Source organism: Lissotriton helveticus, chromosome 1_2 (genome assembly GCF_964261635.1).
Source record: "Lissotriton helveticus chromosome 1_2, aLisHel1.1, whole genome shotgun sequence".
NCBI lineage: Eukaryota > Metazoa > Chordata > Amphibia > Caudata > Salamandridae > Lissotriton > Lissotriton helveticus.
In genome coordinates this window covers 219,458,241-219,530,329 of record NC_136058.1, presented here as the reverse complement: position 1 = coordinate 219,530,329, position 72,089 = coordinate 219,458,241, and positions in this window count along the sequence as shown.

Below are 72,089 nucleotides of genomic sequence, written 5' to 3'. Positions count from 1 at the left end.
TTTAATTATTCTGTTTGGAGCAGTTGATGAGAGACATCTCTTCTTCTTCCAGAGCTGGTTTTGGATTTTGTTTGGTGTTTTTAAAAACTTGCATTGGAGAAATGGCATCTGGTTTGCAAGCTCCTCATCATTCTTCAGATGAAGATATCTTGGAGGAAGATCCACCCAAGCAGAGGCCTGAATCAGTGGTATGGAAATTTTTCACCTTTCCTGCCAGAGAAAAAAAGGTAAACGCAAGAAAAGTCACATGCTTGCTGTGTGACAGGGTCCTTTCGCGATTCAGTGACAAGAGTACTCCTGTGGAACAGCGAGCATGTATAAACATCTGTGGACCTTTCACCCAAAGAATCTGGCACGAGAAGAAATGAGGCATGCAGCAAAAAATCCACCACCAGGCATTGCTAGCACCTCCGGAGCGTCCACTTCAGCACCACCAGTAGACATTCGTCCAGAATTTGCTTTTCTGCAGCAGCACTGAACTAAGTGCAAAACCATCATCTGTTATGGTGAACAGTCAGTGGACGCTATTTGTGCAGCTCAACGGAACCATAAATGCTATTTCCTTTAATTTTTTTGTTTTTGGAATGATGTTGAAGTCCAAAAGCTAACTGTTTACTTAGTTCGTTATTTGTTCAATTTTAAAAAAAACACCAAAAAAAGTACAAAATTGTTAAAAACCACAAAAAAAGATAACAAAAAACAGAAGGAAAAAAAAAGTTCAGAACTACCTTATCTGGTTGAAAAAAAGAACTATAATTGCATGGTAATGTCTGTAGTACTGTATGGTGAATTTATAGGGGCAGATCTATGAGGAAGTGCTGCAGCGTGACACTGCAAGCCCTTTAGCTGCAAAGCGCTGCTGCACTTCTGAAGCACAGGGATGTGACATATTTACATGAATATGTCGCAATTCTGTGCTCCCTCTGCACTAGCACACAAACTGCAGCCATGCGGTGACGCAGGCACCCTTGCACCATGGTGCAAGGATATCTGTGCAATGGGGAGATTGTTTTTGTGCAGGAAGGGACTACTTCCTGCACAAAAACAATCATTAAAGGCATTTCCTTCCTTCAATGTGTGCTGTGGAATGCAACTTGAATTGAAAGAGCAAAAACGAGGAGAAATGAAAACATTTCTCCTTGTTGCGCCTTGCTACACCACCTCTAGGGTGGCGCACCATTCACACGTATCTACAGATTAACACTTTCTCAAAAATCTTGAGATGTGTTATTCCATGGGTGTTGTGTGGGAACAGACAGAGCAACACCCATGGAACGCCGCTTGAACGCAAAGTGCTACCTTTGAATGGGTCGTATTTTCAAGGAGAGGAAAAGCCACGCAGGGTGGCTTTTCCTCTCCTTGTAAATATGGAGTAGTCCCCAGCGCCATCACTATGTTAGAAAAAGTGATGTACTGGTGGCTCAGGGGGCTTGTAAATCTGCCCCATAAGTGCTTAGGTATTGGCAGAGTGATACAATAAGAACATAGTGCTGGATGGGTGATTGACGAACTACATGAGACTGAAGGAGGTATCCTAGGCTGCATGAGTACCACTTCAGTATTTAGTGGAGTGTACCAACAGTATGTATCTGCTTAGAGGTTTGTAGAAATTGTGCATAGAATATTGTATGTGTACCTGTGTTGGTGCCTAGGTCATTCTATAAGAACATCAATAGTAACTAGAATGATGACAGTGCTGCAAACAGTGCTCAGTTAACTTATAAGTGCTTAGGTATTGTCTCAATGCCTGAGTCATTTTGCAAGTGCATGGACAATGACTAGGTTCCTAGAGTGCTAGTAGTTAACAGCAGCATAAGTTTATAAGCGCTTTTGTTTCAGCAGAGTGATTAGATAAGGACATGTGTCTGTCAGGATGATTGTAGGAGTGGACACAGACTCAAAGTATGATTCCAGACAAGCATGACTATTACCTGGACTTTTGCAGGACTGACTCAGTAGTCTGCAAGGGGTTAAGGAAAGGACCATAGGTCGCACGCTACTTCACCATTCCAGCGGGTGTACCCCAAGAGCATCATGGTAAGTGCAGTTTTCTTAAAGCGGGTACGCTTTACAAAAGATTCGATGTGTGATGCAAAATTGCAGGCCAACTCTGGACACCGGTGTTTCAGGAATATTGTCCTTCATCAGCAGAGTGTAGGAGGATTTTCAGGGGTCGCTGTGCAGGCTGCCAAAGTGTTCTCAGGTCTGGTACCTCTCCGGGCGCTTAGGGCGTTACCTGAGCTCGTCAGCTAAAAGGCTCAAGGGAGCCGAATTTAAAAAAAAGGTCCATAGGTCGCACGCTACTTCACCATTCCAGCGGGTGTACCCCAAGAGCATCATGGTAAATGCAGTTTTCTTAAACCGGGTACGCTTTACAAAAGATTCGATGTGTGATGCAAAATTGCAGGCCAACTCTGGACACCGGTGTTTCAGGAATATTGTCCTTCATCAGCAGAGTGTAGGAGGATTTTCAGGGGTCGCTGTGCAGGCTGCCAAAGTGTTCTCAGGTCTGGTACCTCTCCGGGCGCTTAGGGCGTTACCTGAGCTCGTCAGCTCAAAGGCTCAAGGGAGCCGAATTTAAAAAAAGGTCCATAGGTCGCACGCTACTTCACCATTCCAGCGGGTGTACCCCAAGAGCATCATGGTAAATGCAGTTTTCTTAAAGCGGATACGCTTTACAAAAGATTCGATGTGTGATGCAAAATTGCAGGCCAACTCTGGACACCGGTGTTTCAGGAATATTGTCCTTCATCAGCAGAGTGTAGGAGGATTTTCAGGGGTCGCTGTGCAGGCTGCCAAAGTGTTCTCAGGTCTGGTACCTCTCCGGGCGCTTAGGGCGTTACCTAAGCTCGTCAGCTCAAAGGCTCAAGGGAGCCAAATTTAAAAAAAGGTCCATAGGTCGCACGCTACTTCACCATTCCAGCGGGTGTACCCCAAGAGCATCATGGTAAATGCAGTTTTCTTAAAGCGGGTACGCTTTACAAAAGATTCGATGTGTGATGCAAAATTGCAGGCCAACTCTGGACACCGGTGTTTCAGGATTTTCAGGGGTCGCTGTGCAGGCTGCCAAAGTGTTCTCAGGTCTGGTACCTCTCCGGGCGCTTAGGGCATTAACCATGATGCTCTTGGGGTATACACGCTGGAATGGTGGAGTAGCGTGCGACCTACGGACCCCTTACTTAACACGGCTCCCTTGAGCCTTTCAGCTGACGAGCTGAGGTAACGCCCTACGTGCCTGGAGAGGTACCATACCTGAGAACACTTTGGCAGCCTGCACAGCAACCCCTGAAAACCGCCCTACACTCTGCTGATGAAGGACAATAATCCTGAAACACCGGTGTCCAGAGTTGGCCTGCAACCTTGCAATTACACTTCGATTCTTTTGAAAAGCGCACCCGCTTTCATGAAAACTGCATTAACCATGATGCTCTTGGGGTATACACGCTGGAATGGTGGAGTAGCGTGCGACCTACGGACCCCTTACTTAACACGGCTCCCTTGAGCCTTTCAGCTGACGAGCTGAGGTAACGCCCTACGTGCCTGGAGAGGTACCATACCTGAGAACACTTTGGCAGCCTGCACAGCAACCCCTGAAAACCGCCCTACACTCTGCTGATGAAGGACAATAATCCTGAAACACCGGTGTCCAGAGTTGGCCTGCAACCTTGCAATTACACTTCGATTCTTTTGAAAAGCGCACCCGCTTTCATGAAAACTGCATTAACCATGATGCTCTTGGGGTATACATGCTGGAATGGTGGAGTAGCGTGCAACCTACGGACCCCTTACTTAACACGGCTCCCTTGAGCCTTTCAGCTGACGAGCTGAGGTAACGCCCTACGTGCCTGGAGAGGTACCATACCTGAGAACACTTTGGCAGCCTGCACAGCAACCCCTGAAAACCGCCCTACACTCTGCTGATGAAGGACAATAATCCTGAAACACCGGTGTCCAGAGTTGGCCTGCAACCTTGCAATTACACTTCGATTCTTTTGAAAAGCGCACCCGCTTTCATGAAAACTGCATTAACCATGATGCTCTTGGGGTATACACGCTGGAATGGTGGAGTAGCGTGCGACCTACGGACCCCTTACTTAACACGGCTCCCTTGAGCCTTTCAGCTGACGAGCTGAGGTAACGCCCTACGTGCCTGGAGAGGTACCATACCTGAGAACACTTTGGCAGCCTGCACAGCAACCCCTGAAAACCGCCCTACACTCTTCTGATGAAGGAAAATGAATCCTGAAACACCGGTGTCCAGAGTTGGCCTGCAACCTTGCAATTACACTTCGATTCTTTTGAAAAGCGCACCCGCTTTCATGAAAACTGCATTAACCATGATGCTCTTGGGGTATACACGCTGGAATGGTGGAGTAGCGTGCGACCTACGGACCCCTTACTTAACACGGCTCCCTTGAGCCTTTCAGCTGACGAGCTGAGGTAACGCCCTACGTGCCTGGAGAGGTACCATACCTGAGAACACTTTGGCAGCCTGCACAGCAACCCCTGAAAACCGCCCTACACTCTGCTGATGAAGGACAATAATCCTGAAACACCGGTGTCCAGAGTTGGCCTGCAACCTTGCAATTACACTTCAATTCTTTTGAAAAGCGCACCCGCTTTCATGAAAACTGCATTAACCATGATGCTCTTGGGGTATACACGCTGGAATGGTGGAGTAGCGTGCGACCTACGGACCCCTTACTTAACAATGCTCCCTTGAGCCTTTCAGCTGACGAGCTGAGGTAACGCCCTACGTGCCTGGAGAGGTACCATACCTGAGAACACTTTGGCAGCCTGCACAGCAACCCCTGAAAACCGCCCTACACTCTGCTGATGAAGGACAATAATCCTGAAACACCGGTGTCCAGAGTTGGCCTGCAACCTTGCAATTACACTTCGATTCTTTTGAAAAGCGCACCCGCTTTCATGAAAACTGCATTAACCATGATGCTCTTGGGGTATACACGCTGGAATGGTGGAGTAGCGTGTGACCTACGGACCCCTTACTTAACACGGCTCCCTTGAGCCTTTCAGCTGACGAGCTGAGGTAACGCCCTACGTGCCTGGAGAGGTACCATACCTGAGAACACTTTGGCAGCCTGCACAGCAACCCCTGAAAACCGCCTACACTCTGCTGATGAAGGACAATAATCCTGAAACACCGGTGTCCAGAGTTGGCCTGCAACCTTGCAATTACACTTCGATTCTTTTGAAAAGCGCACCCTCTTTCATGAAAACTGCATTAACCATGATGCTCTTGGGGTATACATGCTGGAATGGTGGAGTAGCGTGCGACCTACGGACCCCTTACTTAACACAGCTCCCTTGAGCCTTTCAGCTGACGAGCTGAGGTAACGCCCTACGTGCCTGGAGAGGTACCATACCTGAGAACACTTTGGCAGCCTGCATAGCAACCCCTGAAAACCGCCCTACACTCTGCTGATGTAGGAAAACAATCCTGAAACACCGGTGTCCAGAGTTGGCCTGCAACCTTGCAATTACACTTCGATTCTTTTGAAAAGCGCACCCGCTTTCATGAAAACTGCATTAACCATGATGCTCTTGGGGTATACACGCTGGAATGGTGGAGTAGCGTGCGACCTACGGACCCCTTACTTAACACGGCTCCCTTGAGCCTTTCAGCTGACGAGCTGAGGTAACGCCCTACGTGCCTGGAGAGGTACCATACCTGAGAATACTTTGGCAGCCTGCACAGCAACCCCTGAAAACCGCCCTACACTCTGCTGATGAAGGACAATAATCCTGAAACACCGGTGTCCAGAGTTGGCCTGCAACCTTGCAATTACACTTCGATTCTTTTGAAAAGCGCACCCGCTTTCATGAAAACTGCATTAACCATGATGCTCTTGGGGTATACACGCTGGAATGGTGGAGTAGCGTGCGATCTACGGACCCCTTATCTTAACACGGCTCCCTTGAGCCTTTCAGCTGACGAGCTGAGGTAACGCCCTACGTGCCTGGAGAGGTACCATACCTGAGAACACTTTGGCAGCCTGCACAGCAACCCCTGAAAACCGCCCTACACTCTGCTGATGAAGGACAATAATCCTGAAACACCGGTGTCCAGAGTTAGCCTGCAACCTTGCAATTACACTTCGATTCTTTTGGAAAGCGCACCCGCTTTCATGAAAACTGCATTAACCATGATGCTCTTGGGGTATACACGCTGGAATGGTGGAGTAGCGTGCGACCTACGGACCCCTTACTTAACACGGCTCCCTTGAGCCTTTCAGCTGACGAGCTGAGGTAACGCCCTACGTGCCTGGAGAGGTACCATAACTGAGAATACTTTGGCAGCCTGCACAGCAACCCCTGAAAACCGCCCTACACTCTGCTGATGAAGGACAATAATCCTGAAACACCGGTGTCCAGAGTTGGCCTGCAACCTTGCAATTACACTTCGATTCTTTTGAAAAGCGCACCCGCTTTCATGAAAACTGCATTAACCATGATGCTCTTGGGGTATACACGCTGGAATGGTGGAGTAGCGTGCGACCTACGGACCCCTTATCTTAACACGGCTCCCTTGAGCCTTTCAGCTGACGAGCTGAGGTAACGCCCTACGTGCCTGGAGAGGTACCATACCTGAGAACACTTTGGCAGCCTGCACAGCAACCCCTGAAAACCGCCCTACACTCTGCTGATGAAGGACAATAATCCTGAAACACCGGTGTCCAGAGCTAGCCTGCAACCTTGCAATTACACTTCGATTCTTTTGAAAAGCGCACCCGCTTTCATGAAAACTGCATTAACCATGATGCTCTTGGGGTATACACGCTGGAATGGTGGAGTAGCGTGCGACCTACGGACCCCTTACTTAACACGGCTCCCTTGAGCCTTTCAGCTGACGAGCTGAGGTAACGCCCTACGTGCCTGGAGAGGTACCATACCTGAGAACACTTTGGCAGCCTGCACAGCAACCCCTGAAAACCGCCCTACACTCTGCTGATGAAGGACAATAATCCTGAAACACCGGTGTCCAGAGTTGGCCTGCAACCTTGCAATTACACTTCGATTCCTTTGAAAAGCGCACCCGCTTTCATGAAAACTGCATTAACCATGATGCTCTTGGGGTATACACGCTGGAATGGTGGAGTAGCGTGCGACCTACGGACCCCTTACTTAACACGGCTCCCTTGAGCCTTTCAGCTGACAAGCTGAGGTAACGCCCTACGTGCCTGGAGAGGTACCATACCTGAGAACACTTTGGCAGCCTGCACAGCAACCCCTGAAAACCGCCCTACACTCTGCTGATGAAGGACAATAATCCTGAAACACCGGTGTCCAGAGTTGGCCTGCAACCTTGCAATTACACTTCAATTCCTTTGAAAAGCGCACCCGCTTTCATTAAAACTGCATTAACCATGATGCTCTTGGGGTATACACGCTGGAATGGTGGAGAAGCGTGCGATCTACGGACCCCTTACTTAACACGGCTCCCTTGAGCCTTTCAGCTGACGAGCTGAGGTAACGCCCTACGTGCCTGGAGAGGTACCATACCTGAGAAAACTTTGGCAGCCTGCACAGCAACCCCTGAAAACCGCCCTACACTCTGCTGATGAAGGACAATAATCCTGAAACACCGGTGTCCAGAGTTGGCCTGCAACCTTGCAATTACACTTCAATTCTTTTGAAAAGCGCACCCGCTTTCATGAAAACTGCATTAACCATGATGCTCTTGGGGTATACACGCTGGAATGGTGGAGTAGCGTGCGACCTACGGACCCCTTACTTAACACGGCTCCCTTCAGCCTTTCAGCTGACGAGCTGAGGTAACGCCCTACGTGCCTGGAGAGGTACCATACCTGAGAACACTTTGGCAGCCTGCACAGCAACCCCTGAAAACCGCCCTACACTCTGCTGATGAAGGACAATAATCCTGAAACACCGGTGTCCAGAGTTGGCCTGCAACCTTGCAATTACACTTCGATTCTTTTGAAAAGCGCACCCGCTTTCATGAAAACTGCATTAACCATGATGCTCTTGGGGTATACACGCTGGAATGGTGGAGTAGCGTGCGACCTACGGACCCCTTACTTAACACGGCTCCCGTGAGCCTTTCAGCTGACGAGCTGAGGTAACGCCCTACGTGCCTGGAGAGGTACCATACCTGAGAACACTTTGGCAGCCTGCACAGCAACCCCTGAAAACCGCCCTACACTCTGCTGATGAAGGACAATAATCCTGAAACACCGGTGTCCAGAGTTGGCCTGCAACCTTGCAATTACACTTCGATTCCTTTGAAAAGCGCACCCGCTTTCATGAAAACTGCATTAACCATGATGCTCTTGGGGTATACACGCTGGAATGGTGGAGTAGCGTGCGACCTACGGACCCCTTACTTAACACGGCTCCCTTGAGCCTTTCAGCTGACAAGCTGAGGTAACGCCCTACGTGCCTGGAGAGGTACCATACCTGAGAACACTTTGGCAGCCTGCACAGCAACCCCTGAAAACCGCCCTACACTCTGCTGATGAAGGACAATAATCCTGAAACACCGGTGTCCAGAGTTGGCCTGCAACCTTGCAATTACACTTCAATTCCTTTGAAAAGCGCACCCGCTTTCATTAAAACTGCATTAACCATGATGCTCTTGGGGTATACACGCTGGAATGGTGGAGAAGCGTGCGATCTACGGACCCCTTACTTAACACGGCTCCCTTGAGCCTTTCAGCTGACGAGCTGAGGTAACGCCCTACGTGCCTGGAGAGGTACCATACCTGAGAACACTTTGGCAGCCTGCACAGCAACCCCTGAAAACCGCCCTACACTCTGCTGATGAAGGACAATAATCCTGAAACACCGGTGTCCAGAGTTGGCCTGCAACCTTGCAATTACACTTCAATTCTTTTGAAAAGCGCACCCGCTTTCATGAAAACTGCATTAACCATGATGCTCTTGGGGTATACACGCTGGAATGGTGGAGTAGCGTGCGACCTACGGACCCCTTACTTAACACGGCTCCCTTCAGCCTTTCAGCTGACGAGCTGAGGTAACGCCCTACGTGCCTGGAGAGGTACCATACCTGAGAACACTTTGGCAGCCTGCACAGCAACGCCTGAAAACCGCCCTACACTCTGCTGATGAAGGACAATAATCCTGAAACACCGGTGTCCAGAGTTGGCCTGCAACCTTGCAATTACACTTCGATTCTTTTGAAAAGCGCACCCGCTTTCATGAAAACTACATTAACCATGATGCTCTTGGGATATACACGCTGGAATGGTGGAGTAGCGTGCGACCTACGGACCCCTTACTTAACACGGCTCCCTTGAGCCTTTCAGCTGATGAGCTGAGGTAACGCCCTACGTGCCTGGAGAGGTACCATACCTGAGAACACTTTGGCAGCCTGCACAGCAACCCCTGAAAACCGCCCTACACTCTGCTGATGAAGGACAATAATCCTGAAACACCGGTGTCCAGAGTTGGCCTGCAACCTTGCAATTACACTTCGATTCTTTTGAAAAGCGCACCCGCTTTCATGAAAACTGCATTAACCATGATGCTCTTGGGGTATACATGCTGGAATGGTGGAGTAGCGTGCGACCTACGGACCCCTTACTTAACACAGCTCCCTTGAGCCTTTCAGCTGAAGAGCTGAGATAACGCCCTACGTGCCTGGAGAGGTACCATACCTGAGAACACTTTGGCAGCCTGCACAGCAACCCCTGAAAACCGCCCTACACTCTGCTGATGAAGGAAAACAATCCTGAAACACCGGTGTCCAGAGTTGGCCTGCAACCTTGCAATTACACTTCGATTCTTTTGAAAAGCGCACCCGCTTTCATGAAAACTGCATTAACCATGATGCTCTTGGGGTATACACGCTGGAATGGTGGAGTAGCGTGCGACCTACGGACCCCTTACTTAACACGGCTCCCTTGAGCCTTTCAGCTGACGAGCTGAGGTAACGCCCTACGTGCCTGGAGAGGTACCATACCTGAGAATACTTTGGCAGCCTGCACAGCAACCCCTGAAAACCGCCCTACACTCTGCTGATGAAGGACAATAATCCTGAAACACCGGTGTCCAGAGTTGGCCTGCAACCTTGCAATTACACTTCGATTCTTTTGAAAAGCGCACCCGCTTTCATGAAAACTGCATTAACCATGATGCTCTTGGGGTATACACGCTGGAATGGTGGAGTAGCGTGCGACCTACGGACCCCTTATCTTAACACGGCTCCCTTGAGCCTTTCAGCTGACGAGCTGAGGTAACGCCCTACGTGCCTGGAGAGGTACCATACCTGAGAACACTTTGGCAGCCTGCACAGCAACCCCTGAAAACCGCCCTACACTCTGCTGATGAAGGACAATAATCCTGAAACACCGGTGTCCAGAGTTGGCCTGCAACCTTGCAATTACACTTCGATTCTTTTGAAAAGCGCACCCGCTTTCATGAAAACTGCATTAACCATGATGCTCTTGGGGTATACACGCTGGAATGGTGGAGTAGCGTGCGACCTACGGACCCCTTACTTAACACGGCTCCCTTGAGCCTTTCAGCTGACGAGCTGAGGTAACGCCCTACGTGCCTGGAGAGGTACCATACCTGAGAACACTTTGGCAGCCTGCACAGCAACCCCTGAAAACCGCCCTACACTCTGCTGATGAAGGACAATAATCCTGAAACACCGGTGTCCAGAGTTGGCCTGCAACCTTGCAATTACACTTCGATTCCTTTGAAAAGCGCACCCGCTTTCATGAAAACTGCATTAACCATGATGCTCTTGGGGTATACACGCTGGAATGGTGGAGTAGCGTGCGACCTACGGACCCCTTACTTAACACGGCTCCCTTGAGCCTTTCAGCTGACGAGCTGAGGTAACGCCCTACGTGCCTGGAGAGGTACCATACCTGAGAACACTTTGGCAGCCTGCACAGCAACCCCTGAAAACCGCCCTACACTCTGCTGATGAAGGACAATAATCCTGAAACACCGGTGTCCAGAGTTGGCCTGCAACCTTGCAATTACACTTCAATTCCTTTGAAAAGCGCATCCGCTTTCATTAAAACTGCATTAACCATGATGCTCTTGGGGTATACACGCTGGAATGGTGGAGAAGCGTGCGATCTACGGACCCCTTACTTAACACGGCTCCCTTGAGCCTTTCAGCTGACGAGCTGAGGTAACGCCCTACGTGCCTGGAGAGGTACCATACCTGAGAACACTTTGGCAGCCTGCACAGCAACCCCTGAAAACCGCCCTACACTCTGCTGATGAAGGACAATAATCCTGAAACACCGGTGTCCAGAGTTGGCCTGCAACCTTGCAATTACACTTCGATTCTTTTGAAAAGCGCACCCGCTTTCATGAAAACTGCATTAACCATGATGCTCTTGGGGTATAGACGCTGGAATGGTGGAGTAGCGTGCGACCTACGGACCCCTTACTTAACACGGCTCCCTTCAGCCTTTCAGCTGACGAGCTGAGGTAACGCCCTACGTGCCTGGAGAGGTACCATACCTGAGAACACTTTGGCAGCCTGCACAGCAACCCCTGAAAACCGCCCTACACTCTGCTGATGAAGGACAATAATCCTGAAACACCGGTGTCCAGAGTTGGCCTGCAACCTTGCAATTACACTTCGATTCTTTTGAAAAGCGCACCCGCTTTCATGAAAACTGCATTAACCATGATGCTCTTGGGGTATACACGCTGGAATGGTGGAGTAGCGTGCGACCTACGGACCCCTTACTTAACACGGCTCCCTTGAGCCTTTCAGCTGACGAGCTGAGGTAACGCCCTACGTGCCTGGACAGGTACCATACCTGAGAACACTTTGGCAGCCTGCACAGCAACCCCTGAAAACCGCCCTACACTCTGCTGATGAAGGACAATAATCCTGAAACACCGGTGTCCAGAGTTGGCCTGCAACCTTGCAATTACACTTCGATTCTTTTGAAAAGCGCACCCGCTTTCATGAAAACTGCATTAACCATGATGCTCTTGGGGTATACACGCTGGAATGGTGGAGTAGCGTGCGACCTATGGACCCCTTACTTAACACGGCTCCCTTGAGCCTTTCAGCTGACGAGCTGAGGTAACGCCCTACGTGCCTGGAGAGGTACCATACCTGAGAACACTTTGGCAGCCTGCACAGCAACCCCTGAAAACCTCCCTACACTCTGCTGATGAAGGACAATAATCCTGAAACACCGGTGTCCAGAGTTGGCCTGCAACCTTGCAATTACACTTCGATTCTTTTGAAAAGCGCACCCGCTTTCATGAAAACTGCATTAACCATGATGCTCTTGGGGTATACACGCTGGAATGGTGGAGTAGCGTGCGACCTACGGACCCCTTACTTAACACGTCTCCCTTGAGCCTTTCAGCTGACGAGCTGAGGTAACGCCCTACGTGCCTGGAGAGGTACCATACCTGAGAACACTTTGGCAGCCTGCACAGCAACCCCTGAAAACCGCCCTACACTCTGCTGATGAAGGACAATAATCCTGAAACACCGGTGTCCAGAGTTGGCCTGCAACCTTGCAATTACACTTCGATTCTTTTGAAAAGCGCACCCGCTTTCATGAAAACTGCATTAACCATGATGCTCTTGGGGTATACACGCTGGAATGGTGGAGTAGCGTGCGACCTACGGACCCCTTACTTAACACGGCTCCCTTGAGCCTTTCAGCTGACGAGCTGAGGTAACGCCCTACGTGCCTGGAGAGGTACCATACCTGAGAACACTTTGGCAGCCTGCACAGCAACCCCTGAAAACCGCCCTACACTCTGCTGATGAAGGACAATAATCCTGAAACACCGGTGTCCAGAGTTGGCCTGCAACCTTGCAATTACACTTCGATTCTTTTGAAAAGCGCACCCGCTTTCATGAAAACTGCATTAACCATGATGCTCTTGGGGTATACACGCTGGAATGGTGGAGTAGCATGCGACCTACGGACCCCTTACTTAACACGGCTCCCTTGAGCCTTTCAGCTGACGAGCTGAGGTAACGCCCTACGTGCCTGGAGAGGTACCATACCTGAGAACACTTTGGCAGCCTGCACAGCAACCCCTGAAAACCGCCCTACACTCTGCTGATGAAGGACAATAATCCTGAAACACCGTGTAGTGTAGTTCCTATTATCCCAATAGGCTCTGCGCATTGGAATATTACCTTCAATAGTATAGGCCTAGACCAGACGTTAACTAGGTCTTCTACTGTCGATATAAGACTTAAAGTTTTGGGTTTGCCAGCTAGCTCAGAGTTCACTAGAAACTTTCTCGAATAGGCAAGGAGGAGTTGAACCTCCCTGGATAGACAAGAAGGGATTTAGTTTCTGACAACCATAGAACATGACAACTTTGCTCTCCCCTAATCAAGAGTGTATCTCTAGAGTCGTGTGAAAACAAAAGACAACTTATTTTACTCAGTCAGTACGTGCATTCTTAGTTTCACCAGATTGTAGAGAAAAGGAAGAGACGGGCGTGTTCAATAAAAGATGGCATTTATTGATCAGTCTCTTTTCTCATACAAGAGAAATGGATCGATATTATCGCAATACTTATGGTTAAGTAAAGTGCATACAATAAAAGCAGAAGTATAAAATAATACTTTAAAAACATTTATATGGTTTCTAAGCCATAAGGTGTTTTAAAATGGATAAAATAGATACATACATATATACATTTGACTAATCGTACTCAACTGGTGTTTCTAACTACGCCTACCCCAGTGTACCTGACCTAAGCCTAATACGTGGGCGGGAATAGAAAGTTGCAGTTTAAGTTAAGTTTGTTTTGCCAAGTGACTGACTCAAGAATTCTCTGCGAGGGGTTATTCAGTTCTGTACCTGGAATCTAGGATGAATGAGGGATGGTATCTCTCGTCTCTGGTCTCGATATTCCAAGCTGCCTGCGAGGGCTGCTCGGAAGCGCCGGAGCTGGATTTCTCGGCAGGAGAAAGCAGCGTCTCGTTCTCAGCGCGTCAGGAAGGCAGGGCTGCGCCAGCGGGGTCTGCTCTGCTCTGGGCTTCGGCAAGTCTGGCTGCTCCAATCTCGTCACCACCGCGTGTGTTTGCTTAAGGCAATACCGGTAATATTTATACCTGTAAGGTGCCGAGATTGACGTAAGGATGGACATAGATACGTCAATAAGGATGTCATACGAGCTGGTCGTTAGCACATTCTTTTGCTGAAGTTCTCGATGAAATCAAAACAATGGCCGCAGGGTTTTTCCCAGGTTGTCATAGGTTTGATTTGTTTTGAGAACTCCGTATGCCTTATCAGGGGCTGGAGGAATATTGCTTGTCTAATTAGATGGCAAGCGTTATGACCTAATCAGATAACACGTTCCTGTGCCGTGGTGTGGCTTCACCAGATAACGGTTTCTGCATCATGGGATGGCTGCTAGTTAACTTGTTAACCAGAACAGGGTCAGGAATAGGGGGATCGATACAGAACCTATAGGAATACATCACACCCACTCCACGCTAACTATGGCCATGTTTACGAATCTAGGCATAGTAAAACATACTGTAGAGTATCGTGTATACCTTACCACCCCAAAATACATAAAATGCATTTTGAAATTATCTAATATACGGAAAAAACAGTCACATGTATTATATGTACTCAAGCTGTAGAATAATGCTAAAGTAATCACGCATATGTATACATTATTGCTAATTGGTATATGAGAATTTACACATGAAATGGCTCTTAATACAGAAGAAAGGTTCGAGACCACTTCATCACAGAATAAAAAAAAATAATTACGAACATACCAGCGGGCAGCTAATTGTCTATAAAGTTTCTAAAAATAGAAATTTTAGTTCTCTAAGAATAGTTCTTACTTTAAGCCGAAGATAAGTGTCCCGAAAAAATCGTAAAAATATTTTGGGGCTGCTGAAAAAATCGCTGTCCGTGAACTGGAGGGGAAATTGTTCATGTTATTTTGCTATTCTAGTTGAAGGCCAAATTCAGGGTGTTGGGAACGCCGTGTGCTAGCTTGCTCAAAAGTCGTTATTTCTGCTCTGGTGAGAACATCATATCATTTAGACTGTCGAAAAAGTTGTCAACAGCTTCCTGGGAGAGTTCCACTAACTCGGAAAAAGGTGTAACCATGCATTCGTGCGCATGATTGTCTCCATTGACGTTTTGATTAGTATTGCTGACAGAAGGTCGTACCTGATCGATGCTGCTTTCATCTTGCACTTCACTACCCCTTAATCGTATGGTGAAGTTTCCACGAATGCCGTCATCAGGATTGGTAGCCGTTGAGGGCAGCACAAAGCATGAGCCTTTATTGGACTCAACAATGTTTCTGCATCCATTGGCGCATCTGATTGTAGCGTCAGACAGGTGTCCAACACACATTCTTCTCCGCACGGCAGGCACCTTAATACAGGTAAAACACATCGATGCCACATTGGTCGAAATGAAAGAAACCAAGTCATGTTCAGGTCTCTAAGCCGGGAAAGTCCCTGGATTTTTGATATCCGGTCCCGGTATCCAATGGCTCGGATTGTTTCTTCCCTTGTCGCAGGTGTTTTGTTTGTGACACGGTTTGCCATAACGAAATATAAGGACTAGGAATAGGATTCCTGCAATTAGTCCTAAAATGAGGGGAAGTCCGCCAAAAATCTAATGGACGAAATCTGGAAAAATACCCAGTATGGCTTTGAATGGTGTTAATGCCATCGAAAATACTGTCTTAAATACTTTTGAGACTCCACTGGTATCAGAAATATTTAAGATTTCATTCAGGATTTCTGCGAAATGTATGGGGGAATTAGTTGATAACAATGAGTGAATCTCTGCAGTCGTCCTTGCGACTAGGAGATCATACGTTTCTTTTGATGACGTGAGTCTGGTCGGCGTCTGAAGAAGCACTGTTTTCATTCTGCTTAAAGTATCTATTCGAATAGAAGTAATTTTCAAGTTGGGCCATGCCCTTGCCTCCCTGTCTGGAAAGGAGCTGGGGAACAATGAGTGTCCACAGCACATGACCTTCGCAGTCGTAGTTACGAGATAAGGAGTCCCGGGCATAAGACTACAACATCTGCGATCCACAGTTAGAATGTAACTCCCATTATAGAGTCTTTGAAAAAATGGTTCTATTCCTGTTGCAGGTGCGCCTAGCTGGTGACATGAAAGGTTATTTGAGTTCCCTTCACAGGCTCCATGCAAACTAATTCCATTACACAGAAGTGTACTGCTTAGTGACATCGCACAATTATTGCCACTAAGAAACACTTTCTGTCCTTTATTACTGACACATGCATGTGAATAGGGCAAGTTCCATGTTGTCTTAATGTACCCTTTTCCCAATTTTTTGTACATGCCAGCCTGTATATATTTTTGGCAGTATTGAAACCTGAAGGTTGATATTGGAATATTAATTATCCCATGTATTATCCATTCACTGACAGGTCGTTCTGACATTGTCACTGGTAATCTCTCGAGTTTCTCAATGCTCAGGATTGTATAATCAGCACCCTTCTGTGCCATACTGATTTGTTTATCAGTAAGGTTAAAGATATTGAATAGTGACGTTGTGTTGATTAAACGCCAAGGCACATAGCCTGAACGCAGATTTTGTAGCGTCCAGCCAAGCTGTACAATAGAACGCAATTGAGACTGACCGTGTTGTAACAACATTAAGTCTTGCGATATTATGTCGATTGCTGAAGACACAATGCTGTCCAAAGAAAAAATTCTGGAGGACAGAGTCATTAACCCATTGTCCACTACAGAAAGTGATTTTTCCAAATTAATACGGTCAATTTCCCATATACTTTCTGCTGTCTCAATTTGAGTAACCTTCCAGGCCTCGTTGTAAGATGCATATACAGAGGCTGCTATGAAGCGTTTTTGACGCTGTTTGCACGGTCCCATAATGAAATCACGCAAGTCAGCACCATCAGTAAGTAAAGTTAGGTGTTGCTTAATTTCTGTCAGTGTGGAAGCTTGTAGCCATTGAAGGCAGAGTTTGCCCACACTGTAGGTGGTTATTATCCCTGGGTGTTGTCTTTGGGAATATCTAGGGTCTGGCCTGGTCAATGTGAACCCCTGTGTTTTGTTCAGGAATCTATCTTGACAGTTATTAGTATCTGTGGGCCAGATCAACCATTGTTTCCAATCAGGATGTGTTCTGTTTTGGTTTAATACATAGTTTACGTCTATCTCTTCATCTGTAGAGCTATTGCTGTTCATAGTTGGCTTTGGAATAGACGGTTTATTTAAGTCTTTGATTTTGGCTAAGCCAAGACAGGTAGTTTGTTGAACAGTGTCATTCAAAAATATAATTTGTTCTGGGATCATGCAGGCTCTAAACAATGATTCTATACCTTGTACTTGCCATTCTTTTGTACCCCAAACACTTTTTACTTCAACATTTTTGTCCCAATAATCAAAACCAAAAGTATTCATTTGTTCAAAAAATTAGTCTGAATATATCAATTTCGTGTTTGTTATCATGATCTTTGTCCCTGTCTTATTTGACAATTTGAAATAAAATGTTTCAGCATTACTTGTGTTGAACCCTGAAAAGTATGAATATTTGTCATAAAAGGTTCTTGAGCTTCCTTTTGGAGGGGTTGCACAATGTTCCCATTGATTATAATTTAAAACATTTCTAGGTTGTGCAGAGTTATGTAGAAAATGGTTACCATAGTGGTTGTAACAGTACATACTATCATAATTAGACGAACCCTGCAAATGATCATGTTTGGTAAATTTAGCAGACATCACTAGGTCAGACATCATATTATTTATACTTTCAAAGTCCCAATCATCAGCAAATGAGCTTGGTTTTACAAAGTCACTCAATGAGATCTTGATTTGGTGTGGATATTTCAGGATTTCAACCGGACCATAAATTTCGTAGTCAGTGTTGTCCCATGCTACCCCACCCGGTATAGGATTGGCTGTGAAGTTGACTGAAGAAAGTTCTCTTTTCTCGACGTGTGAAGATGTGTGTGGCTTGAGGATCAAGTTGATTTTCTGACTTGCTGTGTCCATTTTAGCATATTTTCCCTCAATGAAGCGTCCCAAAGTTAGTACCATGATGAGCCAAAGTATGAGGATAAATGCACCAAAGCCCACCCAAAATTCAATCCATGGAGAAATTAGATATGTTTCTTTCAGTTGTTTCAAAAGTTCTTTAGCTTTATCTTTAAAGGTTTTTGTTGATGGCTGTGTTTTTGATTCACTGAGGTCTTCAGAGGAATCATCGAAGTTTATGAAGTAGCCGGATGCAGTTCTGTCAATTTTTCCAATTGCTTCAGTATTACTGTTTCTTGCATATTCGTTTGTTACTTCATTGTAGGTTGGTGTGTCTTTACTAAATGTTTTTATTTGGGTTTTCAGAGGTTTGAGTTCCATTGCATTGTTGCACAGTCCTTGTTGTTCTTCTGTAGGCGTTTCGAATGTGATTAGCCTCTTAGTTTGGACCTCTGTATTGGTAGCAAATCTTGGTGTTCTACTACTTATCGGGAGTCCACTTGGCCTACTGTTTGTTATCGGCCACATGATGGTGGTTTTACCAGGTCGATGGATACAACTCGGTTCTCCTTTTTACCAGCAAGCGGCGGTAGTACAACTGATCTTGTCCCGTTGATAGACAAGACAGGAACTGCTTTTCTGTAAGAAGGCCCAAATTCCTTCTTTACCGCGATCTTTTCTCTGACTAGATCCCCGACTTTTGGAATCCAGACAGGTCTTGCTGGGACAGGTGGTGGTTCTTCAGTGGTTGTTGGCTGCTGTTTCAACTTTATATTGCTCAGGTCTTTTCTTGTTTCGTTTAAGTCCTGCAAAATAGCCAAACGATCTTTGATATCAAAGTTTTTTTCCTTCACCACTGAAGTCTGACTGTCGAGATCTAAGACTAACATCCTAGTTCCAAACAATAATTCGTACGGACTGAATCCCTTCAGAGAATTTCTTGGCAGGTTATTTAGACTACGTTGGACACTTATTAGATGTTTGACCCACCCAAGTCCCGAACCCAATATCCTTTCCGTTATAGATAGCTTTATGCCTTGGTTTTTTCTTTACACCATCCCGTATCCCTCAGGAAGGAAGTGAGAAGAATCCCGCTGTGCTATGCTCATTTGGCCATGTTTCCCCACAGGCTTGAGGGCTAAAGTGAAAACATTGGTCAAACGTAGCATGCTCCTAGCGTATATGCCATTTAGACTCGCAAATCTTTGTATAACAGTCCAGACGTCAGCCGAGTGCTGGGGATCTACATTATAAGTGGAAACTAGCCTGTATATGTTAATCGGACGCTTTGCTTTTTACTGTTGATCCTTTCTGGAGTGAAACGCCACGGTAGTATACCGTTTCTCTCGCCACTGCGATCTCTGTTGCAGTCCGGGCATTTTTTTACAAAAATGTGATGCTGCAGGCTCATGCCTGGCCACCAGTACACTGATTGTAATTCTTCCAGAGAATCTTTTAGTTTGAGGTGTCTCAGACCCTCGCCCATATGTGCGTCTGCGATTAACAAGCCTCTCCTGTCCGTGTTTGGAATTACTCTATCCCCCACTCCAGGGATTCGAGCAAAAGGGACGGAGTTTGCATCGATTATGTATGTATAATTGAGTGGATAGTTGATCGGTAGCGCTGAGCAGTCGCCTTTTGATGACGTTTTCACCGCCAGCACTGTTTCACCGTCAATGTATTTTACTGTACGCTTTTTTCTAGCTACGGAAGCCGATTTAGTTGCTACCGCTGTGGCTGTCTCAGCCAATGAATTCCCTGCAACGTGAACGCCATCACGCTGATGACTCAGTGAGTGTGTCACGTGAGTCTTTGGTAGTTCTTTTTGTAACAGAACTATTTGTTCCCAAAGCAGTTTTTGCTTTATTGTTGCACCTGTGTCATCTTTGTAACCATTTCGAATCCATGTCTGCAAATCGTTGTTATATGATTTGACGCAGTAATATGAATCGGACACTATAAGTGTCGGGAATTTGCGATCCGCATTATCTAGCGCCATTTTCAATGCTATTATTTCAGTCTGTTGTTCTGAATTAGTTTCTACTGAGTGTGTTTTTGTTAATAGAGGTCTTAGTTTACCTCCGCGCCACACTTCTTTTGTAATCTCACATGTGGGGTTGTATGCTTGTTCTCCCCAAACGGAGGGTTGAGCATGTCCGTCTGTATAGATTACACATGCGTACTGTCGTAACGGCAGAATGTCGATTGGCAGAGGGAATGTTCTTTCATATTCTAGGTTTTTTAGTTCCTCTAGTTCTGGATCAAAGTAGTAGTTTACTTTGTCCATTGTAATGGAATTCACCCATTGTATCCATTCCGGATTCAATGCTGTTGTTGGTAAATTACACGGTGTTGTTAATGCCTCAAAGGCTGATTCTGCTGTTCTGACTGTGATATGTCTACCGTCAGCTTTATCTTTTTCTCTAGCTATTGCGGTTTGAACTGCATGAACAATGTTTTCTTTAATGCTGAACTTCTTTTCAGCTTCTGTGTACAAGTGTGATTTGAATGCAATTGGTACCTTTTCTCCCTCATTAGAGGTCAGGTATGTGAATCCGCATCTTCCTGGGATGACTCGAATCACAAGATTGCGTGTGTTATCACGTGTTTCTAATTTTGTTTTTATTAACATATAAGTTTGTAAGGATCTCAGAATTTCTGTGAGTATTTGAGTCCAATTGGTTTTTTTGAAATCTGGTTTATTAGATCATAAAGGGGCTTGACCCTTTCTGCGTAATTTGCAATGTATGTTCTTCCGAAATTTAGGAAGCCTAGAATTGACTGTAGGTTTTTTAGTGTTCTAGGTGCTTGGAGTACGGCACGTTTCTCTAGGAAATTGTCTGCCAGGCTTTTGCCTTCACTTGATAATTCATATCCTAAGAACAGGACTGTTAGATGGGCAATTCGAGATTTTTTAAAGTTGAATTTGTAACCCTCTGCTGCGAACCCAAGTATTATGGTGTTCACTCTCTTCAAGTGAGTATCCAAGTCATCATCTGTTAGGTATATGTCGTCGACATAAGATAATGCTTCATCATCATATGTTTGTAGTAACTCTGTTACTCTCGCTGAGAATAATCCTGGGCTGTTCTTGAACCCCTGAGGTAACCGACAGAATTGTTTTTGAGCGCCATTTATTGAGAATGCTGATAAATATCTGCTCTCTGGTGCTATGTTTTGACAAAAGAATCCATTAGAGATGTCTAATGTTGTTTTGTATTTTTTGCGCACTATGTTATTCATTAGTGCAGCACTATGCGAGTTTTGCACTGCAAAAGTTTTGCAACATGAGTTAAGGTGTCTGTAATCCAAAACTAGACGATATGTATTGTCTGGTTTGGAGACAGGAAACAAAGGGTTGTTCATTTGTGAGGTGCAAGTTTCAATCACCCCCTGGTATTCTAATTGATCTAGGATTTCTTTTACCTGTTTTTTAGCTTCTTGCTTAATTGGGTACTGTCTTTGTGCAGTAGGTTGTGATTTTAACTGGATTTTGTGAGGAGGAGAGTCCTCATCCCATCCTACGTGATTTTTATATAAAGCAGGAGCTTGAGCTACTGCCCACTTTCTAGCAAGTGTGTATTTTTTATGAATTGGGATATGATTTGAGAAGGCAGGCATAATTATTTCTTCGCCATGAGGGCAGTCCCTGACAAACTCTGGTGGCCAGTCTTTTTCAGCTAGAAGGATGTCATAGCCCTTGGAGAGATTATCCCAAAATAGTCCCCTTATTTTTCTAGTCTTATCCCCTTCTATACGTAAAGTTATTTCATATATTTTGTGAGGTTTGCTAACTCTGGTGTCTGCAGTTTCCACTTGAAGATATTCATTCGTGTCCACTGTCTCCAGATGATTCATAAGGACTTTGCAAGCTATGCTCACTTCTGCTGCGCTGTCTAGCATTGTCTGAGCCCATTCTCCGTTTTTCAGTTGTGTCCTCAGTATTCTCGGCATTGTTAACTACTTTAATACTGGCTACCTTCTTTTTTGGAAATTGTAATTTCTTTTTTAGATGAGCAGGTTCCTTGTCTTTGGACTTGGCGTGCTCTTCTCTTTGTTCTGATCGTCCTCTTCTTTCCGATTTCTGCGAGGAAGTCTGAAAAGATTGAGAGGGGTGTGTATCAATTTCTTGATATCTATCAGGCTTCTTTATATTATCCCTATTTCTAAGGTTGTATTTTTTCCCAGAGGGCTCACTTTGGGGAGACCTGTGGCGACCATGGCGAAAATATTTCTTCGCCATGAGGGCAGTCCCTGACAAACTCTGGTGGCCAGTCTTTTTCAGCTAGAAGGATGTCATAGCCCTTGGAGAGATTATCCCAAAATAGTCCCCTTATTTTTCTAGTCTTATCCCCTTCTATACGTAAAGTTATTCTATACCTAAGTTATTATTTCTTCGCCATGAGGGCAGTCCCTGACAAACTCTGGTGACCAGTCTTTTTCAGCTAGAAGGATGTCATAGCCCTTGGAGAGATTATCCCAAAATAGTCCCCTTATTTTTCTAGTCTTATCCCCTTCTATACGTAAAGTTATTTCATATATTTTGTGAGGTTTGCTAACTCTGGTGTCTGCAGTTTCCACTTGAAGATATTCATTCGTGTCCACTGTCTCCAGATGATTCATAAGGACTTGCGAGCTATGCTCACTTCTGCTGCGCTGTCTAGCATTGTCTGAGCCCATTCTCCGTTTTTCAGTTGTGTCCTCAGTATTCTCGGCATTGTTAACTACTTTAATACTGGCTACCTTCTGTTTTGGAAATTGTAATTTCTTTTTTAGATGAGCAGGTTCCTTGTCTTTGGACTTGGCGTGCTCTTCTCTTTGTTCTGATCGTCCTCTTCTTTCCGATTTCTGCGAGGAAGTCTGAAAAGATTGAGAGGGGCGTGTATCAATTTCTTGATATCTATCAGGCTTCTTTATATTATCCCTATTTCTAAGGTTGTATTTTTTCCCAGAGGGCTCACTTTGGGGAGACCTGTGTCCTTGGTTTGGAGATCTTTCTCTCCGCCGAGGAGACCTTCCTCTGGACTGGAATTTCTTTTCTTTAGGATTGGATTGTTTGTTTCCATCCCAGCTCTTTTTTGTGATGTTAAATTATTATTAAAAAATATTTTTTCAGGACTTCCAATCAGTCGGGGTTTTACTGGTATTCCACCTAAACTATCTCTACCTAGTTCCTCATAGGATTTTTCTATAATTCTGGCAATTTCAGCTGGTTGGTCTGCTATATCTGTTTCTTTTAACCTCTGGCGGATCGCCACGTTTGCTGCTTCTCCCTTTATATTGGCTAGTAATATAGCCGAGACCTGCTTGAAGTCTTTCAGTAATTTCATACCAAGAGTTAAAGCGGGTTCTGGACCGTATTCATCTTGAATTTGTTTTAGCACATCTGGTATTACCGAGATGGATGGAACACCATGCGTTTTTGTGTAAATGGAAGCAAAGACTGTACCCCAAGTGTCACAGTCCTCCACGTGTGGTGCGATTCCCATTGGAAGACAGATAGTCAGAATCCTGTGTTTTTCTAACGGGTGATGTCTGGAAACACCGCCTCTATTTGGGTGATTTTTTGTGCTAACCAGAATGGTATTTGTTCCCGTTTAGCTGGTACTTTACCTAGGCAGGACTGTATGTTCTGTGGTGTAATTTTATTTGTGTTCCCCTGATGATGGGTCAGCTGTGGAATTTTAATTGCTGGTTGGATTGTTGAAGTCCGCATTACATATTGGACTAATTGTCTATGTTTTTTTAATAATTGTTTTAGTTGTATTAAAAGATCTGCTGCAGGCATCACGTCGATGTCTGGATGTGGTGTATATCCGGCTAGGACCGGCCACGTTGCTCCTGGTATACCTAATGGACCGAGCCTGGTGATGTGATTATTATGTTTTAGGGCGCCATTAAACAAGAGCAGGTGCTCTTGAAATTTAAGTGGTACTTCCACCTCCTCGAAAGGAGTGTACTCATTAGGAGGATCCTCTGTTTTGTAATAGTGGAAGTGCTTTGTTACAGCGTTTGCTGCTGGAAAGTGTATCCATGAATAGAATACCTCTGTCTGCCGATATTCGTGTTCCTCAATTACGAATATGACTGTGCCACCTCTAGGTGTCAGTCCATTTTCTATAAGTTTTAAAGTTATAGATTTTCTTACGTTGACCGGGATGAGTATTATACCCGGGTCTGTTTCTTGCATAGCATTATCAGCTGCTACGAGTTCAGCTGCTATTCTAGCTGCCTCTCTTTCTCCTTCACTGTCTGACATTGTACTGTCCAGAAGGTTATTCCGTTTGTTTGCAGATCAGGTTTCTTATGGAAACAAAGATTAGATGCACAATATTTTGGAACAGTGTATCCTTCAACGTTGACTAAACCAATAACCATACATAGGAGTTTCCTCCTGCAAGGTTTGGCGGATATGACCTTTCACCCACTCCAGACGTCTTTGGAGTATTATGGGAAAAAGGGGTCTGAGTGAAAAAGCACGACTGAGTTACTCTAATGTCTTGCGTTAGTTTTATCGCCTTTCCAAACGTTTGGGCGCCATGTAGTGTAGTTCCTATTATCCCAATAGGCTCTGCGCATTGGAATAATACCTTCAATAGTATAGGCCTAGACCAGACATTAACTAGGTCTTCTACTGTCGATATTAGACTTAAAGTTTTGGGTTTGCCAGCTAGCTCAGAGTTCACTAGAAACTTTCTCGAATAGGCAAGAAGGAGTTGAACCTCCCTGGATAGACAAGAAGGGATTTAGTTTCTGACAACCATAGAACATGACAACTTTGCTCTCCCCTAATCAAGAGTGTATCTCTAGAGTCGTGTGAAAACAAAAGACAACTTATTTTACTCAGTCAGTACGTGCATTCTTAGTTTCACCAGATTGTAGAGAAAAGGAAGAGACGGGCGTGTTCAATAAAAGATGGTATTTATTGATCAGTCTCTTTTCTCATACAAGAGAAATGGATCGATATTATCGCAATACTTATGGTTAAGTAAAGTGCATACAATAAAAGCAGAAGTATAAAATAATACTGTAAAAACATTTATATGGTTTCTAAGCCATAAGGTGTTTTAAAATGGATAAAATAGATACATACATATATACATTTGACTAATCGTACTCAACTGGTGTTTCTAACTACGCCTACCCCAGTGTACCTGACCTAAGCCTAATACGTGGGCGGGAATAGAAAGTAGCAGTTTAAGTTAAGTTTGTTTTGCCAAGTGACTGACTCAAGAATTCTCTGCGAGGGGTTATTCAGTTCTGTACCTGGAATCTAGGATGAATGAGGGATGGTATCTCTCGTCTCTGGTCTCGATATTCCAAGCTGCCTGCGAGGGCTGCTCGGAAGCGCCGGAGCTGGATTTCTCGGCAGGAGAAAGCAGCGTCTCATTCTCAGCGCGTCAGGAAGGCGGGCATGCGCCAGCGGGGTCTGCTCTGCTCTGGGCTTCGGCAAGTCTGGCTGCTCCGATCTCGTCACCACCGTGTGTGTTTGCTTAAGGCAATACCGGTAATATTTATACCTGTAAGGTGCCGAGATTGACGTAAGGATGGACATAGATACGTCAATAAGGATGTCATACGAGCTGGTCGTTAGCACATTCTTTTGCTGAAGTTCTCGATGAAATCAAAACAATGGCCGCAGGGTTTTTCCCAGGTTGTCATAGGTTTGATTTGTTTTGAGAACTCCGTATGCCTTATCAGGGGCTGGAGGAATATTGCTTGTCTAATTAGATGGCAAGCGTTATGACCTAATCAGATAACACGTTCCTGTGCCGTGGTGTGGCTTCATCAGATAACGGTTTCTGCATCATGGGATGGCTGCTAGTTAACTTGTTAACCAGAACAGGGTCAGGAATAGGGGGATCGATACAGAACCTATAGGAATACATCACAACCGGTGTCCAGAGTTGGCCTGCAACCTTGCAATTACACTTCGATTCTTTTGAAAAGCGCACCCGCTTTCATGAAAACTGCATTAACCATGATGCTCTTGGGGTATACACGCTGGAATGGTGGAGTAGCGTGCGACCTACGGACCCCTTACTTAACACGGCTCCCTTGAGCCTTTCAGCTGACGAGCTGAGGTAACGCCCTACGTGCCTGGATAGGTACCATACCTGAGAACACTTTGGCAGCCTGCACAGCAACCCCTGAAAACCGCCCTACACTCTGCTGATGAAGGACAATAATCCTGAAACACCGGTGTCCAGAGTTGGCCTGCAACCTTGCAATTACACTTCGATTCTTTTGAAAAGCGCACCCGCTTTCATGAAAACTGCATTAACCATGATGCTCTTGGGATATACACGCTGGAATGGTGGAGTAGCGTGCGACCTACGGACCCCTTACTTAACACGGCTCCCTTGAGCCTTTCAGCTGACGAGCTGAGGTAATGCCCTACGTGCCTGGAGAGGTACCATACCTGAGAACACTTTGGCAGCCTGCACAGCAACCCCTGAAAACCGCCCTACACTCTGCTGATGAAGGACAATAATCCTGAAACACCGGTGTCCAGAGTTGGCCTGCAACCTTGCAATTACACTTCGATTCTTTTGAAAAGCGCACCCGCTTTCATGAAAACTGCATTAACCATGATGCTCTTGGGGTATACACGCTGGAATGGTGGAGTAGCGTGCGACCTACGGACCCCTTACTTAACACGGCTCCCTTGAGCCTTTCAGCTGACGAGCTGAGGTAACGCCCTACGTGCCTGGAGAGGTACCATACCTGAGAACACTTTGGCAGCCTGCACAGCAACCCCTGAAAACCGCCCTACACTCTGCTGATGAAGGACAATAATCCTGAAACACCGGTGTCCAGAGTTGGCCTGCAACCTTGCAATTACACTTTGATTCTTTTGAAAAGCGCACCCGCTTTCATGAAAACTGCATTAACCATGATGCTCTTGGGGTATACACGCTGGAATGGTGGAGTAGCGTGCGACCTACGGACCCCTTACTTAACACGGCTCCCTTGAGCCTTTCAGCTGACGAGCTGAGGTAACGCCCTACGTGCCTGGAGAGGTACCATACCTGAGAACACTTTGGCAGCCTGCACAGCAACCCCTGAAAACCGCCCTACACTCTGCTGATGAAGGACAATAATCCTGAAACACCGGTGTCCAGAGTTGGCCTGCAACCTTGCAATTACACTTCGATTCTTTTGAAAAGCGCACCCGCTTTCATGAAAACTGCATTAACCATGATGCTCTTGGGGTATACACGCTGGAATGGTGGAGTAGCGTGCGACCTACGGACCCCTTACAAGGGGTTAAGGGACTGCATACATTGTGCACATTAGACTTACCACTGCTTGTCTCAATGCCTTAGTCATTCTGCAACTGCATAGACAGTGACTGGGTTCCTAGAGTGCTAGTAGTTGACAGCAAGATATGTTTATGAGCACATATATTTCAGCAGAGAGATTAGATGAGCACATGCTTCTGTCAGGATGATTGTAGGAGTGAACAGAGCTGCTTTAGAGCCATATAACAGGTCAGCAGAGCTACGTGAGAGCCAGAGAACCAGGTCAGCACAGCCGTTGTAGAGCCAGAGACCCAGGTCAGCAGAGCTGCTGTAGAGACAGAGAACCAGGTCAGCAGTGCAGCTTTAGAGCCATAGAATCAGGTCAGCAGAGATGTTGTAAAGTCAGAGTAATCAAGTCAGCAGAGCTGCTCTAGAGCCAGAGAACCAGGTCAGCAGAGCTGTTGTAGAGCCAGAGAACCGGGTCAGCAGAGCTGCTCTAGAGCCTAAGAAGCAGGTCGGCAGAGCTGCTCTAGAACCAGAGACCCAGGTCAGCGGAGCTGCTCTAGAGCCAGAGACACAGGTCAGCAGAGCTGCTCTAGAGGCCGAGAACCAGGTCAACAGAGCTGCTGTAGAGCAAGAGAAACCAGGTCAGCAGAGCTGCTTTAGAGAGAGACAACCAGGTCAGCAGAGCTGCTTTAGAACCAGAGAACCAGGTCAGTAGAGCTGCTCTAGAGCCAGAGAACCAGTTCAGCAGAACTGCTTTAGAGACATAGAACCAGGTCAGCAGAGCTGCTTTAGAGCCAGAGAACCAGGTCAGCAGAGCTGCTCTAGAGGGAGAGAACCAGGTCAGCAGAGCTGCTCTAGAGCCAGAGAAACAGGTCAGCAGAGCTGCTTTAGAGTCATAGAACCAGGTCAGCAGAGATGCTCTTGAGGCAGAGCCACAGGGAGAGAACCAGGTCAGCAGAGCTGCTTTAGAGCCAGAGAACCAAATCAGCAGAGCTGCTCTAGAGCCAGAGAACCAGGTCAGCAGGGCTGCTTTAGAGACATAGAACCAGGTCAGCAGAGCTGCTTCAGAGCTAGAGAACCAGGTCAGCAGAGCTGCTCTAGAGCCTAAGAACCAGGTCAGCAGAGCTGCTCTAGAGCCAGAGAACCAGGTCAGCAGAGCTGCTGTAGAGCCAGAGAAACCAGGTCAGTAGAGCTGCTTTAGAGTGACAGAACCAGGTCAGCAGAGCTGCTTTTGAGGGAGAGAACCAGGTCAGCAGAGCTGCTTTAGAGCCAATGGACCAGGTCAGCAAAGCTGCTCTAGAGCAAGAAAACCAAGTCAGCAGAACGCCTTTAGAGCCATAGAACCGGGTCAGCAGGCCTGCTTTAGAGCCAGAGAACCCAGTCAGCAGAGCTGTTGTAGAGCCAGAGAATCAGGTCAGCAGAGCTGCTCTAGAGACTAAGAACTAGGTCAGCAGAGCTGCTCTAGAGCCAGAGAACCAGGTCAACAGAGCTGCCTTAGAGGGAGAGAACCAGGTCAGCAGAGCTGCTTTAGAGCCAGAGAACCAGGCCAGCAGAGCTGCTTTAGAGCCAGAGAACCAGGCCAGCAGAGCTGCTTTAGAGCCAAAGAACCAGGTCAGAAGAGATGCTCTAGAGCCAGAGAACCAAGTCAGCAGAGCTGCGTTAGAGCCATAGACCCAGGTCAGTAGAGCTGCTTTAGAGTCAGAGAACCAGGTCAGCAGAGCTGCTTTAGAGCCTAAGAACCAGGTCAGCAGAGCTGCTCTAGAGCCAGAGAACCAGGTCAGCAGAGCTGCTGCAAAGCCAGAGAAACAACGTCAGTAGAGCTGCTTTAGAGGGAGAGAACCAGGTCAGCAGAGCTGCTCTAGAGGGAGAGAACAAGGTCAGCAGAGCTGCTCTAGAGCCAGAGAACCATGTCAGCAGAACTGCTTTAGAGCGATGGAACTGGGTCAGCAGAGCTGCTTCAGAGCCAGAGAACCAGGTTAGCAGAGCTGTTGTAGAGCCAGAGAACCAGATCAGCAGAGCTGCTCAATAGCCTAAGAACTAAGTCAGCAGAGCTGCTCTAGAGCAGGTGAACCAGGTCAGCAGACCTGCTGTAGAGCCAGAGAAACCAGGTCAGCAGAGCTGCTTTAGGGGGAGAGAACCAGGTCAGCAGAGCTGCTTTGGAGGGAGAGAACCAGGGCCGCAGAGATGCTTTAGAGCCAGAGAACCAGGTCAGCAGAGCTGCTCTAGCTGACACTGACTGATTGACACTGACTGACACTGATTGACTGACACTGACTGGCACTGATTGACTGACACTGACTGACTGACACTGACTGACACTGATTGACTGCCACTGACTGACTGACACTGACTGACACTGACTGACTGACTGACTCTGACTGACACTGATTGACTGACACTGACTGACTGACTCTGACTGACACTGATTCACTGACACTGACTGACACTGACTGACTGACACTGACTAACTACTCTCTACTACTCTACTACTCACTCTCTACTACTCTCTACGACTCTCTCTCAACTACTCACTCTCTACTACTATACTACTCACTACTACTTGTGTGATACTACTCACTCTCTACTACTCTACAACTCTCTACTACTCACTCTCTACTACTCTCTACTACTCACTCTCTACTACCCTCTACTACTATCTCTCTACTACTGACTCTCTACTACTCTCCACTATTCATTGTCTACTACTCACTCTCTACTACTCTCTCTCTACTACTCACTTGCTACTACTCACTCTCTACTACTCACTCTCTACTACTGTACTACTCTCTACTACTCGCTCTCTACTACTCGATCTCTACTACTCTCTACTACTCTCTACCACTCACTCTCTACTACTCTACTTCTCACTCTCCACTACTCACTCTCTACTACTCGCTCTCTACTACTCTCTACTACTCAATCTCTACTACTCTACTACTCTCTCCTACTCTCTCTACTACTCTCTACTACTCACTTTACTACGCTCTACCACTCTCTACCACTCACTCTCCACTACTCTACCATGCACTCTTACTACTCACTCTCTACTACTCTCTCTCTACTACTCACTCTCTACTACTCTCTACTACTCACTCTCTACTACTCACTCCCTACTACCCGCTCTCTACTACTCTCTGCTACTCGCTCTCTACTACTCACTCTCTATTACTCTACTACTCTCTACTACTCTCTCTACTACTCACTCTCTACTACTCACTCTCTACTACTCACTATCTACTACTCTCTATCTACTACTCTCTACTACTCACTCTACTACTCACTCTCTACTACTCTCTCTGCTACTCACTCTCTACTACTCACTCTCTACCACGCTCTACTACTCACTCTCTACTACTCACTCTCCACTACTCAATCTCTACTACTCTCTACTACTCACTCTCTACTACTCTCTACTACTCACTCTACTACTCACTCTCTACTACTCACTCTCTACTACTCTCTACTACTCACTCTCTACTACTCACTCTCAACTACTCACTCAGTTTATCTCTACTGCTCACTCTCTGCTACTCTCTCTACTACTCTCTACTACTCACTCTCTACTCTCTATTACTCACTCTCTACTCTGTACCTCTCTACCTCTCTATACCTCTCTCTCTACTACTCTCTATCTCTCTACCTCTACCTCTCTACCTCTACCTCTCTACTTCTACCTCTCTACCTCTACACCTCTACCTCTACACCTCTAGCCTCTCTATCTCTCTCTACATGCACACATATGCACATACATATATGCATATATATATGCATTTATATATATATGTAGGTGTATAGATATACATATATAAACATATATCTAATCTGCATATCTATATAAATAGAACTATAAATGCATGCATACATATACAATGTTTCCTTCTTTTTATAGGGTGGGGACACAATATAGATTATTTATCAAGTTTTGATTAATGTTCATCGTTAGGTACATGTATTTATGTATTTTTCCTGGTGGTTGGAAAACATGTTTTTTGTGATTCTTATGTATTAACCCCTTCGCTGCTAGGCCTTTTCCCCTCCTGTGCTAAGCCTTTTTTTGGCGTTTTGGGGTAGTGCGCGCTTAGGCCCTTGTAACTTTTTGACCACATAAGGTATCCACGGCAAATGTGCGTCCTTTTCTTCCAACATCATGTGGATTCTAAAGGCACCCAGGGTTTGTGGATTCCCTTGGAGGGGTCCCAGAAATTAACCAAAATATAGTGAAAATTTAGTTTTTTTCAGAAAAATTGATAAAACGGGCTGCAAATGAAAGCCTCTGGGTTTTTCCCTGAAAATGTTATCAAAAAAGGGTTTGTGGGGCTGAAATCTCCATTTTCTCAGCTTTTAGAGAATGACAGTCTTTTGTCAGAGAACCGACATTTTTCACACAGTTTTGCCATTTTTCTGGGACATAGCCTATTTTTGCTATTTTTAGAGCTTTCCACCTCCTTCCAGTTAATGGTAGAAATGAGTTTGAAAGCAATAATGGATCCTAAAAAGCTGTACATTTTCGAAACGTAGATACAATTCTGAATTCAGGAAGGGGTCATTTGTCTAAATCCATGAAGGTTTCTTTATAGAAACTAACAGTTAAATATTGGAATAATTGAAAATTTGTTGAAAAAAAGATCCTTTTGTCTCAACGTTTTCACCTATAACTTTTTCTAATCTTGACACCTCTTGGAAAGCAATATACCGTTACATCCGTTAGACCTTCCTGGTTGTGGGATATATAGGACTTGTAGTTTCACCAAGAACCCGACGAACCCAGATCCAAAAACTGAGCAGCAACTTGCAATGGTATTTTTTCATTTACTGGGTATAGAACACTTTGTCTTGGAACATGTATACATGGAAAAATCTGTATGAAAGACACCTATGTATTTCTGAATGGGGTACAAAATATAGAATTCAGAAACAGTATATAATTGCACATTTTCAAAATTGGGAATACTCATACTAGCATGAGAATTATTGGTCATTTTTCAAAAACATTTTTTTTTACACAATGTCTTTCAGTGAAAGGGAGAAATGCATGAAAGCTCAATTGGTAATAACAGTTGATTTACAAATCTGAATTACCCGAAGTCTCCCGATAACAACGGTACATCACTTGTGTGGGTCGGCCCTGTGCCTGCGACAGGAAACGGCGCAAAATGCTACGTGGTCACACCTCAATTTTGCAGTTACAAATTGACCCTTTTATGGCAAAGTGCCTACCTGTAGTTTTTGCACCCTAGCTCTGCCGGCACCTAAGGAAACCTAGCAAACCTATAAATTTTTTAAAAGTAGACACCTAGGGGAATTCAGGATGGGGTGACTCGACTGCCTACCACTAGGTTTTGTTACCCAGAATCCCTTGCAAAGCTAAGAATTTGACAAACAAAACACATTTTCCTCACATTTCTGTGGTGGAAAGTTCTGGAATCTGCATGGATCAACAAATTTCCACCCATCCAGCGTTCCCCCAGGTCTCCCAAAAAAAATGGTACCTCACTTGCGTGGGTAGGCATAGTGGCTAAAACACGAAACAGCGCAAAACGCAACGTGGTCGCACCTCAATTTCCCAGTGAAATCTTGTGCTTTTTGGACAAAGAGACTACCTTTTGTTTTTGAGTCCTAGCTCTGCCAGCACCTAGGGAAACCTAGCAAACCTATACATTTTTAAAAGGTAGACAACCAGGGAAATTCAGGATGGGGTGACTCGACTGTCTACCACCAGGTTTTGTTACCCAGAATCCCTGGCAAAGCTAAGAATTTGACAAAAAAACATATTTTCCTCACATTTCTGTGGTGGAAAGTTCTGGAATCTGCATGGATCAACAAATTTCTACCCACCTCACATTCCCTCAGGTCTCCCGAAAAAAATGGTACCTTACTTGCGTGGGTAGGCATAGTGGTTGCGACATGAAACAGTGCAAAACGCAATGTGGTCGCACCTCAATTTCCCAGTGAAATCTTGCCCTTTTTGGAGAAAGAGACTACCTTTGGTTTTTTAGCCCTAGCTCTGCCAGCACCTAGGGAAACCTAGCAAACCTATACATTTTTGAACAGTAGACACCCAGGGGAATTCAGGATGGGGTGACTCGACTGCCTACCACCAGGTTTTGTTAACCAGAATCCCTTGCAAAGCAAAGTATTTGACAAAAAAAAACATTTTCCTCACATTTCTGTGGAGGAAAGTTCTGGAATCTGCGTGGATCAACAAATTTCCACCCACCCAGCGTTCCCCCAGGTCTCCCGAAAAAAATGGTACCTCACTTGCGTGGGTAGGCATAGTGGCTGCGACATGAAACAGCGCAAAACGCAACGTGGTCGCACCTCAATTTCCCAGTGAAATCTTGCCCATTTTGGACAAAAAGACTACCTTTTGTTTTTGAGCCCTAGCTCTGCCAGCACCTAGGGAAACCTAGCAAACCTATACACTTTTGAAAACTAGACACCTAGGGGAATTCAGGATGGGGTGACTCGACTGCCTACCACCAGGGTTTGTTACCCAGAATCCCTTGCCAAGCTAAAAATTTGACAAGAAAAACACATTTTCCTCACATTTCTGTGGTGGAAAGTTCTGGAATCTGCGTGGATCAACACATTTCCACCCACCCAGCGTTCCCCCAGGTCTCCCTAAAAAAATTGGTACCTCACTTGCATGGGTAGGCATAGTGGCTGCGACATGAAACAGCGCAAAACGCAACATGGTCGCACCTAAATTTCCCAGTGAAATCTTGCCCATTTTGGACAAAAAGACTACATTTTGTTTTTGAGCCCTAGCTCTGCCAGCACCTAGGGAAACCTAGCAAACCTATACATTTTTGAAAACTAGACACCCAGGGGAATTCAGGATGGGGTGACTCGACTGCCTACCACCAGGTTTTGTTACCCAGAATCCCTTGCAAAGCTAAGAATTTGACAAAAAAAACACATTTTCCTCACATTTCTGTGGTGGAAAGTTCTGGAATCTGCGTGGATCAACAAATTTCCACCCACCCAGCATTCCCCCAGGTCTCCCAAAAAAAATGGTACCTCACTTGCATGGGTAGGCATTGTGGCTGCGACATGAAACAGCGCAAAACGCAATGTGGTCGCACCTCAATTTCACAGTGAAATCTTGCGCTTTTTGGACAAAGAGACTACATTTTGTTTTTGAGCCCTAGCTCTGCCAGCACCTAGGGAAACCTAGCAAACCTATACATTTTTCAAAACTAGACACCCAGGGGAATTCAGGATGGGGTGACTCGTCTGCCTACCCCCAGGTTTTGTTAGCCAGAATCCCTTGCAAAGCTAAACATTTGAGAAAAAAAAACACATTTTCCTCACATTTCTGTGGTGGAAAATTCTGGAATATGCGTGGATCAACAAATTTCCACCCACCGAGCTTTCCACCAGGTCTCCCAAAAAAAATGTTACCTCACTTGCGTGGGTAGGCATAGTGGCTGCGACATGAAACAGCGCAAAACGCAACGTGGTCGCACCTCAATTTCCCAGTGAAATCTTGCGCTTTTTGGACAAAGAGACTACCTTTGGTTTTTGAGCCCTAGCTCTGCCAGCACCTAGGGAAACCTAGCAAACCTATACATTTTTCAAAACTAGACACCCAGGGGAATTCAGGATGGGGTGACTCGTCTGCCTACCCCCAGGTTTTGTTAGCCAGAATCCCTTGCAAAGCTAAACATTTGAGAAAAAAAAACAAATTTTCTTCACATTTCTGTGGTGGAAAGTTCTGGAATCTGCGTGGATCAACAAATTTCCACCCACCGAGCGTTCCACCAGGTCTCCCAAAAATAATGGTACCTCACTTGCATGGGTAGGCATAGTGGCTGCGACATGAAACAGCGCAAAACGCAACGTGGTCGCACCTCAATTTCCCAGTGAAATCTTGCGCTTTTTGGACAAAGAGACTACCTTTGGTTTTTGAGCCCTAGCTCTGCCAGCACCTAGGGAAACCTAGCAAACCTATACATTTTTGAACAGTAAACACGCAGGTGAATACGGGATGGGGTGACTCGACTGCCTACCACCAGGTTTTGTTAACCAGAATCCCTTGCAAAGCAAAGTATTTGACAAAAAAAAACCATTTTCCTCACATTTCTGTGGAGGAAAGTTCTGGAATCTGCGTGGATCAACAAATTTCCACCCACCCAGCGTTCCCCCAGGTCTCCCGAAAAAAATGGTACCTCACTTGCATGGGTAGGCATAGTGGCTGCGACATGAAACAGCGCAAAACGCAACGTGGTCGCACCTCAATTTCCCAGTGAAATCTTGCGCTTTTTGGGCAAAGAGACTACCTTTTGTTTTTGAGTCCTAGCTCTGCCAGCACCTAGGGAAACCTAGCAAACCTATACATTTTTAAAAGGTAGACAACCAGGGAAATTCAGGATGGGGTGACTCGACTGTCTACCACCAGGTTTTGTTACCCAGAAACCCTGGCAAAGCTAAGAATTTGACAAAAAAACATATTTTCCTCACATTTATGTGGTGGAAAGTTCTGTAATCTGCGTGGATCAACAAATTTCTACCCACCTCGCGTTCCCTCAGGTCTCCCGAAAAAAATGGTACCTCACTTGCGTGGGTAGGCATAGTGGCTGCGACATGAAACAGCGCAAAACGCAACGTGGTCGCACCTCAATTTCCCAGTGAAATCTTGCGCTTTTTGGACAAAGAGACTACCTTTTGTTTTTGAGCCCTAGCTCTGCCAGCACCTAGGGAAAACTAGCAAACCTATACATTTTTGAAAACTAGACACCCAGGGGAATTCAGGATGAGGTGACTCGACTGCCTACCACCAGGTTTTGTTACCCAGAATCCCTTGCAAAGCTAAGAATTTGACAAAAAAAACACATTTTCCTCACATTTCTGTGGTGGAAAGTTCTGGAATCTGCGTGGATCAACACATTTCTACCCACCCAGCGTTCCCCCAGGTCTCCCTAAAAAAATGGTACCTCACTTGCATGGGTAGGCATAGTGGCTGCGACATGAAACAGCGCAAAACGCAACATGGTCGCACCTTAATTTCCCAGTGAAATCTTGCCCATTTTGGACAAAAAGACTACATTTTGTTTTTGAGCCCTAGCTCTGCCAGCACCTAGGGAAACCTAGCAAACCTATACATTTTTGAAAACTAGACACCCAGGGGAATTCAGGATGGGGTGACTCGACTGCCTACCACCAGGTTTTGTTACCCAGAATCCCTTGCAAAGCTAAGAATTTGACAAAACAAACACATTTTCCTCACATTTCTGTGGTGGAAAGTTCTGGAATCTGCGTGGATCAACAAATTTCCACCCACCCAGCATTCCCCCAGGTCTCCCAAAAAAAATGGTACCTCACTTGCATGGGTAGGCATTGTGGCTGCGACATGAAACAGCACAAAACGCAATGTGGTCGCACCTCAATTTCACAGTGAAATCTTGTGCTGTTTGGACAAAGAGACTACATTTTGTTTTTGAGCCCTAGCTCTGCCGGCACCTAGGGAAACCTAGCAAACCTATACATTTTTCAAAACTAGACACCCAGGGGATTTCAGGATGGGGTGACTCGTCTGCCTACCCCCAGGTTTTGTTAGCCAGAATCCCTTGCAAAGCTAAACATTTGAAAAAAAAAAAAACACATTTTCCTCACATTTCTGTCGTGGAAAGTTCTGGAATCTGCGTGGATCAACAAATTTCCAACCACCGAGCGTTCCACCAGGTCTCCCAAAAAAAATGGTACCTCACTTGCATGGGTAGGCATAGTGGCTGCGACATGAAACAGCGCAAAACGCAACGTGGTCGCACCTCAATTTCCCAGTGAAATCTTGCGCTTTTTGGACAAAGAGACTACCTTTGGTTTTTGAGCCCTAGCTCTGCCAGCACCTAGGGAAACCTAGCAAACCTATACATTTTTGAACAGTAAACACCCAGGGGAATACGGGATGGGGTGACTCGACTGCCTACCACCAGGTTTTGTTAACCAGAATCCCTTGCAAAGCAAAGTATTTGACAAAAAAAACACATTTTCCTCACATTTCTGTGGTGGAAAGTTCTGGAATCTGCGTGGATCAACAAATTTCCACCCACCCAGCGTTCCCCCAGGTCTCCCCAAAAAATGGTACCTCACTTGCGTGGGTAGGCATAGTGGCTGCGACATGAAACAGCGCAAAACGCAACGTGGTCGCACCTCAATTTCCCAGTGAAATCTTGCGCTTTTTGGACAAAGAGACTACCTTTGGTTTTTGAGCCCTAGCTCTGCCAGTACCTAGGGAAACCTAGCAAACCTATACACTTTTGAAAACTAGACACCCAGGGGAATTCAGGATGGGATGACTCGACTGCCTACCACCAGGGTTTGTTAACCAGAATCCCTTGCAAAGCAAAAAATTTGACAAAAAAAACACATTTTCCTCACATTTCTGTGGTGGAAAGTTCTGGAATCTGCGTGGATCAACACATTTCTACCCACCCAGCGTTCCCCCAGGTCTCCCTAAAAAAATGGTACCTCACTTGCATGGGTAGGCATAGTGGCTGCGACATGAAACAGCGCAAAACGCAACATGGTCGCACCTTAATTTCCCAGTGAAATCTTGCCCATTTTGGACAAAAAGACTACATTTTGTTTTTGAGCCCTAGCTCTGCCAGCACCTAGGGAAACCTAGCAAACCTATACATTTTTGAAAACTAGACACCCAGGGGAATTCAGGATGGGGTGACTCGACTGCCTACCACCAGGTTTTGTTACCCAGAATCCCTTGCAAAGCTAAGAATTTGACAATAAAAAACACATTTTCCTCACATTTCTGTGGTGGAAAGTTCTGGAATCTGCGTGGATCAACAAATTTCCACCCACCCAGCATTCCCCCAGGTCTCCCAAAAAAAATGGTACCTCACTTGCATGGGTAGGCATTGTGGCTGCGACATGAAACAGCGCAAAAGGCAATGTGGTCGCACCTCAATTTCACAGTGAAATCTTGCGCTTTTTGGACAAAGAGACTACATTTTGTTTTTGAGCCCTAGCTCTGCCAGCACCTAGGGAAACCTAGCAAACCTATACATTTTTCAAAACTAGACACCCAGGGGAATTCAGGATGGGGTGACTCGTGTGCCTACCCCCAGGTTTTGTTAGCCAGAATCCCTTGCAAAGCTAAACATTTGAGAAAAAAAAACACATTTTCCTCACATTTCTGTGGTGGAAAGTTCTGGAATCTGCGTGGATCAACAAATTTCCACCCACCGAGCTTTCCACCAGGTCTCCCAAAAAAAATGGTACCTCACTTGCGTGGGTAGGCATAGTGGCTGCGACATGAAACAGCGCAAAACGCAACGTGGTCGCACCTCAATTTCCCAGTGAAATCTTGCGCTTTTTGGACAAAGAGATTACCTTTGGTTTTTGAGCCCTAGCTCTGCCAGCACCTAGGGAAACCTAGCAAACCTATACATTTTTGAACAGTAAACACCCAGGGGAATACGGGATGGGGTGACTCGACTGCCTACCACCAGGTTTTGTTAACCAGAATCCCTTGCAAAGCAAAGTATTTGACAAAAAAAACATTTTCCTCACATTTCTGTGGAGGAAAGTTCTGGAATCTGCGTGGATCAACAAATTTCCACCCACCCAGCGTTCCCCCAGGTCTCCCGAAAAAAATGGTACCTCACTTGCATGGGTAGGCATAGTGGCTGCGACATGAAACAGCGCAAAACGCAACGTGGTCGCACCTCAATTTCCCAGTGAAATCTTGCGCTTTTTGGACAAAGAGACTACCTTTTGTTTTTGAGTCCTAGCTCTGCCAGCACCTAGGGAAACCTAGCAAACCTATACATTTTTAAAAGGTAGACAACCAGGGAAATTCAGGATGGGGTGACTCGACTGTCTACCACCAGGTTTTGTTACCCAGAATCCCTGGCAAAGCTAAGAATTTGACAAAAAAACATATTTTCCTCACATTTCTGTGGTGGAAAGTTCTGTAATCTGCGTGGATCAACAAATTTCTACCCACCTCGCGTTCCCTCAGGTCTCCCGAAAAAAATGGTACCTCACTTGCGTGGGTAGGCATAGTGGCTGCGACATGAAACAGCGCAAAACGCAACGTGGTCGCGCCTCAATTTCCCAGTGAAATCTTGCGCTTTTTGGACAAAGAGACTACCTTTTGTTTTTGAGCCCTAGCTCTGCCAGCACCTAGGGAAACCTAGCAAACCTATACATTTTTGAAAACTAGACACCCAGGGGAATTCAGGATGGGATGACTCGACTGCCTACCACCAGGGTTTGTTACCCAGAATCCCTTGCAAAGCTAAGAATTTGACAAAAAAAACACATTTTCCTCACATTTCTGTGGTGGAAAGTTCTGGAATCTGCGTGGATCAACACATTTCTACCCACCCAGCGTTCCCCCAGGTCTCCCTAAAAAAATGGTACCTTACTAGCATGGGTAGGCATAGTGGCTGCGACATGAAACAGCGCAAAACGCAACATGGTCGCACCTTAATTTCCCAGTGAAATCTTGCCCATTTTGGACAAAAAGACTACATTTTGTTTTTGAGCCCTAGCTCTGCCAGCACCTAGGGAAACCTAGCAAACCTATACATTTTTGAAAACTAGACACCCAGGGAAATTCAGGATGGGGTGACTCGACTGCCTACCACCAGGTTTTGTTACCCAGAATCCCTTGCAAAGCTAAGAATTTGACACAAAAAACACATTTTCCTCACATTTCTGTGGTGGAAAGTTCTGGAATCTGCGTGGATCAACAAATTTCCACCCACCCAGCATTCCCCCAGGTCTCCCAAAAAAAATGGTACCTCACTTGCATGGGTAGGCATTGTGGCTGCGACATGAAACAGCGCAAAACGCAATGTGGTCGCACCTCAATTTCACAGTGAAATCTTGCGCTTTTTGGACAAAGAGACTACATTTTGTTTTTGAGCCCTAGCTCTGCCAGCACCTAGGGAAACCTAGCAAACCTATAAATTTTTCAAAACTAGACACCCAGGGGAATTCAGGATGGGGTGACTCGTCTGCCTACCCCCAGGTTTTGTTAGCCAGAATCCCTTGCAAAGCTAAACTTTTGAGAAAAAAAAACACATTTTCCTCACATTTCTGTGGTGGAAAGTTCTGGAATCTGCGTGGATCAACAAATTTCCACCCACCGAGCGTTCCACCAGGTCTCCCAAAAAAAGATGGTACCTCACTTGCATGGGTAGGCATAGTGGCTGCGACATGAAACAGCGCAAAACGCAACGTGGTCGCACCTCAATTTCCCAGTGAAATCTTGCGCTTTTTGGACAAAGAGACTACCTTTGGTTTTTGAGCCCTAGCTCTGCCAGCACCTAGGGAAACCTAGCAAACCTATACATTTTTGAAATGTAAACACCCAGGGGAATACGGGATGGGGTGACTCGACTGCCTACCACCAGGTTTTGTTACCCAGAATCCCTGGCAAAGCTAAGAATTTGACAAAAAAACATATTTTCTTCACATTTCTGTGGTGGAAAGTTCTGTAATCTGCGTGGATCAACAAATTTCTACCCACCTCGCGTTCCCTCAGGTCTCCCGAAAAAAATGGTACCTCACTTGCGTGGGTAGGCATAGTGGCTGCGACATGAAACAGCGCAAAACGCAACGTGGTCGCACCTCAATTTCCCAGTGAAATCTTGCGCTTTTTGGACAAAGAGACTACCTTTTGTTTTTGAGCCCTAGCTCTGCCAGCACCTAGGGAAACCTAGCAAACCTATACATTTTTGAAAAAAAGACACCCAGGGGAATTCAGGATGGGGTGACTCGACTGCCTACCACCAGGTTTTGTTACCCAGAATCCCTTGCAAAGCTAAGAATTTGACAAAAAAAACACATTTTCCTCACATTTCTGTGGTGGAAAGTTCTGGAATCTGCGTGGATCAACACATTTCTACCCACCCAGCGTTCCCCCAGGTCTCCCAAAAAAAATGGTACCTCACTTGCATGGGTAGGCATAGTGGCTGCGACATGAAACAGCGCAAAACGCAACATGGTCGCACCTTAATTTCCCAGTGAAATCTTGCCCATTTTGGACAAAAAGACTACGTTTTGTTTTTGAGCCCTAGCTCTGCCAGCACCTAGGGAAACCTAGCAAACCTATACATTTTTGAAAACTAGACACCCAGGGGAATTCAGGATGGGGTGACTCGACTGCCTACCACCAGGTTTTGTTACCCAGAATCCCTTGCAAAGCTAAGAATTTGACACAAAAAACACATTTTCCTCACATTTCTGTGGTGGAAAGTTCTGGAATCTGCGTGGATCAACAAATTTCCACCCACCCAGCATTCCCCCAGGTCTCCCAAAAAAAATGGCACCTCACTTGCATGGGTAGGCATTGTGGCTGTGACATGAAACAGCGCAAAACGCAATGTGGTCGCACCTCAATTTCACAGTGAAATCTTGCGCTTTTTGGACAAAGAAACTACATTTTGTTTTTGAGCCCTAGCTCTGCCAGCACCTAGGGAAACCTAGCAAACCTATACATTTTTCAAAACTTGACACCCAGGGGAATTCAGGATGGGGTGACTCGTCTGCCTACCCCCAGGTTTTGTTAGCCAGAATCCCTTGCAAAGCTAAACATTTGAGAAACAAAAAACACATTTTCCTCACATTTCTCTGGTGGAAAGTTCTGGAATCTGCGTGGATCAACAAATTTCCACCCACCGAGATTTCCACCAGGTCTCCCAAAAAAATGGTACCTCACTTGCGTGGGTAGGCATAGTGGCTGCGACATGAAACAGCGCAAAACGCAGCGTGGTCGCACCTCAATTTCCCAGTGAAATCTTGCGCTTTTTAGACAAAGAGACTACCTTTGGTTTTTGAGCCCTAGCTCTGCCAGCACCTAGGGAAACCTAGCAAACCTATACATTTTTCAAAACTAGACACCCAGGGGAATTCAGGATGGGGTGACTCGTCTGCCTACCCCCAGGTTTTGTTAGCCAGAATCCTTTGCAAAGCTAAACTTTTGAGGAAAAAAAACACATTTTCCTCACATTTCTGTGGTGGAAAGTTCTGGAATCTGCGTGGATCAACAAATTTCCACCCACCGAGCGTTCCACCAGGTCTCCCAAAAAAAATGGTACCTCACTTGCATGGGTAGGCATAGTGGCTGCGACATGAAACAGCGCAAAACGCAACGTGGTCGCACCTCAATTTCCCAGTGAAATCTTGCGCTTTTTGGACAAAGAGACTACCTTTGGTTTTTGAGCCCTAGCTCTGCCAGCACCTAGGGAAACCTAGCAAACCTATACATTTTTGAAATGTAAACACCCAGGGGAATACGGGATGGGGTGACTCGACTGCCTACCACCAGGTTTTGTTAACCAGAATCCCTTGCAAAGCAAAGTATTTGACAAAAAAAAAACATTTTCCTCACATTTCTGTGGAGGAAAGTTCTGGAATCTGCGTGGATCAACAAATTTCCACCCACCCAGCGTTCCCCCAGGTCTCCCGAAAAAAATGGTACCTCACTTGCATGGGTAGGCATAGTGGCTGCGACATGAAACAGCGCAAAACGCAACGTGGTCGCACCTCAATTTCCCAGTGAAATCTTGCGCTTTTTGGACAAAGAGACTACCTTTTGTTTTTGAGTCCTAGCTCTGCCAGCACCTAGGGAAACCTAGCAAACCTATAAATTTTTAAAAGGTAGACAACCAGGGAAATTCAGGATGGGGTGACTCGACTGTCTACCACCAGGTTTTGTTACCCAGAATCCCTGGCAAAGCTAAGAATTTGACAAAAAAACATATTTTCCTCACATTTCTGTGGTGGAAAGTTCTGTAATCTGCGTGGATCAACAAATTTCTACCCACCTCGCGTTCCCTCAGGTCTCCCGAAAAAAATGGTACCTCACTTGCGTGGGTAGGCATAGTGGTTGCGACATGAAACAGTGCAAAACGCAATGTGGTCGCACCTCAATTTCCCAGTGAAATCTTGCCCTTTTTGGAGAAAGAGACTACCTTTTGTTTTTGAGCCCTAGCTCTGCCAGCACCTAGGGAAACCTAGCAAACCTATACATTTTTGAACAGTAGACACCCAGGGGAATACAGGATGGGGTGACTCGACTGCCTACCACCAGGTTTTGTTACCCAGAATCCCTTGCAAAGCAAAGTATTTGACAAAAAAAACATTTTCCTCACATTTCTGTGGAGGAAAGTTCTGGAATCTGCGTGGATCAACAAATTTCCACCCACCCAGCGTTCTCCCAGGTCTCCCGAAAAAAATGGTACCTCACTTGCGTGGGTAGGCATAATGGCTGCGACATGAAACAGCGCGAAACGAAACGTGGTCGCACCTCAATTTCCCAGTGAAATCTTGCGCTTTTTGGACAAAGAGACTACCTTTTGTTTTTGAGCCCTAGCTCTGCCAGCACCTAGGGAAACCTAGCAAACCTATTCATTTTTGAAAACTAGACACCCAGGGGAATTCAGGATGGGGTGACTCGACTCCCTACCACCAGGGTTTGTTACCTAGAATCCCTTGCAAAGCTAAGAATTTGACAAAAAAAACACATTTTCCTCACATTTCTGTGGTGGAAAGTTCTGGAATCTGCGTGGATCAACAAATTTCCACCCACCCAGCGTTCCCCCAGGTCTCCCTAAAAAAATGGTACCTCACTTGCATGGGTAGGCATAGTGGCTGCGACATGAAACAGCGCAAAACGCAACATGGTCGCACCTTAATTTCCCAGTGAAATCTTGCCCATTTTGGACAAAAAGACTACCTTTTGTTTTTGAACCGTAGCTCTGCCAGCACCTAGGGAAACCTAGCAAACCTATACACTTTTAAAAACGAGACACCCAGGGGAATTCAGGATGGGGTGACTCGACTGCCTACCACCAGGTTTTGTTACCCAGAATCCCTTGCAAACCTAAAAATTTGACAAAGAAACACATTTTCCTCACATTTCTGTGGTGGAAAGTTCTGGAATCTACGTGGATCAACAAATTTCCACCCACCCAGCGTTCCCCCAGGTCTCCCAAAAAAATATGGTACCTCACTTGCGTGGGTAGGCATAGTGGCTGCGACATGAAACAGCGCAAAACGCAACGTGGTCGCACCTCAATTTCACAGTGAAATCTTGCGCTTTTTGGACAAAGAGACTACATTTGTTTTTGAGCCCTAGCTCTGCCAGCACCTAGGGAAACCTAGCAAACCTATACACTTTTGAAAACTAGACACCCAGGGGAATTCAGGATGGGATGACTCGACTGCCTACCACCAGGGTTTGTTACCCAGAATCCCTTGCAAAGCTAAAAATTGGACAAAAAAAACACATTTTCCTCACATTACTATGGTGGAAAGTTCTGGAATCTGCGTGGATCAACAAATTTCCACCCACCCAGCATTCCCCCAGGTCTCCCAAAAAAAATGGTACCTCACTTGCGTGGGTAGGCATTGTGGCTGCGACATGAAACAGCGCAAAACGCAATGTGGTCGCACCTCAATTTCACAGTGAAATCTTGCGCTTTTTGGACAAAGTGACTACATTTTGTTTTTGAGCCTTAGCTCTGCCAGCACCTAGGGAAACCTAGCAAACCTATACATTTTTCAAAACTAGACACCCATGGGAATTCAGGATGGGGTGACTCGTCTGCCTACCCCCAGGTTTTGTTAGCCAGAATCCCTTGCAAAGCTAAAAATTTGAGAAAAAAAACACATTTTCCTCACATTTCTGTGGTGGAAAGTTCTGGAATCTGCGTGGATCAACAAATTTCCACCCACCGAGCGTTCCACCGGGTCTCCCAAAAAAAATGGTACCTCACTTGCGTGGGTAGGCATTGTGGCTGCGACATGAAACAGCGCAAAACGCAATGTGGTCGCACCTTAATTTCCCAGTGAAATCTTGCCCATTTTGGACAAAAAGACTACCTTTTGTTTTTGAGCCGTAGCTCTGCCAGCACCTAGGGAAACCTAGCAAACCTATACACTTTTGAAAACGAGACACCCAGGGGAATTTAGGATGGGGTGACTCGTCTGCCTACCCCCAGGTTTTGTTACCCAGAATCCCTTGCAAACCTAAAAATTTGACAAAAAAACACATTTTCCCCACATTTCTGTGGTGGAAAGTTCTGGAATCTACGTGGATCAACAAATTTCCACCCATCCAGCGTTCCCACAGGTCTCCCAAAAAAATATGGTACCTCACTTGCGTGGGTAGGCATAGTGGCTGCGACATGAAACAGCGCAAAACGCAACGTGGTTGCACCTCAATTTCACAGTGAAATCTTGCGCTTTTTGGACAAAGAGACTACATTTGTTTTTGAGCCCTAGCTCTGCCAGCACCTAGGGAAACCTAGCAAACCTATACACTTTTGAAAACTAGACACCCAGGGGAATTCAGGATGGGATGACTCGACTGCCTACCACCAGGGTTTGTTACCCAGAATCCCTTGCAAAGCTAAAAATTGGACAAAAAAAACACATTTTCCTCACATTTCTGTGGTGGAAAGTTCTGGAATCTGCGTGGATCAACAAATTTCCACCCACCCAGCATTCCCCCAGGTCTCCCAAAAAAAATGGTACCTCACTTGCGTGGGTAGGCATTGTGGCTGCGACATGAAACAGCGCAAAACGCAATGTGGTCGCACCTCAATTTCACAGTGAAATCTTGCGCTTTTTGGACAAAGTGACTACATTTTGTTTTTGAGCCCTAGCTCTGCCAGCACCTAGGGAAACCTAGCAAACCTATACATTTTTCAAAACTATACACCCAGGGGAATTCAGGATGGGGTGACTCGTCTGCCTACCCCCAGGTTTTGTTAGCCAGAATCCCTTGCAAAGCTAAACATTTGAGAAAAAAAACACATTTTCCTCACATTTCTGTGGTGGATAGTTCTGGAATCTGCGTGGATCAACAAATTTCCACCCACCGAGCGTTCCACCGGGTCTCCCAAAAAAAATGGTACCTCACTTGCGTGGGTAGGCAGAGTGGCTGCGACATGAAACAGCGCAAAACGCAACGTGGTCGCACCTCAATTTCACAGTGAAATCTTGCGCTTTTTGGACAAAGAGACTACCTTTGGTTTTTGAGCCCTAGCTCTGCCAGCACCTAGGGAAACCTAGCAAACCTATACATTTTTGAACAGTAGACACCCATGGGAATTCGGGATGGGGTGACTCGACTGCCTACCACCAGGTTTTGTTAACCAGAATCCCTTGCAAAGCAAAGTATTTGACAAAAAAAACCCATTTTCGTCACATTTCTGTGGAGGAAAGTTCTGGAATCTGCGTGGATCAACAAATTTCCACCCACCCAGCGTTCCCCCAGGTCTCCCGAAAAAAATGGTACCTCACTTGCGTGGGTAGGCATAGTGGCTGCGACATGAAAGAGCGCAAAACGCAACGTGGTCGCACCTCAATTTCCCAGTGAAATCTTGCGCTTTTTGGACAAAGAGACTACCTTTTGTTTTTGAGCCCTAGCTCTGCCAGCACCTAGGGAAACCTAGCAAACCTATACATTTTTGAAAACTAGACACCCAGGGGAATTGAGGATGGGGTGACTCGACTGCCTACCACCAGGGTTTGTTACCCAGAATCCCTTGCAAAGCTAAGAATTTGACAAAAAAAACAAATTTTCCTCACATTTCTGTGGTGGAAAGTTCTGGAATCTGCGTGGATCAACAAATTTCCACCCACCCAGCGTTCCCCCAGGTCTCCCAAAAAAAATGGTACCTCACTTGCATGGGTAGGCATAGTGGCTGCGACATGAAACAGCGCAAAACGCAACATGGTCGCACCTTAATTTCCCAGTGAAATCTTGCCCATTTTGGACAAAAAGACTACCTTTTGTTTTTGAGCCGTAGCTCTGCCAGCACCTAGGGAAACCTAGCAAACCTATACACTTTTGAAAACGAGACACCCAGGGGAATTCAGGATGGGGTGACTCGTCTGCCTACCCCCAGGTTTTGTTACCCAGAATCCCTTGCAAACCTAAAAATTTGACAAAAAAACACATTTTCCTCACATTTCTGTGGTGGAAAGTTTTGGAATCTACGTGGATCAACAAATTTCCACCCACCCAGCGTTCCCCCAGGTCTCCCAAAAAAATATGGTACCTCACTTGCGTGGGTAGGCATAGTGGCTGCGACATGAAACAGCGCAAAACGCAACGTGGTCGCACCTCAATTTCCCAGTGAAATCTTGCGCTTTTTGGACAAAGAGACTACCTTTTGTTTTTGAGCCCTAGTTCTGCCAGCACCTAGGGAAACCTAGCAAACCTATACATTTTTGAAAACTAGACACCCAGGGGAATTGAGGATGGGGTGACTCGACTGCCTACCACCAGGGTTTGTTACCCAGAATCCCTTGCAAAGCTAAGAATTTGACCAAAAAACACATTTTCCTCACATTTCTGTGGTGGAAAGTTCTGGAATCTGCGTGGATCAACAAATTTCCACCCACCCAGCGTTCCCCCAGGTCTCCCAAAAAAAATGGTACCTCACTTGCGTGGGTAGGCATAGTGGCTGCGACATGAAACAGCGCAAAACGCAACGTGGTCGCACCTCAATTTCACAATGAAATCTTGCGCTTTTTGGACAAAGAGACTACATTTGTTTTTGAGCCCTAGCTCTGCCAGCACCTAGGGAAACCTAGCAAACCTATACACTTTTGAAAACTAGACACCCAGGGGAATTCAGGATGGGATGACTCGACTGCCTACCACCAGGGTTTGTTACCCAGAATCCCTTGCAAAGCTAAGAATTTGACAAAAAAAACACATTTTCCTCACATTTCTGTGGTGGAAAGTTCTGGAATCTGCGTGGATCAACAAATTTCCACCCACCCAGCATTCCCCCAGGTCTCCCAAAAAAAATGGTACCTCACTTGCGTGGGTAGGCATTGTGGCTGCGACATGAAACAGCGCAAAACGCAATGTGGTCGCACCTCAATTTCACAGTGAAATCTTGCGCTTTTTGGACAAAGAGACTACATTTTGTTTTTGAGCCCTAGCTCTGCCAGCACCTAGGGAAACCTAGCAAACCTATACAATTTTCAAAACTAGACACCCAGGGGAATTCAGGATGGGGTGACTCGTCTGCCTACCCCCAGGTTTTGTTAGCCAGAATCCCTTGCAAAGCTAAACATTTGAGAAAAAAAAACACATTTTCCTCACATTTCTGTGGTGGAAAGTTCTGGAATATGCGTGGATCAACAAATTTACACCCACTGAGCGTTCCACCAGGTCTCCCAAAAAAAAGGTACCTCACTTGCGTGGGTAGGCATAGTGGCTGCGACATGAAACAGCGCAAAACGCAAAGTGGTCGCACCACAATTTCCCAGTGAAATCTTGCGCTTTTTGGACAAAGAGACTACCTTTGGTTTTTGAGCCCTAGCTCTGCCAGCACCTAGGGAAACATAGCAAACCTATACATTTTTGAACAGTAGACACCCAGGGGAATTTGGGATGGGGTGACTCGACTGCCTACCACCAGGTTTTGTTAACCAGAATCCCTTGCAAAGCAAAGTATTTGACAAAAAAAAAACATTTTCCTCACATTTCTGTGGAGGAAAGTTCTGGAATCTGCGTGGATCAACAAATTTCCACCCACCCAGCGTTCCCCCAGGTCTCCCGAAAAAAATGGTACCTCACTTGCGTGGGTAGGCATAGTGGCTGCGACATGAAACAGCGCAAAACTCAACGTGGTCGCACCTCAATTTCCCAGTGAAATCTTGCGCTTTTTGGACAAAGAGACTACCTTTGGTTTTTGAGCCCTAGCTCTGCCAGCACCTAGGGAAACCTAGCAAACCTATACATTTTTGAAATGTAAACACCCAGGGGAATACGGGATGGGGTGACTCGACTGCCTACCACCAGGTTTTGTTAACCAGAATCCCTTGCAAAGCAAAGTATTTGACAAAAAAAAAACATTTTCCTCACATTTCTGTGGAGGAAAGTTCTGGAATCTGCGTGGATCAACAAATTTCCACCCACCCAGCGTTCCCCCAGGTCTCCCGAAAAAAATGGTACCTCACTTGCATGGGTAGGCATAGTGGCTGCGACATGAAACAGCGCAAAACGCAACGTGGTCGCACCTCAATTTCCCAGTGAAATCTTGCGCTTTTTGGACAAAGAGACTACCTTTTGTTTTTGAGTCCTAGCTCTGCCAGCACCTAGGGAAACCTAGCAAACCTATACATTTTTAAAAGGTAGACAACCAGGGAAATTCAGGATGGGGTGACTCGACTGTCTACCACCAGGTTTTGTTACCCAGAATCCCTGGCAAAGCTAAGAATTTGACAAAAAAACATATTTTCCTCACATTTCTGTGGTGGAAAGTTCTGTAATCTGCGTGGATCAACAAATTTCTACCCACCTCGCGTTCCCTCAGGTCTCCCGAAAAAAATGGTACCTCACTTGCGTGGGTAGGCATAGTGGTTGCGACATGAAACAGTGCAAAACGCAATGTGGTCGCACCTCAATTTCCCAGTGAAATCTTGCCCTTTTTGGAGAAAGAGACTACCTTTTGTTTTTGAGCCCTAGCTCTGCCAGCACCTAGGGAAACCTAGCAAACCTATACATTTTTGAACAGTAGACACCCAGGGGAATTCAGGATGGGGTGACTTGCCTGCCTACCACCAGGTTTTGTTAACCAGAATCCCTTGCGAAGCAAAGTATTTGACAAAAAAAAACATTTTCCTCACATTTCTGTGGAGGAAAGTTCTGGAATCTGCGTGGATCAACAAATTTCCACCCACCCAGCGTTCTCCCAGGTCTCCCGAAAAAAAATGGTACCTCACTTGCGTGGGTAGGCATAATGGCTGCGACATGAAACAGCGCGAAACGAAACGTGGTCGCACCTCAATTTCCCAGTGAAATCTTGCGCTTTTTGGACAAAGAGACTACCTTTTGTTTTTGAGCCCTAGCTCTGCCAGCACCTAGGGAAACCTAGCAAACCTATTCATTTTTGAAAACTAGACACCCAGGGGAATTCAGGATGGGGTGACTCGACTGCCTACCACCAGGGTTTGTTACCTAGAATCCCTTGCAAAGCTAAGAATTTGACAAAAAAAACACATTTTCCTCACATTTCTGTGGTGGAAAGTTCTGGAATCTGCGTGGATCAACAAATTTCCACCCACCCAGCGTTTCCCCAGGTCTCCCTAAAAAAATGGTACCTCACTTGCATGGGTAGGCATAGTGGCTGCGACATGAAACAGCGCAAAACGCAACATAGTCGCACCTTAATTTCCCAGTGAAATCTTGCCCATTTTGGACAAAAAGACTACCTTTTGTTTTTGAGCCGTAGCTCTGCCAGCACCTAGGGAATCCTAGCAAACCTATACACTTTTGAAAACGAGACACCCAGGGGAATTCAGGATGGGGTGACTCGTCTGCCTACCCCCAGGTTTTGTTACCCAGAATCCCTTGCAAACCTAAAAATTTGACAAAGAAACACATTTTCCTCACATTTCTGTGGTGGAAAGTTCTGGAATCTACGTGGATCAACAAATTTCCACCCACCCAGCGTTCCCCCAGGTCTCCCAAAAAAATATGGTACCTCACTTGCGTGGGTAGGCATAGTGGCTGCGACATGAAACAGCGCAAAACGCAACGTGGTCGCACCTCAATTTCACAGTGAAATACTGCGCTTTTTGGACAAAGAGACTACATTTGTTTTTGAGCCCTAGCTCTGCCAGCACCTAGGGAAACCTAGCAAACCTATACACTTTTGAAAACTAGACACCCAGGGGAATTCAGGATGGGATGACTCGACTGCCTACCACCAGGGTTTGTTACCCAGAATCCCTTGCAAAGCTAAAAATTGGACAAAAAAAACACATTTTCCTCACATTTCTATGGTGGAAAGTTCTGGAATCTGCGTGGATCAACAAATTTCCACCCACCCAGCATTCCCCCAGGTCTCCCAAAAAAAATGGTACCTCACTTGCGTGGGTAGGCATTGTGGCTGCGACATGAAACAGCGCAAAACGCAATGTGGTCGCACCTCAATTTCACAGTGAAATCTTGCGCTTTTTGGACAAAGTGACTACATTTTGTTTTTGAGCCCTAGCTCTGCCAGCACCTAGGGAAACCTAGCAAACCTATACATTTTTCAAAACTAGACACCCATGGGAATTCAGGATGGGGTGACTCGTCTGCCTACCCCCAGGTTTTGTTAGCCAGAATCCCTTGCAAAGCTAAACATTTGAGAAAAAAAACACATTTTCCTCACATTTCTGTGGTGGAAAGTTCTGGAATCTGCGTGGATCAACAAATTTCCACCCACCGAGCGTTCCACCGGGTCTCCCAAAAAAAATGGTACCTCACTTGCGTGGGTAGGCATTGTGGCTGCGACATGAAACAGCGCAAAACGCAATGTGGTCGCACCTTAATTTCCCAGTGAAATCTTGCCCATTTTGGACAAAAAGACTACCTTTTGTTTTTGAGCCGTAGCTCTGCCAGCACCTAGGGAAACCTAGCAAACCTATACACTTTTGAAAACGAGACACCCAGGGGAATTCAGGATGGGGTGACTCGTCTGCCTACCCCCAGGTTTTGTTACCCAGAATCCCTTGCAAACCTAAAAATTTGACAAAAAAACACATTTTCCCCACATTTCTGTGGTGGAAAGTTCTGGAATCTACGTGGATCAACAAATTTCCACCCATCCAGCGTTCCCACAGGTCTCCCAAAAAAATATGGTACCTCACTTGCGTGGGTAGGCATAGTGGCTGCGACATGAAACAGCGCAAAACGCAACGTGGTTGCACCTCAATTTCACAGTGAAATCTTGCGCTTTTTGGACAAAGAGACTACATTTGTTTTTGAGCCCTAGCTCTGCCAGCACCTAGGGAAACCTAGCAAACCTATACACTTTTGAAAACTAGACACCCATGGGAATTCAGGATGGGATGACTCGACTGCCTACCACCAGGGTTTGTTACCCAGAATCCCTTGCAAAGCTAAAAATTGGACAAAAATAACACATTTTCCTCACATTTCTGTGGTGGAAAGTTCTGGAATCTGCGTGGATCAACAAATTTCCACCCACCCAGCATTCCCCCAGGTCTCCCAAAAAAAATGGTACCTCACTTGCGTGGGTAGGCATTGTGGCTGCGACATGAAACAGCGCAAAACGCAATGTGGTCGCACCTCAATTTCACAGTGAAATCTTGCGCTTTTTGGACAAAGTGACTACATTTTGTTTTTGAGCCCTAGCTCTGCCAGCACCTAGGGAAACCTAGCAAACCTATACATTTTTCAAAACTAGACACCCAGGGGAATTCAGGATGGGGTGACTCGTCTGCCTACCCCCAGGTTTTGTTAGCCAGAATCCCTTGCAAAGCTAAACATTTGAGAAAAAAACACATTTTCCTCACATTTCTGTGGTGGATAGTTCTGGAATCTGCGTGGATCAACAAATTTCCACCCACCGAGCGTTCCACCGGGTCTTCCAAAAAAAATGGTACCTCACTTGCGTGGGTAGGCAGAGTGGCTGCGACATGAAACAGCGCAAAACGCAACGTGGTCGCACCTCAATTTCACAGTGAAATCTTGCGCTTTTTGGACAAAGAGACTACCTTTGGTTTTTGAGCCCTAGCTCTGCCAGCACCTAGGGAAACCTAGCAAACCTATACATTTTTGAACAGTAGACACCCATGGGAATTCGGGATGGGGTGACTCGACTGCCTACCACCAGGTTTTGTTAACCAGAATCCCTTGCAAAGCAAAGTATTTGACAAAAAAACCCATTTTCGTCACATTTCTGTGGAGGAAAGTTCTGGAATCTGCGTGGATCAACAAATTTCCACCCACCCAGCGTTCCCCCAGGTCTCCCGAAAAAAATGGTACCTCACTTGCGTGGGTAGGCATAGTGGCTGCGACATGAAAGAGCGCAAAACGCAACGTGGTCGCACCTCAATTTCCCAGTGAAATCTTGCGCTTTTTGGACAAAGAGACTACCTTTTGTTTTTGAGCCCTAGCTCTGCCAGCACCTAGGGAAACCTAGCAAACCTATACATTTTTGAAAACTAGACACCCAGGGGAATTGAGGATGGGGTGACTCGACTGCCTACCACCAGGGTTTGTTACCCAGAATCCCTTGCAAAGCTAAGAATTTGACAAAAAAAACACATTTTCCTCACATTTCTGTGGTGGAAAGTTCTGGAATCTGCGTGGATCAACAAATTTCCACCCACCCAGCGTTCCCCCAGGTCTCCCAAAAAAAATGGTACCTCACTTGCATGGGTAGGCATAGTGGCTGCGACATGAAACAGCGCAAAACGCAACATGGCCGCACCTTAATTTCCCAGTGAAATCTTGCCCATTTTGGACAAAAAGACTACCTTTTGTTTTTGAGCCGTAGCTCTGCCAGCACCTAGGGAAACCTAGCAAACCTATACACTTTTGAAAACGAGACACCCAGGGGAATTCAGGATGGGGTGACTAGTCTGCCTACCCCCAGGTTTTGTTACCCAGAATCCCTTGCAAACCTAAAAATTTGACAAAAAAACACATTTTCCTCACATTTCTGTGGTGGAAAGTTTTGGAATCTACGTGGATCAACAAATTTCCACCCACCCAGCGTTCCCCCAGGTCTCCCAAAAAAATATGGTACCTCACTTGCGTGGGTAGGCATAGTGGCTGCGACATGAAACAGCGCAAAACGCAACGTGGTCGCACCTCAATTTCCCAGTGAAATCTTGCGCTTTTTGGACAAAGAGACTACCTTTTGTTTTTGAGCCCTAGTGTAGTGTAGCTCCTATTTTCCCAATAGGCTCTGCGCATTGGAATAGTACCTACAGCAGTAAAGGCCTAGGCCAGACGTTAACTAGGTCTACTACTGTCGATACTAGACTTAATTTTTGGGTTTGCCAGCTAAGCTCAGAGTTCGCTAGAAACTTTCTCGAATGTTCATGGAAGGATTAACTCCCCTGATTAGACAAGAAGGGATTTAGTTTCTGACAACCATAGAACATGACAACTTTGCTCTCCCCTAATCAAGAGTCAATCTCCAGAGTCGTGTGAGCACAAGGCAATTATTTTACTCAGTCAGTACGTGCATTCTTAGTCTCATCAGAATGTAGAGAAAAAGGAAGAGACGGGCGTGTTCAATAAAAAGGTGTTATTTATTGATCAGTCTCTTTTCTCGTACAAGAGAAATGGATCGATATTATTGCAATACTTATAGTTAAGTAAAGTGCATACATTAAAAGCAATAGTATAAAATAATACTGTAAAAACATTGATATGGTTTCTGAGCCATATGATGTTTAAAATGATTAAAATATATTTACATACACATATACATTTGACTAAACGTACTCAACTGGTGTTTCTAAATACGCCTACCCCGTGTACCTGACCTAAGTCTAATGCGTGGGCGGGAATAGAAAGTTACAGTTTAAGTTAAGTTTGTTTTTGCCAAGTGAATAACTAAAGAATTCTCTAGGAGGGGTTATTCAGTTCTGTACCTGGAATTTAGGATGAGTGAGGAATGGTATCTCTTTCTCTGCTCTCGATATTCCAGGCTGCCTGCGAGGGCTACCCGGAAGCGCCGGTGCTGGGTCTCTCGGCTTGAGATAGCAGCGCGTCTCTCAGCGCGTCAGGAAGGCGGGGCTGCTGCCTGCGGGGTCTGCTTCTGCTCTCGGCTTCGGCAAGTATGGCTGCTCCGTCTTGTCACCACGCGTGTGTTTGCATAGGGCAAGGTCGGCAATATTTATACCTTAAAGGTGCCGGGATTGACGTAAGGATGGACATAGGTACGTCAATAAAGATGTCATACGACTTGCTCGTTAGCACATTCTTTACTAAAGTTCTCTGTGAAATCCAAACAATTGCCGCACGGATTATCCAGGTTGTCATAGGTTTGATTTGTTATGAGAACGTCGTATGCCTTATCAGGGGCTGGAGGAATGTCGCTTGTCTAATTAGATCTCAAGCGTTATGACCTAATCAGATAACACGTTCCTGTGCCGTAGTGTGACTGCGTCAGATAACGGTATCTGCATCATGGGGGATTTCTTGCCTCATGGGCTGACTGTTAGTTAACTAGCTAGGTAGTTTAACCAGAATAGGGTCAGGAATAGGGGGATCGATTCAGAACCTATAGAAATACACGACACCCACTCCACGCTAACTATGGTCATATCTACTAATCTATGCATAGTATAACATATTACAACATACTATAGAGTATAGTGTATACCTTACCACCCCAAAATACATAAATGCATTTCGAAATTTTCAAGTATACTGAAAAATTGCAGTCATATATATTGTATGCACTTAAGCTATGAATTAAATGCAAAAGTAAACACGCATTTCATGCATTATTGCTTGTTGGTATATGAGAAATACACATGAAATGGCTCCTAATATGGCTATACAGAAAAAAGTCGAAACCATTTCATCACATAAAATATATTGTGAACATACCAGCGGGCAGCTAAAGTCTATATAAAGTCTATAAAGTATCTAAAAAAAATAGAAATCTTAGTTCTCTAGGAATAGTTTCTTACTTTAAGCAGAAGATCAGTGTCCCGGGAAAAAATATATAGAAAAATATTTTAGGGGCTTGCTGAAAAAAGTTGCTGTCCGTGAACTGGATTGTAATTGTTCATGTGACTTTATTTTTAAAGTTGAAGGCCGAATTCAGGGAACGCCGTGTGCGAGTTTACTCAAAAGTCTCTATTTCTGTTCCGGAGAGAACATCATATCATTCAGGCTTTCGAAAAAACTGTCAACAGCTTCATGGGAAAGTTCCTCTAAGTCGGAAATAGGGGTAACCATGCATTCGTGCGCATGATTGTCTCCATTGACATTCTGATTTGCATTGCTGACAGAAGGTCGTACCTGTTCGATGTTGCTTTCATCTTGAACTTCACTACTCTTCAATCGCAGTGGTGAAGATTCCAGGAATGCCGTCATCAGAATTGGCAGCCTTTGAGGGCAGCACAGTGCGTGAACCTTGGTAGGAACCAGCAGTGTATCTGCATCCACCGGCGCATCCGATTGTAGCGTCAGACAGGTGTCTAACACGCATTCTTCTCCGCATAGCAGACACCTTAGTACAGGTAAAACACACCTTTGCCACATTGGTCGAAATGATAGAAACCAAGTCATGTTTAGGTCTCTAAGCCGGGAGAGTCCCAGGATTTTTGATATCCGGTCCCGGTATCCAATGGCTAGGATCGTTTCTTCCATTGTCGTCAGGGTTTGGTCTGTGACATGGGTTGCCATAACGAAAAATAAGGACTAGGAATAGGATTCCTGCAATTAGTCCCAGGATCAGGGGAAGTCCGCCAAAAATCAAATGGACGAAATCTGGAAAAATACCCAGTATGGCTTTGAATGGTGTTAATGCCATCGAAAATACTGTCTTAAATACCTTTGAGACCCCAGTGGTATCAGAAATATTTAAGATTTCGCTCAGGATTTCCGCGAAATGTACGGGGGAATTAGTTGATAATAATGTATGTATCTCTGCAGTCGTCCTTGCGACTTGTAGATCATACGTTTCTTTTGATGACGTGAGCCTTGTAGGCGTCTGAAGAAGCACTGTTTTCATTCTGCTTAAAGTATCTATTCGAATAGAAGTAATTTTCAAACCGGGCCATGCCCTCGCCTCCCTGTCTGGAAAGGAGCTGGGGAACAAAGAACGTCTACAGCACTTGACCTTCGCCGTCGTAGTGACGAGATAAGGAGTCCCGGGCATAAGACTGCAACATCTGCGGTCTACAATAAGAATGTAACTCCCATTATAGAGTCTTTGAAAGAATGGTTCTATTTCAGTTGCAGGTGCGCCTTGCTGGTGACATGAAAGGTTGTATGAATTCCCTTCACAGGCTCCGTGCAAACTAATACCGTTACATAGAAGCGTGCCGCTTAGTGACATAGCACAATTGTTGCCACTAAGAAACACTTTCTGTCCTTTATTACTGATACATGCATGTGAATAGGGCAGGTTCCATGTTGTTTTAAGGTACCCCTTTCCCAATTTCTCGTACATGCCAGCCTGTATATATTTTTGGCAGTATTGAAACCTGAAGGTTGAGATTGGAATATTTATGATTCCGTGGATTATCCATTCACTGACAGGTCGTTCTGACATTGTCATTGGTAATCTTTCTAGTTTTTCAATGCTCAAGATTGTATAATCAGCACCCTTCTCCGCCATACCGATTTGTCTATCAGTAAGGTTAAAGATTTGGAATAGTGACGTTGTGTTGATTAAACGCCAAGGCACGTAGCCTGAACGCAGATTTTGTAACGTCCAGCCAAGCTGTACAATAGAACGCAATTGTGACTGACCATGTTGTAATAACAGTAAGTCTTGCGATAATATATCGATTGCTGAAGACACAATGCTGTCCAATGAAAAAATTCTGGAGGACAGGGTCATTAACCCATTGTCCACTACAGAAAGTGATTTTTCCAAATTAATACGGTCAATTTCCCGTATTCTTTCTGCTGTCTCAATTTGAGTAACCTTCCAGGCCTCATTGTATGCTGCATATACAGAGGCTGCTATGAAACGCTTTTGACGCTGTTTGCGTGGTCCCAGTATGAAATCACGCAAGTCAGCACCATCAGTAAGTAAAGTTAGGTGTTGCTTAATTTCAGGCAGTGTGGAAGTTTGTAGCCATTGAAGGCATAATTTGCCCACACTGTAGGTTGTTATTATCCCTGGGTGATGTCTTTGGGGATATCTAGGGTCTGGCCTGGTCATTTTGAAACCCTGTGTTTTATTCAGGAATCTATCTTGACAGTTATTTGTATCTGTGGGCCAGATCAACCATTGTTTCCAATCAGGATGTGTTCTGTTTTGGTTAAGTATATGGTTTATGTCTATTTCTTCATCTGTATCAGAGTTATTGCTAAACATTGTTGGCTTTGGAATAGACAGGTTATTTAAATCTTTGATTTTGGCTAAGCCAAGACAGGTGGTTTGTTGAACAGTGTCATTTAAAAATATCATTTGTTCTGGGATCATGCAGGCTCTAAACAAAGCTTCTAAACCCTGTACTTGCCATTCTTTTGTACCCCAAACACTTTTCAAATCAACATTTTTGTCCCAATAATCAAATCCAAAAGTATTCATTTTTTCAAAGAACGAATCTGAATAAATCAATTTTGTGTTGGTTATCATGGTTTTGGTCCCTGTCTTGTTTGACAATTTAAAATAAAATGTTTCCGCATTACTTGTGTTAAAACCTGAAAAATATGAATATTTGCCATACACGGTTCTTGAGCTCCCTTTTGGAGGTGTAGCACAATGTTCCCATTGATTAAAATTTAAAACATTTCTAGGTTGTGCAGATTTATGCAAGAAATGGTTACCATAATGGTTATAGCAGTACATGCTGTCATAATTTGTAGAACCCTGCAAATAATCATGTTTTGTAAATTTAGCAGACATTACTAAGTCAGACATCATATTGTTAATACTTTCAAAGTCCCAATCATCAGCAAATGAGTTTGGTTTTGCAAAGTCACTCAAGGAGATCTTGATTTGGTGTGGATATTTCAGGATCTCGACCGGACCATAAATTTCATAGTCAGTGTTGTCCCAGGCTACCCCACCAGGTATTGGAATTGCTGTGAAGTTGGCTGAAGAAAGTTCTGAAGAAAGTTCTCGTTTCTCGACGTGTGAAGATGTGTGTGGTTTGAGGACCAAGTTGATGTTCTGACTTGCTGTGTCCATTTTAGCATATTTTCCCTCAATGAAGCGTCCCAAGGTAAATACCATGATGAGCCAAAGTATGAGGATAAATGCACCAAAACCCACCCAAAATTCAATCCATGGAGAAACCAGATATGTTTCTTTCAGTTGTTTCAAAAGTTCCTTAGCTTTGTCTTTAAAGGATTTTGATGATGGCTGTGTCTTTTGTTCGCTGAAACCGTCAGAGGAATCATCGAAGTTGATGAAGTAACCAGATGCAGTTCTATCAATTGTTCCAATTGGTTCAGGATTTTTGTTTCTTGCATTTTCACTTGGTACTTCAGTATAGATTGGTGTGTCTCTGCTAAATGTTTTTATTTGGGTTTTCAGAGGTCTTAGTTCTATTGCATTGTTGCATAGTCCTTGTTGTTCTTCTGTAGGCGTTTCGAATGTGATGAGCCTTTTTGATAGAACCTCTGTACTGGTAGCAAACCTTGGTGTTCTGCTACTTATTGGGAGTCCACTTGGCCTACTGTTTGTTATTGGCCACATGTTGTGGTTTTACCAGGTCGATGGATACAACTCGGTTCTCCTTTTTTCCAGCAAGTGGCGGTAGTACAACTGATCTTGTCCCGTTGACAGACAAGACAGGAACTGCTTTTCTGTAAGAAGGCCCAAATTCCTTCTTTACCGCGATCTTCTCCCTGACTAGATCCCCGACTTTTGGAATCCAGACAGGTCTTGCTGGGACAGGTGGTGAATCTTCAGTGGTCATTGGCTGTTGTTTCAGCTGTATGTTGCTCAGGTCTTTTCTTGTTTTGTTTAAGTCCTGCAAAATAGCCAAACGGTCTTTGACATCAAAGCTTTTTTCTGTTACCACTGAAGTCTGACTATCAAGGTCAGAGATCAACATCCTAGTTCCGAATAATAATTCGTACGGACTGAATCCCTTCAGAGAATTTCTTGGCAAGTTATTTAGATTACGTTGGACACTTATTAGATGTTTGACCCACCCAGCTCCCGAACCTAATATCCTTTCTATTATAGATTGCTTTCTGTCTTGGTTTTTTCTTTACACCATCCCATACCCTCAGGAAGGAAGTGAGAAGATTCCCGCTGGGCTGTGCTCATTTGGCCATTCTTTCCCCCCCCAGGCTGGATTGCCTGAGAAAAAGAAAAAAATGGTCGAACGTAGCATGCTCTTAGCGTATATGCCATTTAGACTCGCAAATCTTGTATAACAGTCCGGACGTCAGCCGAGTGCTGTGGATCTACATTATAAGTGGAAACTAGCCTGTATATGTTAATCGCAAGCCATTCTTTTTGTTGGTAATATTATCCGCCTTGCTACGACGAGGTATTAAACTGCTTCTCTCCCCACTGCGATCTCTGTTGCAGTTTGGGCAGTTTTTTACAAACATGGTGTAGTGCAGGCTCATGCCTGGCCACCAGTACCGTGATTGTAATTCTTCCAGAGAATCTTTTAATTTATGGTGTCTGAGACCCTCGCCCATGTGTGCGTCTGCGATTAACAAGTTTCTCCTGTCCATGTTTGGAATCACTCTATCCCCCACTCCAGGGATTCGAGCAAAAGGAATGGAGTTTGCATCTAAGATGTATGTGTAATTGAGTGGATAGTTGATCGGTAACGCTGAGCAGTCGCCTTTTGATGACGTTTTCACCGCCAGCAATGTTTCGCCGTCAATGTATTTTAATGTACGCTTTTTCCGATCTACGGGAGCCGGTTTACTGGCTGCCGCTGCGGCTGTTTCAGCCAATGAATTCCCTACAACGTGAACGCCATCACGCTGGTGACTCAGTGAGTGTGTCACGTGAGTCTTTGGTAGTTCTTTTTTCAAAAGAGCTACCTGTTCCCAGAGCAGTCTCTGCTTTATTGGTGCATCCGTGTCATCTTTGTAACCGTTCTGAATCCAGGTCTGCAAATCCTTGTTATATGCTTTGACGCAGAAATATGAATCTGACACTATAAGTGTCGGGAATTCGCGATCCGCATTATCTAGCGCCATTTTCAAAGCTAATATTTCAGTTTGTAGTTCTGAATTAGTTTCTACTGAGTGTGATTTTGTTAATAGAGGTCTTAGTTTACCTCCGTGCCACACTTCTTTTGTAATCTCACATGTGGGATTGTATGCATGTTCTCCCCAAACGGAGGGTTGAGCATGTCCGTCTGTATAGATTACACAGGCGTAATGTCGTAGAGGCAGAATGTCGATTGGCAGAGGATACGTCTTTTCATATTTTAGATTTTTTAATTCTTCTAGTTCTTAAAAGACTGTCAACCAGGCAATACTTGATAATTCATATCCTCCGTACTGGATTTTCAGATGGGCAATTCTGGATTTTTTGAAGTTGAATTTGTAACCCTCTGCAGCGAAACCAAGTATTATGGTGTTCACTCTTTTCAAGTGAGTTTCCAAGTCATCATCTGTTAAGTAAATGTCATCGACATAAGATAATGCTTCATCATCATATTGTTGTAGTAATTCTGTTACTCTCGCTGAGAATACCCCCGGGCTATTCTTGTACCCCTGGGCTAACCGACAGAATTGTTTTTGAGTGCCATTTACTGAGAATGCAGTTAAATATCTGCTCTCTGGTGCTATGTTTTGACAAAAGAATCCGTTGGAGATGTCCAAGGTTGTTTTGTATTTTTTGCGCACTATGTTATTCATTAGTGCAGCACTGTGTGAGTTTTGCACTGCAAAAGTTTTGCAACATGTGTTAAGGTGTCGGTAATCCAAAACTAGACGATATGAATTGTCTGGTTTGGAGACCGGAAACAAAGGATTGTTCATTTGTGAGGTGCAAGTTTCAATCACCCCCTGGTATTCTAGTTGATCTAGTATTTCATTTACTTGTTTTTTAGCTTCTTGCTTAATTGGGTACTGCCTTTGTGCAGTAGGTTGTGATTTTAACTGGATTTTGTGAGGAGGAGAATCCTCATCCCATCCTACATGATTTTTATATAAAGCAGGTGCTAAGGCCACTGCCCACTTTCTAGCAAGTGTATATTTTTTATGAATCGGTATTTGATTCGAGAAGGCAGGCATAATTACTTCTTCGCCATGAGGGCACTCCCTGACAAACTCTGGTGGCCAGTCTTTTTCAGCTAGAAGGATGTCATAGCCTTTGGATAGGTTATCCCAAAATAGTCCCCTTATTTTCCTAGTCTTATCTCCCTCTATACGTAATGTTATCTCGTATATTTTGTGGGGCTTGCTAACTCTGGTATCTGCAGTTTCCACTTGAAGATATTCATTCGTGTCCACTGTCTCCAGATGATTCATAAGGACTTTGCGAGCTATGCTCACCTCTGCTGCGCTGTCTAGCATTGTCTGAGCCCACTCTCCGTTTTTCAGTTGTGTCCTCAGTATTCTCGGCATTGTTAACTACCTTGATACTGGCTACCTTCTTTTTGGGAAATTGTAATTTCTTTTTCAGTTGAGCAGGTTCCTTGTCTTTGGACTTGGCGTGCTCTTCTGATCGTCCTCTTCTTTCCGATTTCTGCGAGGAATTCTGAAAAGATTGAGAGGGACGTGTATCAATGTCTTGATATCTATCAGGTTTTTTAATATTATCCCTATTTCTAAGGTTATATCTATTCCCAGAGGGTTCACTCTGGGGTGACCTTTGTCTCGGGTTTGGAGATTTCTCTCTTCGCCTAGGAGACCTTCCTCTGGACTGGAATTTCTTTTCTTTAGGATTGGATTGTTTGTTTCCATCCCAGTTCTTTTTTGGTGAATTATTATTATTAAAAAATATTTTTTCTGGACTTGTAGTCAGTTGCGGTTTTACTGGTATTCCACCTAGACTATCTCTGCCTAGTTCTTCATAGGATTTTTCTATGATTCTGGCAATTTCAGCTGGTTGGTCTGCTATATCTGTCTCTTTTAACCTCTGGCGGATCGCCACGTTTGCTGCTTCACCCTTTATATTGGCTAGTAATATAGCCGAGACCTGCTTGAAGTCTTTTAGTAATTTCATACCAAGAGTTAAAGCAGGTTCTGGACCGTATTCATCTTGAATTTGTTTTAGCACATCTGGTATTACCGAAATGGATGGAACACCGTGCGTTTTTGTGTAGATGGAAGCAAAGACTGTACCCCAAGTGTCACAGTCCTCAATGTGTGGTGCGATTCCCATTGGGAGACATATAGTCAGAATTCTGTGTTTTTCTAATGGGGTGGTGTCAGGAAACACCGCCTCTATTTGGTTAATTTTCTGTGCCAACCAGAATGGTATTTGTTCCCGTTTAGCTGGAACTTTACCTAGGCAGGATTGGATGTTCTGTGGTGTAATTTTATTTGTGTTCCCCTGGTGAGGGGTCAGCTGTGGAAGTTTAATCGCTGGCTGAATTGTTGAAGTCCGCATTACATACTGAACTAATTGTCTGTGAATTTTTAGTAGTTGTTTTAGCTGTATTAGCAGCTCTGCTGCAGGCATTCTTTCGATGTCTGGATATGGTGTGTATCCGGCTAGGACCGGCCACGTTGCTCCTGGTCTTCCTAAAGGACCGAGCCTTGTAATGTGATTATTATGTTTTAGGGCGCCATCAAATAAGAGCAAATGCTCTTGGAATTTGAGTGGTACTTCCACCTCCTCGAAAGGAGTGTACTCATTAGGAGGTTCCTCTACTTTGTAATAGTGGAAGTACTTTGTTATAGTATTAGCTGCTGGAAAATGTATCCATGTATAGTATACCTCTGTCTGCCGATATTCGTGTGCCTCGATTACGAATATGACTGTGCCACCTCTAGGTGTCAGTCCATTTTCTATAAGTTTTAAGGTTATAGATCTCCTTTTGGCGACCGGAATGAGTATTATATCCGCGTCTGCTGCTTGCATGGTAGCATCAGCATCTGCTATTTCAGTAGCTAATCTAGTAACCTCTCGTTCTTCATCGCTGTCCATTTTGCTGACAGGATGGTATTATGTTTATTTGTAGATCAGGTTTCTTTATGGAAACAGAGATTAGATGCACAATATTTTGGAACTGTTTTATCCTTCAACGTTGACTAGACCAAGAACCATACATAGGAGTTCCCTCCTGCGAGGTTTTGGAGGATATTATAACCTTTCACCCACTCCAGACGTCTTTGGAGTATTTGGGAAAAGGGGTCTGAGTGAGAAAGCACGACTGAGTTACTCTAAATGTCTTACGTTAGTTTTATCGCCCTTTCCAAACACGTTGGGCGCCATGTAGTGTAGCTCCTATTTTCCCAATAGGCTCTGCGCATTGGAATAGTACCTACAGCAGTAAAGGCCTAGGCCAGACGTTAACTAGGTCTACTACTGTCGATACTAGAAGGATTAACTCCCCTGATTAGACAAGAAGGGATTTAGTTTCTGACAACCATAGAACATGACAACTTTGCTCTCCCCTAATCAAGAGTCAATCTCCAGAGTCGTGTGAGCACAAGGCAATTATTTTACTCAGTCAGTACGTGCATTCTTAGTCTCATCAGAATGTAGAGAAAAAGGAAGAGACGGGCGTGTTCAATAAAAAGGTGTTATTTATTGATCAGTCTCTTTTCTCGTACAAGAGAAATGGATCGATATTATTGCAATACTTATAGTTAAGTAAAGTGCATACATTAAAAGCAATAGTATAAAATAATACTGTAAAAACATTGATATGGTTTCTGAGCCATATGATGTTTAAAATGATTAAAATATATTTACATACACATATACATTTGACTAAACGTACTCAACTGGTGTTTCTAAATACGCCTACCCCGTGTACCTGACCTAAGTCTAATGCGTGGGCGGGAATAGAAAGTTACAGTTTAAGTTAAGTTTGTTTTTGCCAAGTGAATAACTAAAGAATTCTCTAGGAGGGGTTATTCAGTTCTGTACCTGGAATTTAGGATGAGTGAGGAATGGTATCTCTTTCTCTGCTCTCGATATTCCAGGCTGCCTGCGAGGGCTACCCGGAAGCGCCGGTGCTGGGTCTCTCGGCTTGAGATAGCAGCGCGTCTCTCAGCGCGTCAGGAAGGCGGGGCTGCTGCCTGCGGGGTCTGCTTCTGCTCTCGGCTTCGGCAAGTATGGCTGCTCCGTCTTGTCACCACGCGTGTGTTTGCATAGGGCAAGGTCGGCAATATTTATACCTTAAAGGTGCCGGGATTGACGTAAGGATGGACATAGGTACGTCAATAAAGATGTCATACGACTTGCTCGTTAGCACATTCTTTACTAAAGTTCTCTGTGAAATCAAAACAATGGCCGCACGGATTATCCAGGTTGTCATAGGTTTGATTTGTTATGAGAACGTCGTATGCCTTATCAGGGGCTGGAGGAATGTCGCTTGTCTAATTAGATCTCAAGCGTTATGACCTAATCAGATAACACGTTCCTGTGCCGTAGTGTGACTGCGTCAGATAACGGTATCTGCATCATGGGGGATTTCTTGCCTCATGGGCTGACTGTTAGTTAACTAGCTAGGTAGTTTAACCAGAATAGGGTCAGGAATAGGGGGATCGATTCAGAACCTATAGAAATACACGACACTAGTTCTGCCAGCACCTAGGGAAACCTAGCAAACCTATACATTTTTGAAAACTAGACACCCAGGGGAATTGAGGATGGGGTGACTCAACTGCCTACCACCAGGGTTTGTTACCCAGAATCCCTTGTAAAGCTAAGAATTTGACAAAAAAAACACATTTTACTCACATTTCTGTGGTGGAAAGTTCTGGAATCTGCGTGGATCAACAAATTTCCACCCACCCAGCGTTCCCCCAGGTCTCCCAAAAAAAATGGTACCTCACTTGCGTGGGTAGGCATAGTGGCTGCGACATGAAACAGCGCAAAACGCAACGTGGTCGCACCACAATTTCCCAGTGAAATCTTGCGCTTTTTGGACAAAGAGACTACCTTTGGTTTTTGAGCCCTAGCTCTGCCACCACCTAGGGAAACCTAGCAAACCTATACATTTTTGAACAGTAGACACCCAGGGGAATTTGGGATGGGGTGACTCGACTGCCTACCACCAGGTTTTGTTAACCAGAATCCCTTGCAAAGCAAAGTATTTGACAAAAAAAAACATTTTCCTCACATTTCTGTGGAGGAAAGTTCTGGAATCTGCGTGGATCAACACATTTCCACCCACCCAGCGTTCCCCCAGGTCTCCCAAAAAAAATGGTACCTCACTTGCGTGGGTAGGCATAGTGGCTGCGACATGAAACAGCGCAAAACGCAACGTGGTCGCACCTCAATTTCCCAGTGAAATCTTGGGCTTTTTGGACAAAGAGACTACCTTTTCTTTTTGAGCCCTAGCTCTGCCAGCACCTAGGGAAACCTAGCAAACCTATACATTTTTAAAAACTAGACACCCAGGGGAATTCAGGATGGGGTGACTCGACTGCCTACCACCAGGGTTTGTTACCCAGAATCCCTTGCAAAGCTAAGAATTTGACAAAAAAAACAAATTTTCCTCACATTTCTGTGGTGGAAAGTTCTGGAATCTGCGTGGATCAACAAATTTCCACCCACCCAGCGTTCCCCGAGGTCTCCCTAAAAAAATGGTACCTCACTTGCATGGGTAGGCATAGTGGCTGCGACATGAAACAGCGCAAAACGCAACATGGTCGCACCTCAATTTCCCAGTGAAATCTTGCCCATTTTGGACAAAAAGACTACCTTTTGTTTTTGAGCCCTAGCTCTGCCAGCACCTAGGGAAACCTAGCAAACCTATACACTTTTGAAAACTAGACACCCAGGGAAATTCAGGATGGGGTGACTCGTCTGCCTACCCCCAGGTGTTGTTACCCAGAATCCCTTGCAAACCTAAAAATTTGACAAAAAAACACATTTTCCTCACATTTCTGTGGTGGAAAGTTCTGGAATCTGCGTGGATCAACAAATTTCCACCCACCCAGCGTTCCCCCAGGTCTCCCAAAAAAAATTGTACCTCACTTGCGTGGGTAGGCATAGTGGCTGCGACATGAAACAGCGCAAAACGCAACGTGGTCGCACCTCAATTTCACAGTGAAATCTTGCGCTTTTTGGACAAAGAGACTACATTTGTTTTTGAGCCCTAGCTCTGCCAACACCTAGGGAAACCCAGCAAACCTATACACTTTTGAAAACTAGACACCCAGGGAAATTCAGGATGGGGTGACTCGACTGCCTACCACCAGGGTTTGTTACCCAGAATCCCTTGTAAAGCTAAGAATTTGACAAAAAAAACACATTTTACTCACATTTCTGTGGTGGAAAGTTCTGGAATCTGCGTGGATCAACAAATTTCCACCCACCCAGCGTTCCCCCAGGTCTCCCAAAAAAAATGGTACCTCACTTGCGTGGGTAGGCATTGTGGCTGCGACATGAAACAGCGCAAAACGCAACGTGGTCGCACCTCAATTTCACAGGGAAATCTTGCACTTTTTGGACAAAGAGACTACATTTTGTTTTTGAGCCCTAGCTCTGCCAGCACCTAGGGAAACCTAGCAAACCTATACATTTTTCAAAACTAGACACCCAGGGGAATTCAGGATCGGGTGACTCGTCTGCCTACCCCCAGGTTTTGTTAGCCAGAATCCCTTGCAAAGCTAAACATTTGAGAAAAAAAACACATTTTCCTCACATTTCTGTGGTGGAAAGTTCTGGAATCTGCATGGATCAACAAATTTCCACCCACCCAGCGTTCCCCCAGGTCTCCCCCAAAAAATGGTACCTCACTTGCGTGGGTAGGCATAGTGGCTGCGACATGAAACAGCACAAAACGCAACATGGTTGCACCTCAATTTCCCAGTGAAATCTTGCCCTTTTTGGACAAAAAGACTACCTTTTGTTTTTAAGCCCTAGCTCTGCCAGCACCTCGGGAAACCTAGCAAACCTATAAATTTTTGAAAACTAGACACCCAGAGGAATTCAGGATGGGGTGATTTGTCTGCCTACCCCCAGGTTTTGTTACCCAGAATCCCTTGCAAACCTAAAAATTTGACCCAAAAACACATTTTCCTCACATTTCTGTGGTGGAAAGTTCTGGAATCTGCGTGGATCAACAAATTTCCACCCACCCAGCGTTCCCCCAGGTGTCCCGAAAAAAATGGTACCTCACTTGCGTTGTTAGGCATAGTGGCTGCGACATGAAACAGCGCAAAACGCAACGTGGGCGCACCTCAATTTCCCAGTGAAATCTTGCGCTTTTTGGACAAAGAGACTACCTTTTGTTAAGCATGGGCGGATTTTGCGGATCCACGATTCACGGATTTGCGTATTCACGGATCGTGGATCCGCAAAATCCGCGTATTTAGCGTATTTGCGTATCGGCGGATTTGGGGCGGGGCTTCATTGCGAGTGCACATGCATCTTGTGTGCATTAAAGGTCAGAGACCGATCAGACCAGCAGATGAAGATACAGAAGCTCCTGGCCACAGGAACAGCACGAGGATTGCGCTCGTGAAAGTCAAGGATGCAAAGGCCTCTGTCTAGCATCACAGCTGATTTTCGATGGTATATTTGGGAAGAAGGCACACCTGCCCAGCCTTGACAACGCTCATGAATGTTTTTTGGGCCCACCTCACTTGTGTGGGTGGGCCAAAGGCCTGTGACTAAGGTAGGGGGGCTTAATTTGTCAAACTTAAATTGGACTTTTTTAAAAATTCATTTTTAGCCTGTTCTGCTTTGGGGCACCCACACAAGTGGGGTATCCTTTTACTCGGGAGAACAAGGGGAACGCTGGGTGGTAGGACATTTTTGCCAGCACAGAGATCCCACGCAAAAAAGTTTGGAAAAGTGATATTTTCACCTAATTTTAAGGTTTGCAAGGAATTCTGGGTAGGAAAACATTGGGGGACCCACGCATGCCATACCACCCTGGGCTCCCCCGGGTGTCTATTTTTCAGAACTGGTCGGGTTTGGTACTTTCCAAAGAATACCACCGAGCCCCGGGCCAAAAACTCAGGTGCCCCCCTTCCCCCCCAAAAATCAAGGTTATTTTGCTTCAGGGTATTTTAAATTCACCACCGTACGATTTGGACCTTTTCCTGTTGCAGCCACTATGCCTACCCACGCAAGTGAGGTACCATTTTTATCGGGAGACCTTGGGGAACGTTGGGTGGGAGGAAATTTGTGTGAGCCCAGTAATGCCACGCTTTCCCACACAAAAATGTTTGAAAAATCTGATTTTTTCCAGCTAAAATTGAGGTTTGCAAGGGATTCTGGGTAAAGGAACGTTGGAGGATCCACGTAAGCCATACCTCCTTGGAAGCCCCCGGGTGTCTACTTTTCAGAAATGTGTGGGTTTGGTAGGTTTCCCTAGATGGCCGTCTAGCACGGGGCCAAAAACCCAGGTAACCCCTCTTGCAAAAGCTGGTGGATTTGACAATGGTGACAATGTCAAGTCCACCAGCTTTTGCAAGAGGGGTTACCTGGGTTTTTGGCCCCGTGCTAGACGGCCATCTAGGGAAACCTACCAAACCCACACATTTCTGAACAGTAGACACCCGGGGGCTTCCAAGGAGGTATGGCTTGCGTGGATCCTCCAATGTTAGTTTACCCAGAATCCCCTGCAAATCTCGATTATAGCTCAAAAAAATCAGATTTTTCACACATTTTTGTGTGGGAAAGCGTGGCATTACTGGGCTCACACAAATTTCCTCCCACCCAGCGTTCCCCAAGGTCTCCCGATAAAAATGATACCTCACTTGCGTGGGTAGGCATAGTGGCTGCAACAGGAAAAGGTCCAAATCGTACGGTGGTGAATTTAAAATACCCTGAAGAAAAATAACCTTGATTTTTTGGGGGGGGCACCTGAGTTTTTGGCCCGGGGCTCGGTGGTATTCTTTGAAAAGTAACAAACCCGAACAGTTCTGAAAACTAGACACGAGTGGGAGTCCAGGCAGGTATGGCATGCGTGGGTCCCCCAATGTTTTCCTACCCAGAATTCCTTGCAAACCTTAAAATTAGGTGAAAATATCACTTTTCCAAACTTTTTTGCGTGGGATCTCGGTGCCGGCAAAAATGTACTACCACCCAGCGTTCCCCTTGTTCTCCCAAGTAAAAGGATACCTCACTTGTGTGGGTGCCCCAAAGCAGAACAGGCTAAAAATTAATTTAAAAAAAAGTCCTATTTAAGTTTGACAAATTAAGCCCCCCTACCTTAGTCACAGGCCTTTGGCCCACCCACACAAGTGAGGTATCATTTTACTCGGGAGAACAAGGGGAACGCTGGGTGGGAGGACATTTGTGCCGGCAGCGAGATCCCACCCAAAAATGTATGGAAAAGTGGGTTTTTTAACCTAAATTTAGGGTTTGCAGGGATTTCTGGGTAGGAAAACATTGGGGGACCCACGCATGCCATACCTCCCTGGACTCCCCCGGGTGTCTAGTTTTCAGAACTGTTTGGGTTTGGTAGTTTCCAAAGATGCCCGCCAAGCCCCGGGCCAAAAGCTCAGGTGACCCCCTCAAAAAATAAGATTGTTTTGCTAAAGGTAATTTTTAGGTCTCCCCGTACGAATTGGGCCTTTTCCTGTTGCAGCCACTATGCCTACCCACGCAAGTGAGGTACCATTTTTATTGGGAGACCTGGGGGAACGCTAGGTGGGAGGTAATTTGTGTGAGCCCAGTGATGCTACGCTTTCCCACACAAAAAAGTGTGAAAAATCTGATTTTTTCCAGCTAAAATTGAGGTTTGCAAGGGATTCTGGGTAAAGGAACGTTGGAGGATCCACGTAAGCCATACCTCCTTGGAAGCCCCCGGGTGTCTACTTTTCAGAAATGTGTGAGTTTGGTAGGTTTCCCTAGATGGCCGTCTAGCACGGGGCCAAAAACCCAAGTAACCCCTCTTGCAAAAGCTGGTGGATTTGACAATGGTGACAATGTCAAGTCCACCAGCTTTTGCAAGAGGGGTTACCTGGGTTTTTGGCCCCGTGCTAGACGGCCATCTAGGGAAACCTACCAAACCCACACATTTCTGAAAAGTAGATACCCGGGGGCTTCCAAGGAGGTATGGCCTGCGTGGATCCTCCAACGTTCCTTTACCCAGAATCCCTTGCAAATCTCGATTATAGCTCAAAAAATCAGATTTTTCACACATTTTTGTGTGGGAAAGCATGGTATTACTGGGCTCACACAAATTTCCTCCCACCCAGCATTCCCCAAGGTCTCCCGATAAAAATGGTACCTCACTTGCGTGGGTAGGCATAGTGGCTGCAACACGAAAAGGTCCAAATCGTACGGTGGTGAATTTAAAATACCCTGAAGCAAAATAACCTTGATTTTTGGGGTGGGGGGCACCTGAGTTTTTGGCCCGGGGCTCGGTGGTATTCTTTGGAAAGTACCAAACCCGAACAGTTCTGAAAACTAGACATGCCGGGGAGTCCAGGGAGGTATGGCATGCGTGGGTCCCCCAATGTTTTCCTACCCAGAATTCCTTGCAAACCTTAAAATTAGGTGAAAATATCACTTTTCCAAACTTTTTTGCGTGGGATCTCCGTGCCGGCAAAAATGTCCTACCACCCAGCGTTCCCCTTGTTCTCCCGAGTAAAAGGATACCTCACTTGTGTGGATGCCCCAAAGCAGAACAGGCTAAAAATGAATTTAAAAAAAAGTCCTATTTAAGTTTGACAAATTAAGCCCCCCTACCTTAGTCACAGGCCTTTGGCCCACCCACACTAGTGAGGTATCATTTTACTCGGGAGAACAAGGGGAACGCTGGGTGGTAGGACATTTGTGCCGGCAGCGAGATCCCACCCAAAAATGTATGGAAAAGTGGGTTTTTTAACCTAAATTTAGGGTTTGCAGGGATTTCTGGGTAGGAAAACATTGGGGGACCCACGCATGCCATACCTAGCTGGACTCCCCCGGGTGTCTAGTTCTCAGAACTGTTTGGGTTTGGTAGTTTCCAAAGATGCCTGCCAAGCCCCGGGCCAAAAACTCATGGGAACCCCCTTGCAAAACCAAATTGTTTTGAATGAATTAAGTTTTCAGTTGGAGAACGTGCGATTCAGGGGACAATATCGCATGAAAATTGTGACAGACAATTTCAAGTTTGCAAGAGATTGTGGACAAAAAACAACAATAGAATTCACCAGAAAGACATGACCATATACTACCATGAATTACCAATAATATCTAAATTTAGAAAGGTTTTTATAGCTATAATATACACCATAACTGAGTAACTCAAAAGACAAAGAATCAAGCACGGCTATCTATTCCCCAAAGACACACACATACAGGTTGGATTTGGCACGACGGCGAGTGATGGTTCAGTACATAAAATGTTATTAACATGATAT